The 72,089-nt window shown below is 32.0% G+C and overlaps 5 protein-coding genes across 5 annotated transcripts; 1 reads left to right on the forward strand and 4 right to left on the reverse strand.

The window, feature by feature from the left end:
* Positions 1-2,341: 2,341 nt before the first annotated feature.
* On the reverse strand, positions 2,342-25,317 carry LOC143048024 (uncharacterized). Its single transcript, XM_076221454.1, has 16 exons — positions 25,135-25,317; positions 23,918-24,028; positions 23,002-23,127; positions 22,292-22,342; positions 21,714-21,815; positions 17,340-17,450; positions 16,934-17,059; positions 16,164-16,214; positions 14,621-14,680; positions 13,737-13,847; positions 13,173-13,295; positions 12,346-12,531; positions 11,470-11,580; positions 11,071-11,190; positions 3,450-5,828; positions 2,342-2,798 (listed from the first exon to the last, which is right to left on the reverse strand). Exons 1-16 carry the CDS (start codon positions 25,238-25,240, stop codon positions 2,443-2,445), a joined length of 4,230 nt encoding a protein of 1,409 aa, XP_076077569.1. The 5' UTR covers positions 25,241-25,317; the 3' UTR covers positions 2,342-2,442.
* Positions 8,463-10,315, reverse strand: LOC143048025 (uncharacterized). The gene is made up of 2 exons (XM_076221455.1): positions 10,207-10,315; positions 8,463-9,897 (listed from the first exon to the last, which is right to left on the reverse strand). The coding sequence occupies exon 2, from the start codon at positions 9,861-9,863 to the stop codon at positions 8,478-8,480; it is 1,386 nt and encodes a 461-aa protein (XP_076077570.1). The 5' UTR covers positions 9,864-9,897; positions 10,207-10,315; the 3' UTR covers positions 8,463-8,477.
* Positions 25,318-31,082: 5,765 nt separating the features above from the next.
* On the forward strand, positions 31,083-38,284 carry LOC143049265 (popeye domain-containing protein 3-like). The gene is made up of 8 exons (XM_076222960.1): positions 31,083-31,190; positions 32,658-32,905; positions 33,154-33,343; positions 34,394-34,516; positions 35,107-35,212; positions 35,741-35,893; positions 36,465-36,636; positions 38,023-38,284. Exons 2-8 carry the CDS (start codon positions 32,671-32,673, stop codon positions 38,187-38,189), a joined length of 1,146 nt encoding a protein of 381 aa, XP_076079075.1. The 5' UTR covers positions 31,083-31,190; positions 32,658-32,670; the 3' UTR covers positions 38,190-38,284.
* Positions 38,285-40,533: 2,249 nt separating this feature from the next.
* On the reverse strand, positions 40,534-46,264 carry LOC143048023 (uncharacterized). The gene is made up of 3 exons (XM_076221453.1): positions 45,561-46,264; positions 43,553-43,765; positions 40,534-40,894 (listed from the first exon to the last, which is right to left on the reverse strand). Exons 1-3 carry the CDS (start codon positions 46,162-46,164, stop codon positions 40,686-40,688), a joined length of 1,026 nt encoding a protein of 341 aa, XP_076077568.1. The 5' UTR covers positions 46,165-46,264; the 3' UTR covers positions 40,534-40,685.
* Positions 46,265-49,809: 3,545 nt separating this feature from the next.
* On the reverse strand, positions 49,810-52,012 carry LOC143049266 (fucolectin-like). Its single transcript, XM_076222962.1, has 3 exons — positions 51,831-52,012; positions 50,953-51,168; positions 49,810-50,046 (listed from the first exon to the last, which is right to left on the reverse strand). The coding sequence occupies exons 1-3, from the start codon at positions 52,006-52,008 to the stop codon at positions 49,835-49,837; spliced, it is 606 nt and encodes a 201-aa protein (XP_076079077.1). The 5' UTR covers positions 52,009-52,012; the 3' UTR covers positions 49,810-49,834.
* Between the last annotated feature and the right edge of the window lie 20,077 nt (positions 52,013-72,089).

Raw genomic sequence — 72,089 nt, forward strand, 5'->3', positions numbered from 1 at the left:
TCTGGGCGTCGCTGGTTGGTCTCGTGTTTCGAAACGCATGCTGGCGTATTAAATTTTAAACCTGGTACCTTTTGTTAACTATTATTCGTGTGTTTCTCTGTCCTATATGTTCTCCCATTTATTTGTATTTTAGTCCTGTCATGTAATGTGATAATTGTAATGTCATATTTAACATTGCCATAAAAGCGGGAGGTTTTGACATGCCACAAAGCCAGGTTCAATCCACCATTTTCTAAATATGTCCTGTACCAAGTCAGGATAAAGTTCTGTTCTGTGTGTGTTACATTTTAATGTTGTGTTTCTGTTGTGTCGTAGTTATCCTCTTACATTTAATGCGTTTCCCTCAGTTTTAGCTTGTAACCCGGATTTGTTTTTTTCTCGATCGATTTATGAACAGCGGTATACTACTGTTGCCTTTATATACCACTAAATGCCGGAAGTGTTACGGAATAGAAAGCGGTTTCTGATCTATTAATAATGACAACCATTCTTTTGCTCATACAAGTAAAATTAGATAATATAACAACCAATGAAACGAAAAGGGGCTGTGGTTACGTCATGTATAACATATCAATCGTAATATGTGCCACAGATGTTTTACAAGGTGAACCAAAATTTGACGTCTGTAAAAATTTCGAATGGATAAATACAAATTCCTCAATAGTGATCCATGCGTGTGTTCAGTAGTTTGCTTAAGAGCTGTAATTCTGCTGAAGATAATCACGAAAGGAAACACATACCCTGGAAAATCGTACCAAAATGATGTAGGCTTTGGTTGAATGTTACATGTAAATGGAAAAGTTCACATAAAGTAATTGAGATGTACTTTATTTCAAGAATCGACTTTCGTTATCATATTTTTATTCTTTGGTCGAGACAAGAAACGGATGTAACTTGTTCGTTGATGTATTCTTTACAACTGAATAGATAGATCGTCACCAGATTTTAGCATACTAGTATTAAGTGAAAGGATACCAATAATGTAGAATAATGTGAAAAGCTAGATGGTTTTCATTTAAAGCTCCAGAGTGTGTGAATTATGGAATACGTAGACATGTAGACAAGAAGAGGATCACAATGTGTTTCCATAGAGTGCCGGTTATCTGCTTAAAAACTTGATTCAAGATGATTGAAAAGAATAAACACATTTGATTGTTATACTCGGTGGAAAAATTGATAACAATTTCGTTGGAATCAAATAACTGCACATAATATGTTACAGTAATAGAATGACAAACTCACGATAGTTGAATGGCAAACATTTAAGGGACTAATACCTGCTGCGTTTGCTCTTGATTACCATTTTTGTATACTTATCATCATTATACATTTGACTACATTCATAACCGGATCAAATTGATATGGAGAAAAGTAAATGAGAATAAACTTTAAATTCCATAACATTCGTCTTTTTAGAATAAAATAGCAATATAGGTATAAGTTTATTAGGAGACTGTCCTCTATATGACAAAGAAATAGTAACAATAACGGGTCTCTATAAGACCTTCAATCTAATGCAATATTATCAAATGAATATGTCTACATGATGAAACAGATGAAAAAATGACTTTCACTTATTGCGAACCCTATGTTAGTTTTCTATAGATTCACCTGCAAGTTACCTGTCGATTTAAACTTTTGTAAGTTCTATTGACCCATCTAACAAATACAACAGGTATTGTTCTCTGTATAGTTCATTCACCAGGACCTTTAAATTTCTTCTAGGAGAAATATATCACTCATTGATTAATTTACCTGACCAAAAAATTATCTGTTTTTTTATTGAAATACTTCTATAAACTCACATAAACTGTATGCAATATTGTATTTATTCAATATATCATTAATATATTTTCAATCTGTTCAATATAAAATCTGATTTAATAATAAAAAGTTTAATTTAGACACATTTTTTAGTATTTTCCAATGAATTTGCATGTTTTTTTTGTTGTTAATTAATAGACTATGTTTATGAAGACCTTAATTTTTATTTATCAAACACACAAAAATATTTATTGAATATTTGATCAAAAATCAACTTTTAATTTTTAAATCATTATTAATATTGAACACATCAAAAACGAGTTTTTGGTATTGAATAAATACAACACCACATGCAGTTTTGTGAGTCCTTTCTTAGTATTGGTATAAGTATTTTTTCATCATTGACAGTTCAATTTTTTGTTCAGGTATATTAATCAATGAGTGATATATTTCTCCCAGAAGAAATTTAAAGGTCCTTGTGAATAAACTATACAGAGAACAATACCTTTTGTATTTGTTAGATGGGACAATAGAACTGCCAAAAGTTTAAATCGACAGGTAACTTGCAGGTGAATCTATGGAAAACTATCATAGGGTTCGCTATAACAAGTTTGTTATCACAGATATCGCTACATCAATTGTTTACTACACGTATAAACTTGTCTGTCCATATATATTTCAACCAGTAACTGTTTGTGTTACATTAAGTCCGGGAACAATCGGTTTTGTTCTTAGAATGTTATCTGCTTTCCAGAATTTTCCACCTGGTACTACAGGCACTGGTAAAACTTTTGAGGCCATATAACCCGGATGTTCATATAACATTTCATGTCCTTCAACACAAATGTTAAGGATTTCATAATTTCCAGATGGATCTGTTAAATATCGTACACATTCACAACCCGAGAACGAGATTTCAGCATTAGGAATGGGTTCACCGAGTTCATTTATTACTCGTCCAAACACTTGTGCACCTGGACATGCGCACACTTTACAACACGTTGGAACAGGTTCCACAAAATTTGTACTACATACTGTAAAGAAGCAAGTAAATTAGATTAAGTATACAGGAACGTTTATATTCAAACATAGTGATTATCCGTTTGACCGTCAACAAGATCTGAACAAAAATATTTCAAATATAACCATACGTATTTGTTGTTTGAATATAAAAAATACATTAACAAAAGTCGTTTGATTAATAAGTTCTCACCAACATTGACAAGTGAGTGTTTTCTGTCCTCTTTTATCAGTACTTTTGTGTTCTCACTAATTTGATAGACATTTTTCTATTATTACCGTAGATGTTCATATACATCGAAAAAAGTCTAGTTTGTCAGATGAAAAATCTGTTTTGTTTCATTTTCTTTAGAATTTTGTGTCCTCACTTAAAAGACGTTTTTTTATTGTTACTGCAGACATTCATTGGCAGATTGTTGACTAACAGATTTGGTTTATTTTACTTCATTGTATTAGTATTCCTATATGTTATTTTTTTCTTTGAAACTGTCTCTTTTCACTTATGAATCCTATGATGTCAATGTCATAGCATTTTTTATTTTATCAGCACATATTGTGTTACATCTAGTTATTTTAGTATTGTTTGTTTTGTCAATATTGTGATTGATATCATGTCACACAAAGATAGAGCAATACTTTGAAATAACATAAAAAAAACTGTTTACCTTTTGGACCAGACGATGACAGACTTAATGTTGGAAGTGTTGGGGATGGTGTTGGTTGTTCTTTTGAGTAATCTGGGTTTATTGGTGATGGCGTGGGTTTCTTTGGTTTCGGTGTTGTTGGTTCAGGTGTAGACGGTCTAGTAGGTTCAGGAGTAGATGCATTCGTTGGTTCTGGTGTAGATGGCTTGGTTGGTTCGGGTGTAGACTGTCTTGTTGGTTCTGGTGTTGATGGTCTGGTAGGTTCAGGTGTAGATGAATTGGTTGGTTCAGGTGTAGATGATTTAGTTGGTTCTGGTGTTGATGGTTTTGTTGGTTCTGGTGTTGATGGTTTTGTTGGTTCTGGTGTAGATGATCTAGTAGGTTCAGGAGTAGATGCATTGGTTGGTTCAGGTGTAGATGGTTTTGTTGGTTCTGGTGTTGACGGTTTTGTTGGTTCTGGTGTAGATGGTCTAGTCGGTTCAGGAGTAGATGCATTGGTTGGTTCAGGTGTAGATGGTTTTGTTGGTTCTGGTGTTGATGGTTTTGTTGGTTCTGGTGTAGATGGTCTAGTCGGTTCAGGGGTAGATGCATTCATTGGTTCAAGTGTAGATGGTTTGGTTGGTTCTGGTGTTGATGGTCTAGTAGGTTCAGGGGTAGATGCCATCATTGGTACAGGTGTAGATGGTTTGGTTGGTTCTGGTGTTGATGGTTTTGTTGGTTCTGGTGTTGATGGTTTTGTTGGTTCTGGTGTAGATGGTCTAGTAGGTTCAGGGGTAGATGCATTTGTTGGTTCAGGGGTAGATGGTTTTGTTGGTTCTGGTGTTGATGGTTTTTTTGGTTCTGGTGTAGATGGTCTAGTAGGTTCAGGAGTAGATGCATTGGTTAGTTCAGGTGTAGATGGTTTTGTTGGTTCAGGTGTTGATGGTTTAGTTGGTTCTGGTGTTGATGGTTTAGTTGGCTCAGGTGTAGATGGTTTTGTTGGTTCAAGTGTAGATGGTTTAGTTGGTTCAGGTGTTGATGATTTTGTTGGTTCTGGTGTAGATTGTCTGGTAGGTTCGGGAGTAGATGCATTGGTTGGCTCAGTTGTAGATGGTTTAGTTGGTTCTGGTGTTGATGATATATTTGGTTCTTGCGTTGATGGTTTTGTTGGTTCTGGTGTTGATGGTTTGGTTGGTTCTGGTGTAGATGGTCTAGTAGGTTCAGGAGTAGATGCCTTGGTTGGTTCAGGTGAAGATGGTTTTGTTGGTTCTGGTGTTGATGGTTTAGTAGGTTCAGGAGTAGATACATTGATTGGTTCTGGTGTGGTTTGTTCAGATGTAAATGATTGTGTTTGTTCTGGTGTTGAAGGTTTTTTTGGTTCTAGCGTGGAGGATTGTGTTGGCAACAGTGTCGATAGTTTAGTGGGTTCTGGTGTGGATTGTTTAGAAGGTTCTGGAGTAGTTGATTTAATTGGTACTGGTGTGGTTAGTTTTGTTGGTTCTGGTGTGGATTGTTTGGTAGGTTCTGGAGTAGTTGATTTAGTTGGTACTGGTGTGGTTAGTTTAATTGGTACTGGTGTGGTTAGTTTTGTTGGTTCTGGTGTGGATTGTTTGGTAGGTTCTGGAGTAGTTGATTTAGTTGGTACTTGTGTGGTTAGTTTTGTTGGTTCTGGTGTGGATTGTTTGGTAGGTTCTGGAGTAGTTGATTTAGTTGTTACTGGTGTTGTTAGTTTTGTTGGTTCTGCTGTGGATTGTATTGTAGGTTCTGGAGTAGTTAATTTAGTTGGAACTGGTGTTGTTGGTTTAGTTGGTTCTGGTGTTGATGGTTTTGTAGGTTGTGAAGTTGACAACTTAGTAGGTTCTGGTGTAGTTAGTTTGGTTGGTTCTGGTGTCGATGGCTTAGTTGGTGCTGCCGTTGATGTTTTAGTTATTTCCTGTGTAGATGATTGGGTTTGTTCTGGTGTAGATGGTGTGGTTAACTTAGAAGGCTCTGGTGTAGATAGTTTTGTTGGTACTTGTGTAGATGGTTTGGTTGGTTCTGATGTTTTTTGTTTAGTTATAGGTATTTTTGTTTGTTCACTGGTTAGTTCTGGTGTTGGGGGATTTGTTGGTGGATTTGTTCTCAGTGTTGTTGTTTGAACAGATGACGAAGCTGATGTAGAAGGCTTAGTTGGGATTCTCATAGCGGTAGATAGAGTGATCGATTCAGTTGTTGAAACAGATTTTGTAACAGCTTGAGTGGAAATAGTCGTAGATTGGCTGGTTGGTACTTGTGTTATCATAGTGGTTGCTAACGTTGTTGAAATAACTGGCTGTGGGGTCTTCGGTTGCATTGTAGTTGGTAATTCCGAAACAGTTGAAGTTTGAATGGAGGTAGTCGGTTCTTCGGTTGTTACAACTGTTGTATAACTAGTTGTCTTTTCTAAAGAAAAAAAATATATATCTTTATATACATATTTGTGTTTAGTGTTAATAAACACCGCATATATCATGTCTAAGTTCGTCTTGTGTTATTTCTTAAGCCCTCTCTGTTCAAATTTAAATCACATGAGTGAAATAAACTCATATCTACATTTATTACCAAAACGATATTTAAACATTTTGCAGACAACTCATTTCCATTAATAATTTTCTTTTACCAGAAACTAATATAATAATAAAAAAAATCGATACTACAATAAATTATGAGCTGAAGCTTTATAGAAACATCAAGCCCTAACCCTGGAGCCTACATTGAATTATAAGTCATGTACAGTTCGTACTAACATAATTTGCTGGAAATAAGATCATCAAAGATACTATAACAAATGTGTTCGTCAGACGCGCGTTTTGTCAACAAAAGATGAAACAGTGACGATTGCTGAAAAGACCAAAGAGAGATTTCGCCATTGAAGATCACCGAGGACCCAAAGTTATAAAGGTTTTTGGCCAAATACATATGTGGTAATTTATTCATGGGTTAAAAAATACTTTGAATTTGAATAAAAATAACATTCTGTAAAAAATAAATTTGTGATTATGACCATATCCATGATTATTCATGTTTACACAAAAGCTTTGGTTGCTGAGAGGAAATATCGACCAGCAATAGATAAAAAATGTATACACCAGACGCACGTTTGGTGTATGACTATTTAAGATTAACTAACATCATTCTGTACCTTCATTCAGGACTGTCATTAAAGATATTTATTATTAAACTGAAACTCAATGAGCATTATTTTGAGACAGATTAGAAACTCAAAAAGCAAACAAATCGCCCACCTTGATGTTATGCTCACAACGGACACTTTGCTATTTGCCAAATTTATCCAAATATATATTTATATCAAATATTCATGTGTAATACATTGATTAATTAAATATTACCAAATATATCCCGTCAACATATTTCAGGTTGATACTATGTGTTCATTATTGAACCATGACTTCTTCGGGGCTAATATTAAATATGTCAACTTGTCGATGTGAATTGGATACTGACTATTAGTGAAATTTTGTTTGAGTCGATCTTTTTCTCATTAATAAACAGTCAACAAGATATAATTATCTCAGTACTTTCTGGTGGTTTTACTATTGACCAGTGGACAAAAGACATTTTAACATGATAATAACGTGCAATCAGTCAGTGTCTAACGTTTTACTTTATAAACAGATCGAAAGTGTCTTTTGATATTCAGTTTACATATGCAAGTGAAAACATAAATTAGTTTCATTTTTTTTGGTTTTTCTATATGTCTGTTTCTAGTGCTATAATTTTATTTCGTATCAACAAAGTTATTGTATAAATACGAATTAATGGATGGTCTATACTGTATAGCAATTCACAGTGGCAGATCCAAAGGGAGGGGGGGGGGGGTTCCGGGGGTTTGAACTACCCCTTTTTGGCCGATCAATGCATTTGAATGGGAGCATATAGCTGGAACCCCCCCTTTACTCTGGGTTGGGAACCCCCCTTTTTAAAATGGCTGGATCCGCGCCTGATTCATGTCGTTAAAAGAGATGCTTTCCTTAAACCTAATCAATATTATTTGAAGCAAATAAAATAAGCTTTAACTAAACAATGATTTTGACCAATTGATAGAATATGTTTGTTTAATGTAAGTATAATAGTGTAATTACAGTACATGTTTATCGTGTTTGACCTAGTGCTTTTGCCATTTGATAGGGAATATTCCGATTTTAATTTCCCTTGCAGTTCGGTATTTTATATATATATATATATATATATATATATATATCATGTTTGATCCACGAACAGATGTGTATTAAAAGAAAAGGGGTTGTAGGTTAGTTTTCATCTTCGGGTTTAAAACTCGAGGTGATCCAAAGAAAATAGCGAAAACATGCATTGGCGCGAATCCAGATAAATTTGATTAAATTGATAAACATATTATTACCTGACGTATAGTACATTATAAAATATAGCTGCTTGGAATTCTAAATGTCGATGAAATGAATTTATGTGCGTTAAACGATTGAAAATAAACTCATCATAGATACCAGGATTGGAATTTTGTATTTGCGTCAGACGCGCATTTCGTCTACAAAAAAAACTCATCAGTGACGCTCGAATAAAGAAAAGGTTAAAAAGGCCAGATAAAGTATGAAGTTTGAAGAGCATTGAGGACCAAAAATTCCTAAAAGTTTTGCTAAATCTGCTTAGGTAATATATTCCTGAGGTAGAAAACCCTTAGTATTTCTAAAAGTAAAACAATAGAGACAGTAAGTTTAAGCGTCTCTGGTGTTTCATGGAACATGCGTTTAGTAGTGTTATTATCAATTTGTGTAATAAAGGATTAAAAGCGTCTCTATTGTTTCCTGAAACACAAGCAAAGGAAAGCACCGAATATGAGTATCATATTTTTAGTAAATAAACTAAGCAAAGATACAAGGTTTAAAATTTGCACACCAGACGTGCTTTGTTTACAAAAGATTCGTTAGAGGAACTGAAAATTAAAAGTTTTTTGGCATATGAAAACAAATTATCTATTGAACTTATGACAATTTTTTAAATCACAAAACTTCTTTTCTTTAATAAAATCAAATGACAAAATGAAACACAACTGTTTTAATGACTAATGGCATTGTATATAACATGTTTATCAATATAAACGTAATCATTCATATCCATTAGGATACTGGACATATTTCTGTTGTACAAACGGTTGAGTATTATATCTAAAATAGTTTCTTCCACGGGATTATAAATAGACGTTACACTTTGATTTAAATTTCCTTTCAACATTTCTCCATATCCAACTGAAGATTGTATCCATGGCAATACTATATCATACGCTGACCTGTCTCGACTGAAAACTAAGAATTTTGACTGTATCTCATCAAAAGTATCCATGCAGGTTTCCTCTTCCAAATATTTAATAACGTTCCGTCGGACCTCTTGATTAGTAATTCGTACATTTTCATAGTTCTTAGCAGCTTGGATACCATATTTCTGTGCAGATTTTACAACATTACTCAAATACACGGGTTGGAAACGAATATAGGGATCCGCCCAAATAACGGTCTTAAATTCCTCAAGTGAAAGTCCTATCATCAGTGGCTTTAACGCATAATGAATAGTTAGATTTCCGAATTTTTCAAAAGGAAATGGCCTTATTTCACAGAAGGAACATCTGATTGCAAGATAATTAATGTGGTCTTTTGACAATCCAAAATCGTAAATCACTAATCTCTGTATGTCTTGCAAAGGATATATTTTACGTACTACGTTCTTCAAAAATGCTTTCCCCTCGCTAATGTTTTCATCAGACATGGCAGTGATAATAGCTGGTGATGCCGATTTATTCCGTTGTTTTCCATAATCCGGTTTGTGGGCAGATTTGCCAATTTTATGGATGATATACAGGAAACTTTTAACCTCGTTTTGGATCAGTTTTGGTATATGTGTATTGTCCTCTTCGCGCGATTCGTTTTTAGATAATTTAGAATTCAGTTCCAATTTATTTTTAGTTTTATTTTCGAACAGATTAAGAAAAGGAGAATGGGAAACCCTTACATTTAACACTTTTGTTATTTTGTCTGACATATTACTAGCGTATCCATGAATAACATTCAAGTTTTCTTCAAATGTTTTATTGGTCACGCTTTGACAGTTAAAATGTTGATTAACTTTCACTTCGTGGTTAGTATTGAAAAAATGGTTAAACTGGCACTTCCATTTATCTGGAATTTCAAGTTGTCCACATGACTTTTCCGTTCGTTCGTTCACCATGTAAATAAAAAATGTCATTGTTCCAGTGATTAGGATGAACTGTACAAGACCAAGTATCAAATGTTTTCCTGAACATTTTTTCTTGTCTGGCTTTTCGTCGTTTTCAATGGCATCCTTTTCGCAGATAGTTTCAATCTCGATATCTTTTTTTGAGCGCCTCCTTCTTCGAATGCACAAAATGCCCTTCCATATTGCAAGTATGGAAAGATACAAACACAGCATATCTCTTTGTCATTTATGTTCTGGATTCGTAGTTCTGCAAAAATATCGAATATTTATTATATAGATGTAAATAAGTGGCCATTCATTCTTCAGTGATGAATATTGTTTATTGGTATTAATATAACAATTATTTGTATTATCACAGTACTATGATTTTCTTCTAATTATTATATTTTAAATACTGTGATAACTATATTTTTTTCTTCTTCATTTTTATCATTATTATATTATTATAAGTACTATCATATTATTATTATTATTATTATTATTATTATTATTATTATTATTATTATTATTATTATTATAAAAAATAAATCAGAATAAAAAATCTAGAATATCTTACCATTTTTATTTCAAAGGATGCTCCTATTTCTATCCATGTCACCTGCGACTCCATACGTATTCGGTAGAAGTGATACGATTAAGGCCCTAAGGTAACGGATTCCTAGCACATGTACTTCCTCTTTATCAACCCCAAAATGACAAAATTGTTACAACGAAATATCACGTCTCGATTGAACATGATATATATATATATATATATATATATATATATATATATATATATATATATATATATATATATATTTAGGTATATAACTCGTTGTAATTTTTATGAATTAATATTTCTTTCGAACGTAACGAAAATAACATAAAGACATTGCACTCAATCAAAACATATATATATATATATATATATAAATAAAGACCCTGCAATGTTTTATTTGTATATAGGGATGTATTTGCTGCTAAATTAAAAAAAAACAGCATATTTATTTAAACAAAATGTATGACATATAAAAATTACGGGAAAAGACAGCAGATCCATGCACTTGATATGACCATTTAACAATAGAATTTTTTGTTGGAAAAGAATATTCTCTTTTGATTTTTCATAAAAATACCTGGTAGTTAGTTCATGTTTAGCTTTCTGAAAAATAGCGGGAATTAAAACAATTATCTAAATTTTCTTCCAGATAAATGATTACGAAATAAGCTTGTAATATATTTTGGAAAATGTTTCCTTTTAATTTATATCTACTGGAAAAGTAATGTAATAATCGATTCAAGTGATTTTCTTTTAAATTTGTCGATCCAGTCTACAAATATTGTTGAAAACACACTTGTAGACAACTTAAAATTAGATATAAACCTTTTGGGTGTACATTTTTAACATACTTTGAAAATATTAAAATGAAAATACTACCTGAACAAAGTCCACAGAATTTACGACAGGATGTTTCTGCTATGCATTTATATTCTTCAGCTGTACATAAATTGTTTGGTAGATTGCCGCACTTAACGAAATCTTTACACAGCAGCTCATCTGAAATTAATTTTAATTATTTCATAATTGTAACAGTAGCATGATAAGTCTGTTCAAATGTTCTGAATCTTCGATCTATTGTAAAAATACAAAAATTTGTTTAATTGAATATTGTATAGCCTAAAATTATATAAGTCTTCCAAAAAGAATAATTGTCATTTCAAAATACTAAAAGCATTTCCTCCATTTTTCTTTTTCGTTTAAATTGCATTTTTTGTTATATAATCAGTTAAAAACCATTATGATTTATCACTAAAGTTTTCAAATGTGTAAGCTTACTTGTGCAGTATCCACATCTACGGGCACAGTTGGTCATTGCCCATGTTGCAAAAACCCCATTACAGGCCTCGTCGTCATAGTTTGCACAATCATCTCTTGTATCTGTACATGCTGTTTTAATATAAAATATGAGAATATGATAAGTGTAATAAATCATTTGTTTCGATGGATTGATAAACAGATAGATTGGTGTTAAACGTCCATTGATAAACAAAGGCAACAGTAGTATACCGCTGTTCGAAAGTAATAAATCGATTGCGAGAAAAAAAAACGGGTTACAAACCAAAACCGAGGGAAACATATCAACTATAATAGGAATGCAACGAAACAACGGAACACTGATGTTCAACAAAAAACAAACAACAATGCAACATACATAGAAACTAACTATTAGATAACAACTGCCATATTCCTGACTTGGTACAGGACATTTTAAGAAAAAAATAGTGGTCTTGAACCTGGTTATACAGATTATGACGAGAACATGAATGTATGCCGTGTTTTATACTAGTCCTATACATTGAACTGTTCTAACATACTAGTTCTCAATGTTACAGTCCACGGGAAGACATGCCAATCTATACGAAAACATTATTATGATCCCGACCAAACTTTCCTTAAATGTCACATGTCAAGTGGAGGAACAGAAATACAAATTTTGATAAAGCCAAGTGTAGCAAATGGTTTCAAAACATGATTGATAAGCTCGAAATCTTAACAACATTGTTTTTTTTATTCTTTTTTTCATACGTTCAAGCAACTCATATAGCACCTGCCTCCAAAGTCATTATATGTTTCTAATACATTTTTTTACATTAGTAATTCAATTAACTGCATAAAACAAATTAAAAAAAGAACATTATAATGTATGCCTACCATCACCAGTAGGAAGCACTGCTGGCGTTGTGGTATTGAGTTTATTTGGCTCCTCTGTGTGAACTGTTGGTGGTGTAATATGTTTTGTTGTTAACGGTGACGTCATGGTAGCATTTCCGGTTCCCTGTGTAGTCATTCCATTTGTTGTTGCTACTGTCGACTCTGTTATATTAGCATGGTAAGGCACTATAATATAAAAAAGCAATTGCTCATAGACATTACCACTGGTAAATGTTCAATCTTTACTGTCGTAAGATTAAAGCTATAAGATGTTGTTGAATCCTTGCTTTTGTCAAATTTTCATAATGTCTGATTTTGAATCAATACGCATTCAATTAAGTAAGTTAAATTGTAAGAATAGATATATGTTACAATTTGTGTACCACACAGATAACCTGTAATATTGTGTAGTCTTATGTTACATGTATATAGGGTATACCCTATAAAAAGAACTGTCAAGGAGTGAATAGCAAATGGACAACATAGATTATTTCTGTGTGAAAAGTAAAATCACAAAAATACTGAACTCCGAGGAAAATTCAAAAAGGAAAGTCCCTTATCAAATATGGTAAAATCAAAAGCTCAAGGACATCAAACGAATGGATAACAATTGTCATATTCCTCACTTGCTACAGGCATTTTGAATTAATACACATTCAACGAGACATACCTTGCCTCACATTCATTAGAGCTATCCCTCATCAAATTAAGCTCTTTAAATATACCTCGACAATTATCAGAGTAAATCCTCGTATTTTCAGATATTATACATACCCCCACATTTACATGATTAACCAGAGTTATATCTCGCCTTGGATACAACATACCTTCGCATTTATTACAGTATTTTCTACAGTTCATCCTAGACCAGCCTGCATAAAATGAGTCGGTACAAACATTGGCTCCATATTCGTCACAATTAGGAAGCTTGTCTACACATGGTGGTGTATCTGAAACAGAGAGATATAAGGTTTTGTTCAAGGAACGAACATATTTTCAATGAATTAATGCTGCACTGAAGACAGGTACCATTTTACATAAATCTTATAGATTCTTATTGTGACATTCTTGATATAGCATGAAATCGAAATTACTGTCATGCTGGTCATTGGCGCCTTTCGCGAAAAAAAAGTGTATTAAACGATTAAACATAAAAAGGTAAAAAACCGATGGTCAAGGAAATTATGGGTGATGATTATAAATTTGTCAACAAATACTTTACATGGGTTGGTTCACTCGAAAATGAAATCTCGTTTAATACTGTTTTAGAATATTTAGAGTATGCGTACCATGTACTGATGTAAATATATAAAAATCATATAACATGAAGAAGAAACTTTTTTTTGGTGTTTTTTCGGATTTCAAGGTAAAAGTTGTTAATGTGTACATACTAGGACAATATCCGCATCTATATGGACAGTTAGCTTTTGCCCAAGGGGAATAAATTCCCAAGCATTTCTCGTCACCATAGTTCCAACAGTTATCCTTTAGGTCTCTACACCCTGAAATATGAGTATAATAATAATAATATTTATTCAGGTAAAGGCAATATATAACATAATACATAATACAACCTTAAAATATATCAATGGTTGTTACATAGGTACCGCTAATGCCTTAACCCGAGGAAGACCCATGAAAGCAAACAATTTTATTTCTAATGGGGCCCTTATAGTCTTGACAATAAAATGTACTTTGTTTATAATATAATCTATCCTAGAATATAAAGGTATCATATACTTACGAATGCTTTGTTTGACGCGTTTCTATTTTTTTTGATTGATTTTCTACACTCATTCTAATTTATGTACTGTGGATTATGATTCTACGTTGAAAAAAGATTTTACCTAATCACTTTACAATTTGATCGAATTTAAAAATTCAAAAATTAGCGGAGGGATCCGAATCCCGAGAAAAAATGAAAAAAATGTAAAGTGAATAGGTAAAATCTGGATCATGATCCCATAATTCTTCGTGGGATCATATCAAGATTTTATTTTCCCACCGTGACACATTTTTCATTAATTACTCCTCGGATTTTGAATCTCGCCACGGTTACGAGTCGGAATATCCGCTTTGAAAAGGCTCTTTTTGAATACAAAATGAACATTTAACTGTGAACAGAATTGGTGCAATGTCTTTTCTGACAGTTTCTTTTCGTTTCAGTGGTTTTATTAAAGCTGCTTTTAGTTACTACATTTTTGTTGGTTTATGCATAACATCTTTGAATTAGAATCTATGAAACTGACTTTTGTTACATACAGTATTACTATACCTGTTTCATTAGTCTGTACCACTGGTGGTTTAGTCTCATTTGGCTTTGTTGGCACCAATGCTGTAACGATTAAAGTTTCTGTTTTATGATTCTATTCCGGACAATACAAATTGCGTAAAAGCCCTTCCGGTGTCATTAATTAAGAGTCATTTTAAATGGAGTTTTGACTAAGATAGTGATTTGGTAATCTTTGATACGTGATTGATCAAATATAAAATGAATTAATAAAAAAATAAAGTAGAAAAATGTTTGCAGTCATTAGTGATAAATTTGCTTTAACGAAACACAGAATGTCGACTCAGAAAAAAATGAGGGAACTGTTGATAAATCTAGAAATCAACGGTTTTACTCATTAACAATTAGATAATTGAAGGCGTGTTTTTTCTTTATTTTGGCGTTTCATTTTTCATTTTTACATTTTTTTGGGGGGGGGGGGGGTTAAATCTTTTAATTTTGAAACTATTTTAAATATTTTATGTATGCATGCTCCTCAGTATACGACATACAGTGGTTTATACATGCTGTCTCACTCTTATGCAATAGCCACTGTCATGGAAAGATCGTATGAGTTAAGTGATCAGTATTAACTCTTCAGTTCAGTGAATATTAGTGGAAATTAGAATTGTATTTTTTTTAAATCCAAATGTCGGAGAAAATATTTCCAATGTCCCAAAACACATGTGGTTTCACGTAAGAACGAAACTGTTGACATGATAGAAGTACTTGAAATTGACATAAAATAGCGAAGACAAGACAAAAAATATACCAAATATAGACAATATGTGCAAAAGATAAAATATTTCCGTTAATAGAACGAGCTGTGTATGCTAAGGAAGTTTGAATCTATTATATGGTGTAAATACTCATATGATGCAATCCGTCAATAACCAAACGAGTATATCCTCATTTGGTCACATCCTATGAGTACCCATATGGTCATGACCATACGGGTAAGGTTCGAATACTCATGATCTGGGACAATTATCAGATCGAATTTAACCCCAAAGTCTTGTCTAGGCTCACTAACACAGCCTTCATTCGTTAGTTAAATTAAGATTATTAAAGGAATTTATATGCGTTATCATTTTACATGTTTTAATAGAAACAATTTGAAATCCTGCATTCGTACTTTCCTTGTAATTGATCATCGTAGCGGGTTTCAATTAAAGTTTTTAACAAAAAGTTATTTTATCTTTTTATCACAGCTCTTCGTAGTTATCTGCTTATGGAACAGTTGGGTAATGGAACAATTAGACAAAAGATGATTTTAATATCAAATAGGATGCTACGAGATGTGGTGTATGCTACGAGATGTGGTGTGAAAGTCAATGGGAAATAACACTGGCAACAACACTATAAAAAAAATACGTAGAAAGGATTTGATTGTCAGAAATCCGCTATGGTCTATGTTCGGTGTACTCATAATAAATGTTATTTCATCAAGATACTGCGTCGGGCTTTTTGTATTATTATCTATCATTTTCAATGGTATGTAATAACTCAAACTATGGAATATGCTACATTGATCCTGAATATTACAAACCTGTTGTTTGAACTGCTGTGGTGTTTGGAGTTACATAATTCAAGGCAGGAACTGAAAAAATATATGACAATGAAATTAAAAATATGGAGATGTTGTCATGATTAGTAAATCAGTTTAAAATTTTTTAACAAGAGAAAATTCCGATAAAATTAAATTATAGAAGAATAATTACATTAGATGTATGTTTTATTATAATACGTTGTTCTGATTGGCTACACTGCAATCTCGCGTTATTCCTTAAGCAAATTCATTACACCGAAAATGTATCATCCATGATGACACGAGGTCCCAAATTAAAGTGCACAGGTAAATTAAATAATAACTTGATGAAAATCGTGTTTTCATGATCCTAGCTAAAAATTGTAATTATAAGTATTGAATAATAAAAAATGGTATACTGTAGCGTACTCTTAGTCATAATAAAAAAAGACAATGTTTGAATAGATTTATCAGATGAGACGATAAACACATTCTTAAATCTTAAAAGAACAAACGAATTACAGTACAATGTATCTAATCAAGGACTGTCTCTTTCCTGTACAGGCATGTTGGGTAACTTATGATTTTACCTGTTTTTTTTTTAAATGAATTAGTTCTTAGACATGCCGTATTTGTATGTTTGTAACTAGGAGTAGACAAAAAATATATATCAAAAATGTTTGTTTTAAGACGATAAATGATCATATTCAATATAATTATTTTCTTATACACCCACATTATATTTTTGTTATCGTAAGTAGGATATTGTCCTACCTGGTACCTCAACCTACCTGTACATTTATCACAAGTCTTTCTACAATTAAGACGGACAAATCCAGCATACTGGTTATCGGTACAGGCATCACTTCCAAGCTGTTGACAGTAATCTATTTTGTCTTCACAAGGTGGATAATGTCCTGCCAAAAAAAAATTAAAAATTAAGTGAGGTACGACTACAGAAACGCATGCTCTCTCTTTTGACAATTACACAGTTTAAAGCGAATACTAGAAACTATAAAGTTTTTTTGTTGTATAAAACATTTAAAAGTCTAAATGTTATTTTAAGACGAGACAAGGCAGAAGAATAACTAAGTCTTATACTCCATTTGTCAGCCTTCTTTTAAACTTTTGCATTAAATTCATTTTATTAAAGTTGTATGTAAAATATCAAACAACTAGCAGTATTTTAATGCATACCTGGACAATAACCACATCTATAAGCACAGTTATCTTTGGCCCATGGTGCATATCTCCCTAAACATTGCTCATCACCATAGTTAAAACAGTTATCACGTTTATCACCACATTCTGAAACAAGAATGGAGTAAAAAAATGATTTACATTATTCAAGCAATTCAGTAACTAAATCAGGTGGCACACAGCACGACTAACGTGTTTTATGTGAGTGGGAAAAAAAGAACAGGAATTATATGTTAATATGCTACGTGTAATTGCCTTTTAATTTATACGAATCAAAGTTTATGGCTAAACTCAGTAAAGACCCGCCGAAATCGCAATTGATAAATTCAACAACCCTTACCGTTATCTTGATGATATTTTTTCGTTAAATAACCAAGAATTTTCTCAATATACTGTTGAAATTTACCCCAAGGAACTTACTTTAAATAGATCAAATTGATACGGTAATAACTGTCTTTCCTGGATTTAGATATTTCGGGTTTAAACGGGAAACTCCACACTAAAATTTACGACAAAAGGGACGATTTTTCGTTCCCTATTGTTAATTTTCCATTTTTAGATGGTGATGTTCCTTTGGCACCATCTTACGGTGTTTATATTTCACAGCTCATTCGCTATGTCCGTGTCTGTTGTGACGTTTTTGATTTTAACGAACGCAATCTATGTATTACTGGTAAATTATTAAACCAGGGATATCGTTACCATAAATTACTTAAAACCTTTAATAAATTTTTCCATAGATATAAAGATATAGTTTTGAAGTTTGGTTGTACCTGTAGAAAACTTATTTCAAACGGGATAGCACATCCTCATTTTTACGGAGATGTTGTTAACCGTGCCCGGAAATTTATAAATGATCCTTGTAAACTTATCGCTCCTTTAAATCAACTTATTCTAAAAGGTCACCAACTCAACACTGTAATACGATCATTAAGGTCTTTCCTCTCCGTGAGGAAAGACCTTATTGTTTTTCTAATTAAGGTCTTTCCCCTACATGGGAAAGACCTTATTGTTTTTCTAATGTTTTTTTAAGGTCTTTCCTCTCCGCGAGGAAAGACCTTATTGTTTTTCTCGTGTTTTTTTTTTTTTTTTTATTCATCCAGCATTTGTTTGACATGTCCTCCCCTCGTTTGTATTGGAGTTATCAAGACCAAATATGGACCATCGGTAGACCTCATCATGAAGTATTACCAGATGAGGCTGTGTAGGATTCCATCATCCCCTTTAGAAGTTATCTCCTTTTTATTGTTTTTTTTCGACATGGCCCCCCCCCTCGTTGTTTTTGAAGATATCATGACCTTTTTTGGACAATAGTTAGATCTCATCATGATGTGTTACCATATGAGGTTGCTAAGGATTTCATCATTCCCTATGAGAGTTATGTCCCCTTGAAGCAATTTCTTTCTTTTACATTTTTCTCAAAAAGTATTCAAGATAGAATCGATTTGAAAACGGCAACATGTACAAGACCAGATGGCAATGTTAATAAACATATACTATCATTTTGTTGTTAACCCTTATAAGGAGTTATTTCCCTTGAAAAAATATACGCAATTTTTGGAAAATTGTATCTCGAGAACCGGATGTCGTAAAGACTTTGGACCTACACCAATAATCTTAAGTTCATGTGACCTTTAATTTGAACCCAAGGTCAAAGGTCACATAGTGCAAAAAAAAAAAATTACGCTGCAATTTCAAGCTTGCATATTAAGAAAACGATAAAAGTTTGCTGCATACTTACAGCGTATAAAATGTTCCTCTCGACGAGCTCTACATTTTATACACTGAGCTCAAAAGTGTCCGACTGTCTGTTCAAAAAGTTACGACGGGATGATTCTTAAAAGTATAGTATTGTGTGTATATCTTTTTTAAGGTAACAGATATCAACCTACTGTGAACTGCAAAGATGATCAGTAATTCAAGACCTTCAATTTGAGGTCAATGTCAGGTCATGATGAAATTTCACCTTGACCTTCACAGTATACTATGACCTTGACCTTGTGATATTTGAAAGGTCAAGTGGTCTTGAGTTGAATGGTGATAGTCCCATGTCTCTACGACTTCCGGTTCTCAAGTTTGATATTGCATCATATGTTTGATGATTAATTGTGACCTTGGTGAACTTTGAAATTGTCCAAATTCTTTTTCTATAATGTTGTCCTTTAACTGTAGATCATTTACCATTAACAGATTTGAGATATCTATTGTTGTTTTAGAGATAATGCAGTTTGAAATTTAGCGAGCGGTGGCATGTATTTCTGAATCAACAACAGCTTACCACTTAAAATGTTTAAGAAATTGAAGAGGTTAACATAGTTATATGTTTGACAAAATACCAAAAAAAAATCCTTGGAAAAAAACACCAAAAAATCATTTTGAAATTTTCATGTTTTGCATTGACTTTGTAAGTTTCATAACTTCTATTTATATCGTTGATATTGCATCATTTTTGGCACTTTGTCAAATGGGGTCATCTGATATATCAAATTGAAGGTCACAATAAACTCTACTTAAAAATGAAAATTTTAAACCTCCTTTTCATCCCAGGTGGAAGGGGTGGGTCATTTAGTGCCAACATTTAAATTTCTAAGATGGTATGGTTGTCGCATATCAAATGAAAGAGCATAAAGCGTACATTTCAAATTTCAAATTGACGTCCCCCAAAAATTGGTTGAATGGGGTCATTGAGTGCAAAAAATAAATTTTCTTTCACGATAGAGTTGTTGTATATCAAATGAAAGGTCATGATGTGTACATTTGAAATATCAAATTCCCGACCTCCAAAAATTAGTTAGATGGGGTTATTAAGTGCAAAAATCAAACTTTCTAGAACATGGCGTTGTCGCATATCAAATGAAAGCTCATCTACCCTGTGTTACATATATCATACTTCCGATCTTAAAAATGTAGGCGGATGAGGTTATTAAGTGTAAAAAGCGAAAAGTTTCAGAAGGTAAGCTTGTTTTATATCAAACGAAAGGTCGTACAAAGTACATTACGAAAACATCACTTTTACAGGAAAGACCTTTCAATTGTTTTACAAACAATTGAGATACTAGTTGAATATTGTTTTTATTGGTATATATATTGATTTTGTTATTAATAAATTAAAAACAAACTAAATATTACTAGTATGTTATATACATATACACATTCATGGATCTACAATCTGTCGATACCTGTAACTTGGCATTGCACAAGGTCATGTTTTTCTCTGACTGTTTATGACGTCTTTACACTAAATCCATTGGATGTTGGATGTGTACGGTTGATAGTTTAGTCTTAGATGCATGATTTTTGTATTAGTTGTTAGTGGCTTTGAACTAGCTTTCAGATAACTGCGAGTACTCTCAGATCTGTTCGTAGTGTCTTTTTGTTGTCGGGATGTACAAGTACCCGGCCACGTCCACTTGTATTTTTGTCCATCTGATGAGTTAAGCCTTTTTCAACTGATTTTTATAGTTCGTTCTTACGTTGTACTGTTATACCACTGTCCCAGGTTAGGGGGAGGGTTGGGATCCCGCTAACATGTTTAACCCTGCCACATTATTTATGTATGTGCCTGTCCCAAGTCAGGAGCCTGTAATTCAGTGGTTGTCGTTTGTTTATGTGTTACATATATGTTTTTCGTTTTTTTTTATACAAATAAGGCCGTTAGTTTTCTCGTTTGAATTGTTTTACATTGTCATATCGGGGCCTTTTATAGCCGACTATGCGGTATGGGCTTTGCGCATTGTTGAAGGCCGTACGGTGACCTATAGTTGTTAATGTCTGTGTCATTTTGGTCTCTTATGGATAGTTGTCTCATTGGCAATCATACCACATCTTCTTTTTTTATATTGATTGTATCTTTTAAATAATAGGTAATTGTGGTTTGCTAAGATATACCATTTTATCGCTTTTTTGTGCATTTTTCCTTTGATATTTTTTTGTGATAATTTTTAATATCATGCCACTCGCTTGAGATGGAAAATTATCGCTAGAAACTAAGGAGGAACGTGGCGTTGCTAATGAAATTGACATGAAATTGACAACGTCGTCATAGGTAAAATAGCGAGAAACAGATTATCATTGTTTAAGACATTCAACATAAATTAAAAAAAAAGTGATTGTTGCATGCCGTCAGAAGGTTATTTGGAGACAGATCTCGTGCAATTTTAAGCAAATTCTACTCAATACTCAAAAGTTTAAATACTTCTATACTGTCCGTTTTTCTTTATAAAAATAGTTCTAGTCTGCAGTTTGTCTGTTTTGTCTTTCATTTTCCGTATTTCATAACTAACATATTTAGTATAAGAAAATGTGGTACGATTGCTTATGAAACAACCTCCCAACAGAGACCTGCGTAACTAAAGTAACCGAAATGCATACCAGGTGTTCCTACTGTAGTCTGTTCAACTAATGTTTCATTCATGGTTTCATTCGTTAGAATTACCGTGGGCTTGATCCCTGTTGGCTTTGTTGGAACCAGATCTACAAAACGTTATATATAAATGTATGCTGCATGTGTAACAAAGTTCTACATTTGATTTAGAATCAGTCAGTTCAAATTTTCTAATCTTCGTATACAAGATAACAATACAATACAAATACATCAATAGTAATAACTGAATATAAATAAATACTTCTACGTTTTGAAGAAAAAAAGTATTAACTTGTTTTCTAAGTGCATTGACAGTTGCATTCAATATCTAAGTTTAACATTTCTATATGGAATATAATATAAATTGACAAAAACAAGAACTAGCTGATTTCAACCGCAATAGTTTATGATATAATAAATTTTGTGCACTACTAGCTCTTCCGAAAGTTTTGGCAGTTCAACAGCTGTAACTTAAGTACTACAGTTTTTAACAGGTCGTGTTATCGAAAATTTTGCCTCTAGAACTTTTTAAAGTCATATGTCATTCGATAATCAATTTCTAAGTATGTTTTTTTTTTTAACAAACCTGTTGGTAAAACATCAGTATCGTTTCCAGGCACGTAGGTTAAAGCAGGAACTAAAAGATAATTGAAAAATGATATCAGTTTAAATGTTGACGACAATAATGGTATATCAAAATCACTGCACTATTATTAGTATACTTCTATTTGCTATAAAATGTGATTAGATCTATCCAAAGACGTAATATGGATTTCAAGATTTACTTAACAAACAGGCAAACTTTATTTCATTGTCCATTTCATACACTCAAGTGTAGATGCTGTAACTGTTCTAGCTGACAAAACAATTAATGTTGATATTTTTTGTTCTATCCTTAGTTTGTTACAGTTGATTATGTTATATTTTGTATATTTTTTTTTATACATAGACCATGGTGTTATTACATGTACTTTGTCATGAATTATCTTAAAATAGGGTCAAATTCTAAAAGAAAAAAAAATCAGATTAGATACCATGTTGTAAAATAGATATATCCTCCGGGTATACCAAGATACAAGTTTTACAAATTACCTTTCGTAATATTGTGTAAGTGAATATGATGTATTTAGGTTTTTGTTACTAGAACTTTTTACTGTGATTTCATTCTATTTGTTTCAACTAACGAGAAGTTTTCTAATAATAATGGCTGATATGTGTTGTAACAGTTGATGATATGATTTCTTTTTATGTAAAACTTTAGTCTTATATGTAGAACCGTCGGTATGTCAGACTTACTTTCGCATTTATTACAAGTTTCCCTGCAGTTAAGACGAACGTATCCAGCATACAGCTTCTGGTTACAAACTTCACTGCCAAGTTCTTTACAATAAGTTATCTGATCTTGGCAGGGTGGATAATTGCCTGTATTTTAAATATAAAACATTATAAAGTTGGTAGTGTCCATTAATTTATTGTACTTTGCACTTAAAATAAAACTTTAAATGTATAAAGAGCGATTGAAATGTATGATCCTCGCAATAAAACATTTTGGTGAGTGCTGAAAGAGTACGATTAATGTTGAGACAATGTTGATGCTTCATTACATGAGGATGCAGACAAGCTTCACCTAAGATAGATGTAATTTATCTCATATTAACTTGGTTATAAAAAGATATAAGATGTGGTATGAGTGCCAATGTTGTTAAAAGTAAACCATTAAAATTGACAGTATGGCCTTCAACAAGGATCCTTGGTTAACACCAAAAAGCAAGCTATAAAAGGCACCAAAAATGAATAGTGAAAATCACATTAAAACAAGAAAACAAACGTAGTCCGAAATAGTTTAATCCAAATTATTACGTAAAATCCACAGTTGGACATAACTTGAGCTCGATTGAAAAAGCACCGGTTACCTTTTAGTCATCATCATTATTCAATAAATTAAGAGATTCGTACAGCGGTGTGGTATACAGCTTGGATGCTTATACGGTGTAACATTAACAATACATTGCAACATTGTTTTTTTTTCACCAGGAAAAAAAACTATCATGCTATCTATATCATGAAAACACGGAAGTTGCAACCTCAGCAGTAACGCTCGATGATGGCATAGGCTAATTATCTTATATATTTAAAACAAAAAAGAACTAGCAGACTAATATTCTACGTATGTGTCGAACAAGACAATTTTTTCTTTTACATAAGTTTTTACCTGGACAATAGCCACATCTGTAAGCACAATTTTCTCTGGCCCATGGTGCATATCTTCCTACACAAGATCCGTCGCTGAAATCAAAACAGCTATCTAATTTGTCGCTGCAATCTAAAGACAAAAAAACAACATAAATTATCTCATAGCAACTGTTGAAAGGTTAAACACATGAAATAAACCAAACATAAATAGATTAAATGTAGACACTCCGGGAGGTCCAATTTCACCTATCAAAAGGGCTTTCAATATATATATATTAAAATATATGCAATATCCATATCCATTGATATTCTTTAAGTTTCGTATATATATAGTATTATTGCTTATTTTATACATAGATGGAGAAACGTTTGAGTATTTATATAAACAAAAACAAAAATAACATTCGTAACCAAAACCAAAAAATCAACTGAAAGTAAAACCATATATGGTTTCGGATATAGATGAATTGACTTTGATTTAAGATGTCAGTCGATGTAAATTTTACAAAAACATGTAAAATTTCCAAAATATGAAGAGCAGAGAATCGGCTTAGGGCGTTTAATAATATTTTGATTTTATTTAGTTATCCAAAACTCCCGATATTAAAATCCAGTTTAGGTTTCACAATTAAGGTGGTACCTAACACTACAGGGAGATAACTCTGTAAAATCAGCAGAACATTTTAATGACTTTGTGGTCTTACGGGAATATTAAGCTTCTCAATGATCAAAATAAGTGTGTGTCAAACTGCTATATCAGTGTAATTTTTCTGATTAAACGCTTGGTTCAAATTTTTAGAAATTTTTAATTTTTGTCAAAGGGTCAAAGTAAATACTTTGTCAAAATTTTAAGAAAATTAAAACGAGGCAAATTAATTTTAGTTTAAGGTGTTAGGTAACACCTTAAGGTAATACTTAATTTGAACGCTCAAACCTAAGCATTCGAAAGCCAGGGATGATAGAATTCATAGAAACGTTGGTATAGCTGTGTGACCAAAGTGGCATACATATTATAGACAAACGTATAAGGCTAACTATGCCAGAGGAACTTTAGTTTCTAAAAAGAAACTTTTCAAGTCATCGACAGTGAAGTCAAATTTTGAGATTTTATTCTGAGAATTTACAAGTTTTATATTTGACTTTGTGAGCCAAAAAATACAGTGAAACATGAACTACATATTTTAGCCGCATGGTTTCCATGAACTGTTAACGCTATATAATCATATCTATACAAACCTGGCATAGTACTAGCATACATTTTAGTAGTAGCATCCGAAACACCTATAGTAGCTCCATTAACTAACGTTACCGCTGCAAGCAATACTAAAATAATCGAAAACATTTTAAACCATGAACCAAGTGCTGCTTACAGAGACCTTATATTGGAGGAACTGCACTGTTCTGTATTGGGATCATGAACTGTATTAATGTGAAAGATAGTGCATCGATCTTTTATAACCAATAAACAAAGATTAAAGAAAATAGTGACCATAAGGGTCTGTATGTATGAATAAACGTTACTGATGTTTTAAATAAGTAATATTTCTATGTTAGAAGTAAATAGCTTTCATTCAATTATAAACTAATGGATTTGTGTTTTACATCAAACAATTGGGCAGTACTTAACCCAGTTAATCCCCATTTAAGGCCTCTAATTCAATCTACTGCGTTTGGTATGGAATTGTGGTGGAATTAGTACAAGTCATATTTTGATAAAATTTGTAACTGAAGTACCCTCACCGAGCAAGATCACCTATGACAAACACGACCTAAGTGTCAATCCGTCCATTATAACGTACGAATTTCACCGTTGTCTGAATTATTATTGAAGAAGAGGTGTGACATTGAATTGTTATCAATTATGCCCTAATTTTACCTTTATTGAACTCAAGACATATTGACATATATTGTAAAGTTTGTTTGTATAACAATAGGTCTGGTCGTGAACACCATACAGGTACATGAAGGAGTCCAATATTCTGACGTACTTGTGAAGGGGAATGCTGATATGTAAGATACAATAATAAAAAGCAAGTACAGAAACATATTCTGAACTGTACTCAAACGAACTGTCTGTGTTCTTGACAATTACGCCGAACTCCATTTGTTCCTGTACCCTTAATTTTATCTTAGGACCATTGCTAAGGTATTTATACATAAACTAAAAGGTTAACAATTGTCGCATTTTTTCATTAAAAAACAAATGTCATGGTTTAAATATATATTCTTAAAGTTTTGATTGAGAAATGTTGTAGTTTTTTTAGAAACTAAGAGGCAAAGTTAATCATAGATGATTTCGTCTATCATTTTTAGGATACTTTTGATCCTAAGCTTTTCGAATTTTAAACATGACTGGTTTTCAAACTTTTGATTAATATTATAGCGTTCTTGATGAAGGTGAGCACAGAAACCGCTTCGGACCTATGAAATTTAGAAATTCTCATTACCATTTACTGATTTCGTATGAAATTAATAGTTTTTCTATACCTTTTCATGTAATTGAATATGTTGAGAAACAAAGTTGTGGTCTTTGAGTAAAAGACCTGTGGTAGTTTCTATTCTAAATTCCTTTATTTTGTTTTCTAGAATTGAATGTTTTAGAGTTTGACATTTGATGTTGACCCATTGTTATATCTCATAGTAGGGTTCTTTGTTAAGTGTAGGGTCGCTTGTTCGAAACACAGATTGGAAAATATAAATCTGCTCTTCCGCTTAGAACGCGTCAAATAGAGTAGGAGAAACGATTGGTTAACTCAGAGTCAAATACAGGTATCTTGTCAACTAGAAAGTTTAAAGTCCGGTTCAGTGTGTCTGTTAAGTACAAAAGCAGGGTTTATATCTATATCTCGTCATCATATCCATATAATTACATCACATGTATGTTTCATTATGATACGTTATTTTGATTGGTTAACAGCAATCTCGTGTCTTTCAGAAATTGACCTTCATTTTAAAATGAAATGTAACATTCATGATAACACGAACTTCCACAATAAAGTGCACAGGTAAATAAAAGAAAACCTTGATAGAAATCGTGTTTTGAAATTCATGATCTTAACAAAAAAATGTTGTAGTTTCTTGTGTACAATTTGGAAATTAGTATGGCGTTCATTATCACTGAACTAGCATATATTTGTTTAGGGGCCAGCTGAAGGACGCCTCCGGGTGCGGGAATTTCTCTCTACATTGAAGACCTGTTGGTGACCTTCTGCTGTTGTTGTTTTTTTCTATGGTCGGGTTGTTGTCTCTTTGGCATATTCCCCATTTCCATTCTCAATTTTATTATTATAATATTAGTATTTCATGCTTCTTATAGTAATTTTATATGGTTGTAAAAGTGTTAACTGTGCGCACATCTTAGAATGAAATGTACTTCGGTCAATGCTTTTACACATAATACATTTACAAAAAGAAGCCTTCTATTCTTAAATAACGGCCACTTTACTTGAAACATCATATTTATTTACAGTGTTTCATTACTACAAGTTATGGAACATGCAAATTGAATGACCGATAAGCATCGATAAACATATCTGTCATCGCAACAAAATATCGTCTATTTATAAAACTGCTTGTTTCAGAAATAAGAACCTTATGATTTAAAAGGACTCTATACATCTTATCTTTAAACAATGATAGCTATTTAACCTTGTCGTTAATTAAAGAAAGGAAACCATATCCAACCCATCAAAGATAACGCGTTATGTACGTTATTGCCTACTTTTGCACTATTTTTTCATTTGTTTTTGGATCAAACCTCTAGGAATGCGGGGCATTACAAAAATATGATAAAGTGGTGCAACATATTTAGTCCGAATTAATTGCAGAAAATGTTAAATCAAACTTAACACTACAATTTAATTATTTTCCGTAAGTCTTTCTTTATTCCAAGCAATGGTCAATTTAGAAATGCGGTAGACAAGATCGACACCGAGAGACCTGCAAAATTAAAATTTTGATCAATAGTCACTGTCGCAGGAAATTTGGACACCAAATATATTACCAACTGGGTGAAGATATAGAGTCACCAAATATTCACATGCAACGGTGCTTGAATCCGACATTTTGCTGATATATATATATATATATATATATATATATATATATACCAAATTTGAAAATGCGGCTTTCAAGCCAAACTGAATACTATATTTGAAATACGAAAATAGGTATCCTTTAATTGAAACATAGAGATATAACAAAAGAATAAATAGATTTACAAGTACCTGTAGCGGAGACTCTCATCATAAAACGTGCTTATTAGTATATAATGTATATGGTGAGTATTGCCGCGCTTTGAGTTCATGCATAGCTCATGCCATTTGAATATACATGTATATCATTTAAATGTTAATTCAGTATCGAATTCAATTTCAATAGTACTGATTTAAATACAATGATTGATTTAAATGTTCGGTATTACTAACGGCCAAACATAACACACAAAGCTATCGTCTGTTTCAAATACGCAGCGCAAAACTATGTGCGTTCAATTGTCAAGTGGAATAAGCATATGAATATGTGAAATATGATTATGATGTGAAACATATAAAACTGAAAACACTAATTACATTTATTTCTAAATGAATCATATGGGAGCGAAATATTTTGAATACATAAAACCGGTGACACAAACACACCCTCTTGCGGAAAGTTTCGTCTCGACACTAACATGTCAAACCCATAATTCCTATTGAAATTTAAGGTAACTAGATGCGCATGCGGCAAACACCTCTTTACCATATAAAGCAATGACAGAAAATCAAGGCATTGCAATAGAATGTACATACAAATAAAATATCAAAAATTTAAGTACAGGAGAATGAAAAAATGGGATGATAACGTGATTTGTATAATCAAATTCTGTTATAAAATTATTCACATCATGTAGAAAAGAGTTTAGTTCTAGCTGCATCTCTTCGTATGCACTATCATATTTTATTGACCTGCCTTTTCAATAGACAATATATTTAAATTTCAAAGACAGAAACTCCTAGTTGTTATAATAGCATAGAAGACCTTTCAATTTACACTTTTTGATTTGGCCCCTGTATCTATAATAATACTCTGAAGTCTCAATGTGTTATGAAACCAACCATTCTTCGAAAAAAATATTCGTCATAATTCAATATATGATTTCTTTCTAAAGAAACAATATCCGGTATTCACAATTTTTAAACTGTCCGCTATATCTTTAAGTTCATCATATGCATATTTGCAAAAGGTTTCCATTTTCTCTCCAGGCACGACACGTTGTGTTTTATAACTAACGTTGCCTTTTGAAACGTTTCCTCTACAAGACGTCTATAAATGTTTGTGTGTTGTATAAAAAGAAGACGTGGTATGATTGCCAATGAGACAACTCTTCATAGTAGACCAAATAACACAGTAATTAACAATAATAGGTCACCGTACGGCCTACAATAAGCGAAGCACATAACGTAAAGTCAGCTGTCAAAGGCACCGAAATGAAAAAATGTTAAACATTTCAAACGAGAAAACCAACGGTCTAATTATGAACAAAAAAATTACTGGAAAACAATTATGTAACAAAGCTACAACCGACAACCACTGAACTACAGGCCCCTGACTTTGGACAGACACAGTGATACGTACATAACGTAATGGGGTTAAACATATTTAGCGGTACCCCAGCACTCACTTAACCTTGGACAGTGGTGCAACATAAGAACAAACTATAAAAATCATTTCTTTTTATCTCCTCAGATTGATACAAATGGAAATAGATCTAACAGAGTGGACGTGTCCGGGTACTTGTACATGAAGCTTCTGGCATTTATGAACTAACGCTCTTCTTCTGAATCTGAATCTGAATTCTAAGACAAAGCATTTGAAACAACCTGATCATCCGCTGTCCTATCACAGTCTAAAATCTCATCTTCTTAAACTGATTTAAACAGACAATAGTTCTTCAGTTCTCACTACACTGAGGGTTTACACTGGGAATAGAAGTAATAGGAAGTACCATATTTCTATGTACTGTCTTCCGAGCTCGATCATGTTTCTATCTTATTACTAGTATATAAACATGAATATCCGAGTCAGGTTTTAAAACCATTGCATAGATTTGTTTTCCAATTAAACGCTCACCCTAAACACAACATTTTTAACAGAAACTCTATCACCAGGCTCCAGTACTGACCGTCTGACTTTTATATTATAACACGTTTTGCAATGCCTTTCAGTCCTTTCGACTGATTTTTCTGTTTTTCATTGACAAACTGTGGTTATTTCTTCATATCACTTACATATGCAATGTGACCTTTGAAACAGACTTGTTTGGGTTGTCTATAAAAGCATCAATGAAAAACTGTGGGAAACAACCAATAACATGGGCTGTATCTAGTTGTTTCGTGTTTTGTTGCTTGATAAGGATGTTCTATCTAGTGGTACAACATACACTTTCCAATTGGATTTTTCAATCCTCATCAAGAGTACCCAACATGTGTATTAAGGTTTGGTTAAACCGCTCGCACTGACCGTTCCTTTGCAGGTGATACGGTGATATGTTTATGCCGCCAAGTCTGCACGGTTCCTGAATAACCCTACTCTCATAATAACGCCCCTGCTACTATGAACTTTTCCCATAATGATCTAGCTGTGACGGACTGGTTTTTCGTAGGTATAGATTGAGTGTAAAATGATCAGTAATGACAAATATATTTTCATATCCTCCCTTTGATTGCTCAAAAGTTAGAAAAATATACAAATGAACTCCAACAGATAGAAGGAACATATTATGACCAATTATGTGGAATCATGCACTTCGATTTTCTCAGTATGCAGTTTTGACAATTCAAATTTGCCTCTCTACGTCTTTATCAGTACCTGGCCAAAATATCGTGATTTCACACTGATAAAGTACCATCGCGTCTCTGGTTACATCTTTAGTACTGGAACATTGAAAATGTCTCTAGAATTAAAAAAAAAAGCTATAAAATAGAAGATTTTATATTTTGTATAGAAGCACCGTTACATTTTTAGCATAATGAAAGTTTGTCTATTTCAAACATGGAATACTGTGACCACTATTGGTATTATATGCTTTAGCGACATAAACTGACCAATCTATTATTCACGTAAAATTAAACTAGAAATATTCAGTATATTTGTTTTATTCCAATATGTTTAAGCTGTCGCATATTTCAATCAATCAAAAAGTGTGGTTGTCTTTCCTTACCTACCGACTTGCAGACATTTTCAGACACACCAGACGACGAGACCTTGGTAGATGTTCAGGTTGCTGATGGAGTAAATACTAATTAATAAAGGTATGTACTGCTTAATATTTTATTATAAAACGTTTTATTGTACTTCTGAAATGTTTTCTGCAGTGTATAAATTGTCAGATCATAATGAAAAATAATGAAGTAAATTTACATAGTGGAAAGCTATAGTGAGTTTTGCATCGATTTTACGCGATTCGATACTCATGATACTATTACAATGCTATACGTTTGTATACAAATCTTAGCACACGTTAAAATACAAATATTCCCTCACAAACAACACTACTAAAAAATAGTTAACCATAATTGCTAACAGAACATTATATGACCTGTTATGGGTGAATATTATTCTTGGCTCTGTGAAATTTTGAAATTTGTTTTTGAATATAAGTATAGAAGAGGGACGAGAGATACCAGAGACAGCCAAACTCACAAATCGAAAATAAACTAACAACGCTATGGCAAAAAATGAAAAAGACAAACAGTACACATGACACAACATAGAAAACTAAAGAATAAGCAACACGAACCCCACCAAAAACTAGGGGTGATCTCAGGTGCTCCGGAAGGGTAAGCAGATTCTGCTCCACATGCAGCACCCGTCGTGTTTTGCTCATGTTATAACAAATCTGGTAAATAGTCTAATTCGGTAGGTCACATTCATGAAAGGGAAGGGGATTGTAGTTACGACGTAAGGAACTTATCCGATATCATTTGTGAAACGGTTATTCCATAACGGTCAACCAACTCGTGATGGTGTCCGTAAAATTTATGAAGGGATGATTTCAACTTCACCATTCGGAACTCTTGGTTTTATAGATTTCTTGAGAGCAGCAATCGTCTATCAAGAAAATCATGATAGGAAATGCAAGCACGGGAATATCGTATCAATTGGGAGATATATACCCCGTATGCAAGTGCTGCTGGAATGTTGCTACTTAGAAATGGAATGTTCAAAATTGGAAAGCTGAAATCATCTCTTTTGTCTTTTTTTGTCTTTTTGTTTTTTTCATCTCTTTTGTCGTAAAGTTTTGTTTTCAAATGTATATAGGGCCGGTAAGTCTTCACAACAGTAAAACATTATACATATTTTGTTACGTTTTTATTCATAAAAAAAATCTAATAAGTACATATAAAAAATAGTCAAAGATCTTACTACAGTACCAAACAACGTCGTAGCTACCCGCTTCGAGTCGAAGAGGTCGAGTCCCGGTCAAGTGAAATGAATGATGTGCTAATAGGCATTTGTTGTTCCTCCCTTTGGCATGCAATGTTGGTCGGCCTGCATGCATTCGTAATAAACGTGTTAGGATAGGGTGACATTATACCTTGTGAACTAGCATGTTGAAAATCCTGTTAAGGGTGTCAAGCACCAAAATGTGTGCCTTTAACAGTTATTTTTGTTTTAAATCTGTTTAAAGTAATTGTATATTATTAAACTTGACAAGAACAAATCGTAAACATTAATTTAACGAAGTCATTTGTTTTTAATTTTCAAATCTATTTCAGAATAAAACCCAGGATGTTTAGCATGAGAATAGAAGAAAATAACACAAAAATGGCATGGGACAATATATCACAAATTGACAACAGAACCGTCATCTTTAGAAACTGGACAAACCCTGTGATTGGCTGCTTCACCTGGACGTCACCCAATCATTTTCTTTTTCAGTTGGCAAACTGTGTTCTATTAATAGCTCTGTTTGCTCCAGATGGAAAGAAAGGGATACTTTTCATGCATGGGTTCTTTGTTTTGGGTAATAGTCCTATTGTCATCTTCTATTAAAATATTTCTCGCTAACAGTTTCTTTATAAATTAAAAAAATATAGTACTATACTGATGGTATATTGTAAATTAATGTAATACAAAAACCTTGCACGAAATGTATTTTTTATACAAATTATTCAAAACCGATATTTAAATTATTAACATATTTAAAGACAAAACCAGAAGTGTTGTTTTTACGTTCACATTGCATATATACCATTTATAAATCTTTTACAGGATTTTTACTGTTATCGGTGTGGTCATGGGTTGTACTATGTGCGCCTGATTTCTTTTCCTGGAATTTTTCTTTCATGGTTCTGAATGCGATTCAGACATTATTCCTGATGTACCACATTAGACCAGTTAAGTTTTGTGATGATTTAGAACAAGTTTATGTGGCTCTCTTTCAACCGATGAAAATACCAAGGTATGTACCAAACAACCTTTTGATCAGTGAAAATTGAAGACGAGTTCCGATTTAATCTGCTTTGCGTATTGTATAGACGACATACTTTTAAGTATGTTTCTTAAAAGTAATATAATTTTGTAAAAAAGAACTTTCTGCAATTTATCAACAAAAAAATCAAAAATCAAAAATCAGTAGAATTCTTTTTCAACTGACCACAAGTGTAAGCCTTTTTCATACGATCGCATACAGTAGAGTATAAGAGAAATGTTATGAATATTATTTTCAAAAAGTATTCTTTATCGGTCTTCCTTATACCTGCATACGCCTGCACAGCTCCACGCATTTGTTGCCATATATCAATTGTTTATCCTGGCCTTTATAACGTAGACCTTGACTTATCACCACCTATGTCATAATGATTGACTTCCACTTCATACCATGTTAAACTATTGTTACGACTTATACAATCCGGTCACTCGTTATCATATTGCCCTTATTTATATATTGCAAGATATCAGCTTTCGTGTCATAACAGTTACAAAGGTGTGAAATAACTAGTCTTATGCCAAGGAAACATATTTTCATTTGGGACTATTATCATCCCCTAAGGAATTCACATTAAACATTTAATAACTCTATCATTTTATTTGTCATAGATTTAGTGAGGCCTCAATAGAAGCTTAGCCATGGGAGATAACCTTATAATTAGTGTTCCATGTATACACATTTTAGTAATGTAAAGAAGAAGATGCAAATTTTCGTGTCGAAGAACTAGGCTTATTTGTTAGTTCAAAGTAGGCCTCAAATTACAACTAATAGTTACTGCCAGTCTGAGTACTCTTATATAAATACTCTAGGGTGTTCTTAAGTGATCTGTGGTAATATCGAGCTTCCAACTTGCAATACAAATATGCCTTTGTTCTAAAGAGCTCGAGGAGTCAAACAATTTCAAGGTCCACCAGTTGATGATAATAACTGAACCTTTGTTAAGATTTTTCGCAAATAATATGAATGTAATATTTGCCACTAGACAGTTAATGACTAATGATCAATTAACTCATGTTTCAGACATTTGTTTAAGAAGCTGGTTTCCACAGATTATTGTACTTTGACATCACTCCATGAAGGCGAGGCATACGCTACACAACGGATCAGTAAGACGGACAGACTCGGTCTTTTGATGTCTGGAAAGTAAGTTGTCTCATTTATATGTACTTTTAAACACTTCAGTATACTCCGCGGAGCTATATTGTCAGAAGGATATAGCTATTCGTATGTACGCACTTCATTTTCGATTATTATGTGAAAGAGTTTGTCCATTACTTACCAAATATTGGTCGTTTACCTGTAGGTTGAATGCAGTTGCAACAGTTATATAATAAAGTTTTTCTGTTATTCAAACAAGGTCTGAGGTTGGTAATTTACCAGTAAATGCTATAGTTTATGTAACTTTGTGAACTAGTCTTTTACTGATAGTAGGGAAGCCACCTTCCTCAAGCCACCCAGCAATCTTGCTACCGCTACAAAACATTACTGATTACAAGTTCGGCACTAAACAGTATGCACCCAAAGTTTCTTGTTTTGTCATATCGATCTATTATAAGCACATCAATTTCCTTATTCACTATAAAATTGTAAAAACATATAACATCAAGGAAACAGATATGTCTTTGTGTTGAGGTAGCATTTTAAAAGTTACCTTCATGTTTTTTTTTCTAAGCATGTCACTTATTCATAATTTTTTTCTTCTTTTTTTTTTTTTTTTTTTTTTTTTATCACAGAATGAATGTTTACAGTCATAACAACCTCCTTCACCAAATACACGAAAATGAATTTATTGACTCACCTGAATTTGAATCTGGTGTTGGCGGCGACGAGAAATACCAGGTAATAATCATTTCATTTAAAAAATATAGTTTTAAAACAATATAATTAATTGAAAGTTAGTAAGATTTGGTGGAAAATATTATTTTGATAGTCATTCAGAACTGAATCACACTTAGCACCAAACGAGGAAACAAATAACAGCTGTGTATGTTACTCTGTTAATAATCGATAGTAGGTTTCAACAGTTCTGGGACGAGATTTGCGCTTTGACAAAAATAATACCATGCAAAAAAGTCGGACAGAACAGGTCTAAAGTCATTTCATTTTATATTATATGTTTCACACAGACACGTCCCGATTAATCGGTAACCTATTATAGTCCGCATGTACGTATATACATTCTTAAGACATCAATTGACCGTCTAGCACTTATCAGTCGATTTAAATTTAAATATATTAATATTGAAATATTCTTACACTTACGAATATCATAACATTTTATACAAATACGACTACAAAAACGCAACACCAACAATATATTTTAAAAACCTTACGTTGATATGAATGAATGTATATTTCGTTTTGTAGGTATCAATCTTTGCCGGATCTATGTGTAGATATATATTTTGGTCAAGACACAGTTTGGAATATTTGTTGATAAAAGAATCTTACCTTGCTAACGTATTCAACATTATCCTAGGTCGAGATATTACCAACAAACTATATGCTTTAAATGAAAAGGTAACAATACAGATTTTGCAAGTTTCAGGATGTTATACTGATGTTGTTAATGAAAAGAGATTTGGTATAATTGCCATTTAGACGAATCTCCACCGGAAACCAAAATGACACAGACGTAAGCAATTTGGATGGTTGTTTGCTTTTATTTAAATTCCTTGATTATTGAAATTATAATGAAAGGCAAGTATGGTTCACTCGAAATAGATAAAAATCATATATCAGCATGCGTTACCTGTTATTGTATTTGAATTTGAAAACAGATATGTTTTTTGAACTGAGACATACATATTGAAAACGTAAACTGGTCTTGTCAATTAGGGTTTTCACTTGGAATAATAGCCCATTCATTAGCAGTGCTACCAAACAGGAAGTGGTACACTGGTGTTGACTCGACGATCTTCTGTATTGAATTTGAACGGATATTTTTTTTTTCGAACGCTTTGCATCTTAGAAACAAAATACAAAATCAGTACTGAAATATACTTTAATGAAGCATTTTCAATTTGGATAAGCATATTAGCCATTGTTAAGAAAACAAAATCAAAAGTTTTTATAATCTATAATTCTGCAGGTAGCATTAAGAAAAGGATCACGAGTTGACATAAGACTACCGAGTGTTTCGTCCTCTCTAAAGGCGAAACAAGATTTACGTAAAACCGTAGCTGGTGTAGGAGATGAAAGTCCGTCTCATTCTCCACAAACCATCATCGATGACACAGGAGACGATGACGTGTATCTAGATGGTATGTGTTCATTATTGCAAAACGAGTTAGTTGTTATGATTTTAATGAGTATTTCAACACTAATTGATAGAATTGTAAACCATAAATTCTTAATGTTTCAAGACTACCATACGTTTAATTTTAAAATTCGAGAACACGATTTGCTGTGTAAATTTGGGCTGATTAATGTTCAGTGACATTTAAACAGTTTAAGCGATGATAAGATTTAAAGGGGCACTAACTGTCTAAAAATTCATGTTCATAGATTTGACTCATATTTGATTTATAAGCATGTAAAACATTTATTCAAATTTTAAAAAGTCTTAAACAGACAATTTAAAGGACACTGGCTCGATAATATGTAGCTTCGTTTTGTGTATGTTTTAGCCTCCACGCCATCTTAATAAACTATCGAGTTGACTGAAAACCTTCGATGGTCATATAAGCGATATAAACATAAATATAGATGTAAATAGAAAGCGAACTCGGTTTTCGTTTTTTTAAATGATTTGTGCACGAAAATGCATGAATATTACTTAACCTTCATAGCTGTTGCCCTCATATCACCAGGGCCCCTGTTTTTTTTTAAAATTTTGCTCTTAATATTTTTTAATAAACATTTGGCAAACAATACATTAAGTGATATGAGGGCAACAGCTATGAAAATTAAGTAATGTAATGATCCAAAACTTCAAAAATGAAGTTAATGTTATCATTTAAAAGTACCATCGATAAGAAATGTTTGATTGCGATGCGGTTTTATAAAATATATTCACAATATAACCTTAATCAAACTTTGACACAAAATGGAAATGAATTTAATATTTCAGTCATTACTAGAACAACTGATTGGACATTGGACCTTGTCATGTTACTAGAACAAAAACTGAATTGTTTAAGATAAGTTTTGACATATTTCTGCATTGTACATTTGACATATTTAATATGCAGTATCAAAGTGCAACGTTAACTTATCGAAAGAAAGATATACGAATCCTTTTATATTGATTACCCTTTATCTGTTTTTCTCTTTGATAAGATGCAACCTGTATTTGTACTCCTGTATTGACGCGAAAAATCATTGGTGCACTCAGATTTTGTAAAATGTATTGTTATTCTTTGTAAAACGGAGAGTTTTCTACACTTAGGTACTCATAAAACTAATTTTATGAAGAAAAAGAGAGACCCTGGCGTGTTGTGGGTTTGCTTTTTGTCATAATTTTATCTTTTCTTGCATATTTCTTTTAGGTTTCGCTCCGAAAAAAATAAGATTTGAATCAATTTTTCTTTATTGTGTAACATCGACCTGACAATACGGGGCATATTGTTTTTCTCACCGACTATTCTACATAATATTTAACCTCGCATAACATGTTATAAAATGCCATATATTTATTACATTTTTAGAGAGTGTTGAAGACCAGGAAAAAGAAGGGCTATTGAACGGTCATCTAAGACAACCATATTTTCGGGGTCCAAGTCTATCAACTTGTAGTGAATTTTCTCGTGGAGAGTCACCAAGATGTTCCATTAATTCTCATTCAAGCAATTCTGGCATTCATATCAAAATGTGACTACAAAACTGTTTTAGTACCGTCGGATGTTTTCATTTTAATCAATAGCTACTGTGAAATAATTTGATAACTTGAGTAAATGAATATATATAGTTCTTCATGTCAGAGGGGTATTTGTATGAGCACACATATGTCAGGGTAAAATTTGAAGATCTAACATTGTTGGGATACATTAAAGACGATGTTTACATAAATTATTGTGTAGGCTGTATGTAAACAAGGGTTATCGACGGAGAACGTCTGTCGTAAAAGAGAGACGAAAGATACCAGAGGGACAGTCAAACTCATAAATCGAAAATAAACTGACAACGCCTGGCTAAAAATGAAAGAAGACAAATAGACAAACATGACACAACATAGAAAACTAGAGAATGAGCAACACGAATCCCACCACAAACTGAGGTTGATATCAGGTGCCCCGGAAGGGTAAGGTAAAGTTGAGACATATGTATATAATATACTTACATGTTTCGATACTCGTACTTATCTTTTAATTCTAACATACTCTGATACACACACGTTTTTTCTTTTGTCGTTTTACATCTTGAGATCTACAGTGTCAGTAAGATAAATTGAACCCCTCCTAAAAACTATTTCATTAGTTTTTTTTCTACCAAAATATGTTTGACACAGTTCATAAGTGAATGTTGTAGAAGCATTCTAATCCAAATGTTAACAAAAAATGTATTAGAAATACCGAACTCCAATGTTCAATGAATCAGTGAGAATTCAATAACACCAGTCACAACTAAAGGACAATATTCACAAATCGAACAGCTTGAAAACAACTCATATTCCTGACTTTGTATATGCATTTTCCGAACATAATGGTTGGTTAAACCTGGTTTTATAGCTAGCTTTTATAACTTTAATGACAGTTTAAGTTTATAGTTCCGTCGTATTGATACATATTTAGTATAACAATCCAAACAGACATCGTTGGTTGATTGACAGTATTAATGGAACCCATCAACCAAAATTGTGTTAACATACATCATAGATTAACAACACATCTGTCATAAAAAAAAACAACACACAGAATTATCTCAAAGACGGCAACACATTTTGTTTTGAAGTTGATAGTACAGTTAATAAGATAAAATGAAATAAACACACTTTCCTGGTGAACTTGATAATGAGTTTAATATGTTTTCAAGAGTATGCACAATAAAAATAACATTTTGACCAATACGCATAAGAGATACAACAGCAAAAAATAAAAGCTAGATACACAAATACTGAGCTGCGTAGAGGGTCCTACGACAAAAAGGAACTTGCAATTGGTTTAATAGCTTCCATATGAGCAGCAATCCTATATTAAGAAAAGATGATAGATATACAAGCCCTGTGATATAGCATCAGCTATTAGATATATAGTCCGTATGCGCTGCTGGAATTTTGCTACTAAGAAATGGAAAGTTTACAATTAAGAGCTAAACTCATCTAATTTTTTGGCAAAGTTTTGTTTCAACCAACCCTCATTCTCCATTCCGAGATGTAAGTGAAGATATGAGTTATACTTAATTGCATCTGTTATATCTCAAGATCGATATGATGAACACTCGCCAAATATGAAATTATTTACGGAGAACACATAATCGCAAAAGTGAAAAGTGCAGCTAAAGGTACTACTAACTTCTTGTATGAATTCAGCCTCATATGAAATATGAAACAAAACTGAAAGAAAAGGAGCACAGTTGAGAATACAGATTGTTTGTTGAAAAACACGTCCTGCAAACGTAACAAATATGTTTTCAAACAAGAAATCAAGCCTCCTGATATTGTTTGTTTCAGAGAAGTTTTGTATAAATCAGAGACATTTTGTACAAGATACGATTCATCCGTCCCTTCGACACGATGTATGTTAACAACTTAAACACTGTTTGATAGTAGGGTCTTTGCAATTGTAATATATTTTCGTTTTCTCCTGCCAACTTCTGAAAAGAACAAATAATTTGATCTTTTTCGTTTTTTGCTTTATTTCACACCGTCTGATAACAATATATATCGTCCAATATAAAGCTTAGCACATCAGTTGACATTTAAACAAGTGGATGTAATATTGCATTATATTTTTCTTTGAAAAAAGCAGTACTTATTATCAATTGTATATATAATAAGTGTTGTTTTAGGCATTTTAGATCAATTTGTTATAGCGTTATCTTTATTTATGATGTTAAGTTATTCAGCTTTTCAATGGTTTGTTTCAAGGCGATTCACATCATTTAGTTTCTTTTATTGATTATCACATTTTAAGGCAATTTCCATTCTCTATTTTGTATATGTCATACATGTACACATATCAAGTTTGAAAATATTAAATACTCTAGTGTAATCTTTGACATATAAAAATACATTATTAACCATCATGAAAGAATTTAAGAAATACACATGCACTACTTTAATAGAGCTATAACGTATATATTGTGACAGTGATATAAGCAGTTTTAAATTGTCCTTACTGATACGGTTTCTCCTCGCACGTTTATACAATGTTCAAAGGAAAGCAAATACTTTGACTTCTGCTACTGCCATCACCGCGTTTTTTCCAGTTCTTGATAGTTTGACAAATCGGCCATCTACAGGTTTCTTGCATTTGAATATAAGTTGTTCCTTGGTACTAGCAGGTCCATTATAATGTGTGCACAGTGTCATAGTATTAGTCGTTGATCCAACTGTGATATCCATATCACGAATGTAGTCCCCTTTTTATAAAACAAACATGAACTGATTTACATATGTATCTGTAAAAGCATACAAATCTATGTCGGTTTAGATTAGGAAATAGAAAACATAATAGTAAAAATACACGATTGCTTCATGGAGTAACTTCAAGTAATATTCTGTATTAAATGAAAATATTATCAACAAAAAATGACAACTTTAATAAAGTCCAATATTCAGGCATATGAATCTATGCAGTTTCAGACCCAACTAATGTGGTAAATAATGTAAAAGAAAAGATTGTCTTTAAATTTTCCTTTGATCTATAGTGTTGAGTTCAAACATTTACAGGCTCTACTTGGAAGATAACCTATTTTAATTAGAATTTTTTTTTAAAGTTTTGTTTAATTAAACAGCCAGTTAACAATGTATGTAGTTATTCAAATAGAGACAACAGTAGTATACCGCTGTTAGAAATTTATAAATCGATTCAGAAAAAACCCCAAATCAGAGTTACAAACTAAAACTGAGGGAAACACATCAAATATAAGAGAAGCACGACTACACAACAGAATCATTAAAATGAAACACACACAGAAACTAACTTTAATATAACCATGGCCATGTTCCTGACGTGGTACATGACATTTTAAGGTAAAAAAAAGGATGGGTTGAACCTTGTTTTGTGACTAGCCAAACCTCACGCTTTTATGACATTGTTCAATATAACATTAAAGTCAACATTACATGACAGGACTACAATACAAATAAGTGGGAGAACATTCAGGACAGAGAAACACACAAATAATAGCTATCAAAAAGTTTATAATTTAATACGTCAGACTCGCGTTTCGTCTGCATAAGACTCATCAGTGACGCTTAGATAAAAAAAGTTCGAAAGCCAAAACAAGTACAAAGTAAATAAACTCATCATAGATACCAGGACTAAATTTTGTATATACGCCAGACGCCCGTTTCGTCTACAAAAGACTCATCAGTGACGCCCGAATCCAAAAAAGTAAAAAAAAAAAAAAAAAAAGCCAAATAAAGTACAAAGTTGAAGAGCATTGAGATCCAAAATTCGTAAAAGTGTTGCCAAATAGAGCTAAGGCAATCTATGCCTGAAGTAGAAAAGCCTTATTATTTCAAAAATTCAAAATTTTGTAAACAGTTAATTTATAGATATAACAATATCAATGATAATTCATGTCAGCACAAAAAGTGCTGACTACTGGACTTGTGATACCCTCGGGGAAATAAATCTCCACCAGCAGTGGCATCGACCCAGTGGTTGTAAAAGCAGCGAGGACCAAAAATTCCAAAAAGTTGCGCCAAATACGACTAAGGTTTTCTGCCTGTGATAAGAAAATCCTTAGTATTAAGAATAATTAATACTTTTGCAACCAGTAAATTTATACAAATGACTATATAATAGATATGCATGTTAACACCGAAGTGGTGACTAACTTCAGAATAAAAACGAAAGAAAACGAACTTAAATCAGCACTTTAAAAAACACAGCCTAACAACACATTATATGTTAGACAAAGAGATCGACGCTCAAAAGTGACGTTACATTTAAATTTCTAAAAATTTCAAAAACAAAGGACAGAGTTTATGATTAGGTTTGAAGTTTCTTCGGGTAAGCTATCGTGTAAGTCTAACGAAAATGAATTGGTTTGTTGTATCACATATGTTCACCAAGTATTTCATGTTAATACATGCAATTAAGTTACATTTCAAGTGTTGTCATCTGAATTCACATAGATGGTATAACTTTGATGTGTCATATTTCTGCTAAATAGATACTGACATTTGCAAATTTGAAAAAAAAGATAATATATATTTTCAAATTTATTGATTGTAACTTTTTAGTGGAACGCGTTGCTTTGTTACTAACACTTTTACCAGTATGTCATAAATGTCATGTTCTTACTTATTTTTTAACAAGTGAGACACAACTTCAAAATAAATGGTTAATCAGTAAATCGATGTTCAAAACGGTTTACTTTTACCAAGTGTGACTTGGATGGAGAGTTGTCTCCCTGACAGTCATACCACATTTTCTTTTAAATGAATGTCACAAACAAAAACTTATAGAATCAAAACAACAAAAGAAGTACCACTACAAAAGTAAAATAACAAAAAAAACTTACTCCGAGGAAAATTATAAATTGAAAGTCCCTAATTAAATGGCAAAATCAAAAGCTCAAACACATGAAACACATCAAAAGAATGAATAACAACTATCATATTGATATAAAAAAAGGAAAAGCGACCCGAGAGCGTTGACAGGGTAGTTGTATTCTATATATTATGCATACATCATAGCATATTTCAAGGGATGTTTACTTAGTTGTCCATGTCTAGCATTTTTTGAATATTTTTAACGAGCATAGTCTCGAAATTCCTAAATCCAGGTTTGCATGTTTTCGTCTAGTGGAAATGTTTTTTTTTTTTTTATCTTTTCTGAGTGTAACATGAAACTTGCGACTCTCTGCATTCTCATCAAAATGGACGTCAATTCATCACAAAAATAAACAAACTATATGCAGCTGTCGAGGTTTAATGTAATTTTTATACACAGCGCACAACAGTGGATAACCGTATTTCTGCAAAAGGTTTAAAAAACAATCATGATATCTTTCACATTTTTTACAATAGAATATAACAGTTGTCAACATTTTTTGTTAACTTACCACAACAGTCTGTACGAGCATAGACGTCTATCCTTTTCACTGTATACACTGTTCCAAGGTCAAGAGTCCAGAATGGATTAGTTTGTGTCGACGTATGTGAGAATGTTGAAAGATCTCCATCCACAGCATTACTTGCAGGAAACGTCTTGGTGTAAAATTCTGAACTTTGCTCTGTGTGCTTGCCTTGTAAAACAACTTCAAAGATGTATTGGCCTACAAAAATTAAAAATAAGCTAATAGATATAGGAAGATGTGGTGTGAGTGCCAATGAAACAACTCTCCATCCAAATAACAATTTATAAAAGTAAACCATTATAGGCCAATGTACGCCCTTCAACACGGAGCCTTGGCTCACACCGAACAAAAAGCTATAAAGGGCCCCAAAATTACTAGTGTTAAACCATTCAAACGGGAAAACCAACGGTCTAATCTATATAAAAAAAATTATAAGACTTTAACTATAATTACCAAATACCACACTTGGACAACACTTCTTAAAGCTTTTCATATGATGTAAGTATCAACATGATAGATCCCGATGTTTTTACATTGTTGTATATAAATCCAATTTTAAAGTGGACGGACGGATTTCGTAGATTTAAAAATCCCTCTCCAAAATAGTTTCTGAAATCAAATTGAATGTACAAGTGTGATATCCAAGATATATCACTTTTGAATGTAAACTAGCACTGTTTCTCTACAAACATTGTAATGCTGATTGAAATGGGACATCAAGAATAACCTTTGGTATGCTTATAGATAATGTTTGGATACAGAGGGAATGAAAAATTACAATAACGATTCAGATAGGACAATTGGATAAATAAAAGTCTGGTTTTGTTTTGATAATTTACAGTTTTCGCCAATTGCTTTTCATGTGAATGCTTTTTTAATTGTTATTTTTCTTGTATGTAATATTAACACTTATAATAAAAGGAGATATGGTATGGTTCTCAATGCGACAACTCTCCGCCAGAGTTCAAATGAAGTGGGTTTAAGCAGTTAAATGCAACCGCACGGCCATCAACAAAAAATAAATAATTAGCAATTGACATTACATAAAAAACTAAGCTAAGATAGCCGGGGTGTCTTTATCCATCACAGATGCTGAAATAGCTCCTAAAAATCAGTCCAGAAATTATATAAAATGTGCAAATTTCGAGAGAAGTTTGTTATTCATGTGAAAGACTTTTCATTTTCCTAGTGAAAATTATGTGTTTTACAAAAAACAAAGCAGATTATTTTTTGTTCGATTATTTTTCTCTCTCTCAACTAGTCGCATAAGGTGAGATATATAAGAAAAAGTAACTCTTAACAAAAATGTGTACTAGTTCAGTGAAAAAGGACGTTTTGAATTTATCTATTTCTTTCAGTAGCGAAAAAAGTAATCAGATGACCTTATTTCTATTTATCTTATCTGATAGCATAACTTTTGAGCTATCTTTTCGTATTTTATCTTAAAATTATATGGTGTTTTTTTTTCTCACACAAAAATGGATTTCCCATGCAGAATTTATACAAATTATGACGGTTTTGCACAATCTGTAGCGTGAAAAAATCCCTATACTTTTAATATATTTTGAAAAATAAGATGATATGAACTACATGTTGACAAATAATTAAAAAAATGAATATTGATTTTATTTAGAATCCAATCTGCCTTAATCATGCAACATGATCACGTTTCTGTTCCGAGTTGGACGCTTCTTCTTTGGTGCTGTTTGTCATATCTCAATAAGAATCTTCTTCTTTGGAGAATAAGCTGTAGTAATCCTTATATTGTTACCGATATTATATCTTTTAAATTCGTTTTTAAATTTTTACAAGCAGGCCATTTTAGGATTTACAAGTTGTATAACTATTTTTGTTTATTGTTATAAATCGTGTGTTACCGTTTATATATCTTTCTTTTTTGTGTATGTCTTCGTATTGCTGTCTCGTTTACGTAAATTCAACATTTCATTTTAATCGAACATTAATAGTATTTAAGTTAGTAATATCCGCTTACCTGATGATGTGTGGGTGATGTTATTTTTCCATTCTTCTGTGCTCAATTGAAAATCAACGAACTCCTTATTCCAACGATCGGAAAGTGTATTGACTTGTTGTTTGTAATGGCTGGTCATATTGAGAAACATTGAATCGAATTTTCCCTCGATATCACGCACCAAATCTATTAATTTTTGGTCAAAATATTCAGCAGAAATAGATAAGTTAGAAGAATACTCCTTCAATTCAGTTTGTAAGTGATCCTGTCTTGCTTTTAAACTATCCATCATATTAACAATTTGAATATCATACATGTGTTTTGATCTATTATGTTCGTCTGAATATTCCTTAAACATCATAGACTTGAGCACCCCTAAGTTTTTAATAATCATTTCCTCAATATTCTCATTGTACGTTGAATTGATGCTTATTTCTATGAACTCTTTCAATTCTCTATTAACTTCGGAGACGTCAAGTTCTGCTAGTAATGGCGCCTTCATATTGTTCAGTAACGGCATCCGTATATCACATGATCGCCCTTTGCAAGACTTTGCATCATACACATGAATTGTATATGTGAGGCAAAATAGTAAAATTGCAAAACGCTCTCTAACGATCATCATTTGAATATATCGGTGAAAAACGCTGGAAAAAAGTTAATCTTACACTATAGTTGAATGAATGTTGTACAGGTCTGAAACATACGGTTTTAAAGCATGATTGTTTATATGTAACTGCATATATTTAATACCAGACGCCCAGCAAATGAACCTGTTTACATAACATAGATCGTACAAACACACAAATGTCGATTGAGATCACCCAGAAAACAATATAAGTGGTCTGTAAGAGAAAAACGTACTTCGAAAAACATGCAGAAACTTGGATGTATCAGATACGTGACCTCACAATCCCTTTCTGCATAAAATGTTTAAATTGTGATAAAACGGAACAAAAAGACATGTTCCAGAAACTTCTTAAAATTTGTTTTGAATCATAAATCATTTTGCATTCTTTAAAAGTTGTTGCATTTAGTGGTCCTGCTGTTTCTTTGTTTTCCTTCTAGTTGATGTGTTTTCCGCAGTTTTAGTTTGTAACCCGGTTTTGTTTTCTGTCTAGCGATTTATAACTTTTGAACACCGATAAACTACAGTTGCCTCTTGTGATATTCGAAAAACCAATTGGTGATTAATCGGATTTGAGCATACATCATTTAGGTTGGTATTGAAATGATTATGGAACACATTAGTGTTCATCTATGTGATTCAGCGGTCCGACAACTTACGTCTTCTTTTCACTTTCATAAAGATAACTGTAAAATTTTACTTTTAAGAATTATTGGATCAAAAGCTTAGTTTTAAGCATTTATACAAAGATGGTCAAGAACCAGCTTGGAATAGGAATAAATAGTAAGTCTCCACAAAACAAAATTAGATGAGAACCATTCCCAAGTCATCATATTTTTTTCATGTGTCTGATAGTTCTAACATTGTTTGTATGTAAAGTAACTATTTTTTTAACAGTGAAACAGAGCAAAAACAACAACATTTTATCACGACAAATACCTAAAGCGGCAACATGTGTGTGATATCCTACCGTACAATGAAAAAAAAATGCAACAAAAAAGAGAATTTTAATGCGATAAAAAAATATATTATTAACATTAATCTCTGTCATAAGATTTTTGAAACGACTGTAATATTTTTATAGCATTTTTTTTTATATATCTGTCACTACCACTTTATTTTTTTCTTACTGTTGATACAGACGTACTGGAAACAATGTCAATCATTATTTACTTCTTTGTAGATATACGTGATACCTTAGCATTTTCCATAGCTTTTGTAAAAGAAAAGTAATATTTATATAGTTACGTACAAATTATATGCTCTAGTAAACCCAACAGCAAACAATGCATGTTACACAAAACATAGCCATAAGATTTTGCTGAATCAATACGACAAGCTCAATATTGTTCCTGGTTTACACCACTGGGTCGATGCCACTGCTGGTGGACGTTTCGTCCCCGAGGGTATCACCAGCCCAGTAGTCAACACTTCGGTGCTGACATGAATATAAACAATGTGGTCATTTTCATAAATTTTCTGTTTACAAAACTTTGAATTTTTCGAAAAACTAAGGATTTTCTTATCCCAGGCATAGATTAACTTAGCCGTATTTGGCACAACTTTTTGGAATTTTGGATCCTCAATGCTCTTCAACTTTGTACTTGTTTGGCTTTATAAATATTTTGATATGAGCGTCACTGATGAGTCTTATGTAGACGAAACGCGCGTCTGGCGTACTAAATTATAATCCTGGTACCTTTGATAACTATTTACACCACTGGGTCGATGCCACTGCTGGTGGACGTTTCGTCCCCGAGGGTATCACCAGCCCAGTAGTCAACACTTCGGTGCTGACATGAATATCAACAATGTGGTCATTTTCATAAATTTTCTGTTTACAAAACTTTGAATTTTTCGAAAAACTAAGGATTTTCTTATCCCAGGCATAGATTACCTTAGCCGTATTTGGCACAACTTTTTGGAATTTTGGATCCTCAATGCTCTTCAACTTTGTACTTGTTTGGCTTTATAAATATTTTGATATGAGCGTCACTGATGAGTCTTATGTAGATGAAACGCGCGTCTGGCGTACTAAATTATAATCCTGGTACCTTTGATAACTATTTACACCACTGGGTCGATGCCACTGCTGGTGGACGTTTCGTCCCCGAGGGTATCACCAGCCCAGTAGTCAACACTTCGGTGCTGACATGGATATCAACAATGTGGTCATTTTCATAAATTTTCTGTTTACAAAACTTTGAATTTTTCGAAAAACTAAGGATTTTCTTATCCCAGGCATAGATTAACTTAGCCGTATTTGGCACAACTTTTTGGAATTTTGGATCCTCAATGCTCTTCAACTTTGTACTTGTTTGGCTTTATAAATATTTTGATATGAGCGTCACTGATGAGTCTTATGTAGACGAAACGCGCGTCTGACGTACTAAATTATAATCCTGGTACCTTTGATAACTATTTACACCACTGGGTCGATGCCACTGCTTGTGGACGTTTCGTCCCCGAGGGTATCACCAGCCCAGTAGTCAACACTTCGGTGCTGACATGAATATCAACAATGTGGTCATTTTCATAAATTTTCTGTTTACAAAACTTTGAATTTTTCGAAAAACTAAGGATTTTCTTATCCCAGGCATAGATTACTTTAGCCGTATTTGGCACAACTTTTTGGAATTTTGGATCCTCAATGCTCTTCAACTTTGTACTTGTTTGGCTTTATAAATATTTTGATATGAGCGTCACTGATGAGTCTTATGTAGACGAAACGCGCGTCTGGCGTACTAAATTATAATCCTGGTACCTTTGATAACTATTTACACCACTGGGTCGATGCCACTGCTGGTGGACGTTTCGTCCCCGAGGGTATCACCAGCCCAGTAGTCAACACTTCGGTGCTGACATGAATATCAACAATGTGGTCATTTTCATAAATTTTCTGTTTACAAAACTTTGAATTTTTCGAAAAACTAAGGATTTTCTTATCCCAGGCATAGATTACTTTAGCCGTATTTGGCACAACTTTTTGGAATTTTGGATCCTCAATGCTCTTCAACTTTGTACTTGTTTGGCTTTATAAATATTTTGATATGAGCGTCACTGATGAGTCTTATGTAGACGAAACGTGCGTCTGGCGTACTAAATTATAATCCTGGTACCTTTGATAACTATTTACACCACTGGGTCGATGCCACTGCTGGTGGACGTTTCGTCCCCGAGGGTATCACCAGCCCAGTAGTCAACACTTCGGTGCTGACATGAATATCAACAATGTGGTCATTTTCATAAATTTTCTGTTTACAAAACTTTGAATTTTTCGAAAAACTTTGGATGTTCTTATCCCAGGCATAGATTACCTTAGCCGTATTTGGCACAACTTTTTGGAATTTTGGATCCTCAATGCTCTTCAACTTTGTACTTGTTTGGCTTTATAAATATTTTGATATGAGCGTCACTGATGAGTCTTATGTAGACGAAACGCGCTTCTGGCGTACTAAATTATAATCCTGGTACCTTTGATAACTAATTAGACAAACCTTTAATATGAATTCAACAGAGATATAAACAAAGATCTATAATCAGCATTACAGTTTCTGACATTGACCAAAACCGAAGAAGAAAAAACTTTTCTGAACCTGTTTCCGACTAAAAGCAAGTTTGTTATAATAAATCAAATAAATGTTAGTATTTTTATTTTAATCCTTTATTAGTTGTGATAATACGCAAATACTTTTAATTCTGGCAACTGCATAACACCGTTACCAATTATGGACAGTTTCACGAACCGCCCAACCATCGTAGCTTCGCATTCTAAGACGAAATGTTCCCCTGTTTTTGCAGGACCTTTATAGTGGGTGCATAAAGACATGTTGTTAAGGGAAGGTCCGACAGTAACGTCCATGTCGTGAAGATACGAACCTAAAAATACATTCATATTAATACAAGTTATGAAATTGGAAGATTGAACTAGATGATAGTTAATAATATTTTTTCAAATAGTTTCCCTTTAAATTATATCTTCTCGTACTAAAAAAAGATGGTGTTTGTAAAAAAGAAGGACGAAAGATACCAGAGGGACAATGAAACTCATAGTTTGTCACTTACAGCAGCCTAACACACAATAACACAATAAAAATTGTCAGTTGACCTCTCAAGGATTTTTTTCGTAAATTTTTGTTATCTTTTACAAAAATCTTCTATTACTGAGACACACTTGGCCACAATCATCATTCGGTAACTGCATTTAAAAATGTGGCCTTTGACCCAGCCGACCAACCAAGATGGCCGAAATAGCTAAAAATATTACATTAACGGTTAAATGCAGTTTTTTTTGGTCATATCTCCTCAAACCAAAGCATTTAGAGCAAATCTGACGGGGTAAAATTGTTTATTAGGTCAAGATCTATTTGCCCTGACAAATCAGGCAACCTGTTGTTGGGGTTCTACCCCTGAATTGTTAATTTTAATGAACTTTTGCAGTTTTTATTGGTTATTATCTTTTATATTATTATAGATGGATGACCAAAATGGTCCATTGATCCCTTGATAGTCAATTTTTAACATATTCCCTAAATTTTGTAAATTTTTATAAATTTTTACAAAATATTTTCCATCTGAAACTACTGGACCAAGTTCATTATAGATTGAGATAATTGTATAAAGCAGTAAGAATGTTCAGTTAAGTAAGATCTAAAAACACATCACCATCACTAAGACACAATGTTTCGTGAATTAATGTGTGTCCTTTGTTTAATATGCACACCGACCAAGGTGAGCAACATATGCTAATTAGAGCCTCTAGTGTTTTTTACCAGAAGAACTTACCACAACACTCCATACGGCTATACACTTCAATCCGTACAACTCTGAACAGTCTTCCTAGATCTACCCACCAAGACGGATTTCTCTCGCTATTTGTGTGAGAAAAAGTACCAGTATTTCCATCAAGGGCCGAACTAGCAGGATACTGTTTATCCTGATATAATGAACTTTGCTTTGCTACTTTTCCCTTTGCTGCTTCATATAAAGGCCCAATGATTTCTGTAAAATGAATTGATAAGACAGATGATAAACAAAAATATGAATTGAATAAATATAAATGTTTAGTCGTTTTTTATGAATAATTTCGATGTTTCATTTAATAAGACACCAAGCAATATATGATTTGACAATTTCATGTTCCTGACTGCCAATATATTGGTCATATAATGTCCGATAATACAAACGTTAATGTCACTTTTAATTTTACGAATAATAAATTAAAAAAAGGTTGCGATGTGTTTGATGTCAATGAATATACGAGGCAACATTAGTAATCATATGTTCAAACTTTTATATCCATATACAAGACAAGAGAAAAATTCTAAAGAAATGGCACGAACCCCAAAGGAAGCGAAACAGGGCATGGAAATCCAACATCAGATGTCATAAATAATTTCATATAAACAATTATCAAATTAACGAAACTATACACACATTTCAAATGCAATATATTAAAGAAAGTGGGGATATTTTAGAGTTTATATTTCTTATCATAATTTCCTTGATGGATTACTGCAGCTCATAAGGACGCTATTAGAATTTGAAGTTATTTTGTCCAGCCAAACTAACTCCATCTTCTGATTATATAATTTTTATCTATACATTAACAAATAATTTTACCATGATAGTGATATAAATGATATATATATATATACACATACCCTTACTGCATTTATTTTCTATACTTTTTTGAAGTGTAGTCATCATTTTCTCAATTTTTTTATCCATCTTTCTTTCCAAATTGTTTAGATCATTTGTACCGGTCTTATAAAGATCCTCATCTGACTCTATAATTTGATAAGCAGAAGACAAGCAAAAAAGAAGACAAAAAATATACATATTTGCTCTAATACGTTTAATAAAATGTTCTACGCAACGTCATATTGAAAACAGGGAACATATTTTACTCTCAATAGATTTGCTGTTGTAATTCTATATCTTGCGTTGTACTTCATACATGCAAATAAAGTATTAGCCTTATTTTGTTTCATCTACATTTGTATAACGTAGCATTTCTCCGTTTTTGGACAAAAAAGTAATCAATTTGCAAATCAATCCGTTTTCCGCCTCTCATTTTATAAGTGTTTGCAAGTTGCGAAAAGAAATGTGGACACTATCATGTACTATATATAGTAATTATTCCGTCTACTCACCGCTATAACCAAGCACTGTAGTACAACAATATATTACGCTGACGCGAAATGACATTTTTCGATAATCGAAAGCTGTACTAAAGGAAAATGACTGTCAAACACATGAGAGATTACGCTAACTATGTAACCAGGTTTATTGTTGGATTTTCCACATAAGGGTTTGTCTGTGCTAAGTCAGGAATATGATAGTTGGTTTTTCATTCTTCTGATGTGTTGAAATGATAAAGGACCTTCATGACCTATGTAATGTAAAGTAAAAATGTATAAATCGAAATGCATATGTTTCCCCTATTTAAAATAATTTGTTCATCTATGTGAAGGTTTATCACGTTTGGGTTTAAATTGAACGATGAATATTGAAATGGAGATTACTTTTATCTCAATAATTGTTTTACAATATATGAAAATACATATATCAACAGAGATAATATTCAATTATATTCCTGTACTAATGCATTAAAATTGAAACTGGCAGATATGAAGGTATAGATGTAAATGAAAGATTCTGTTTTAATTGTAGAAAAAATGATTTGAATATAATTGAAGATGAAAAACATATTTTGTTAGAATGCCCAGAATATGCAGATTTGCGAACGATATTTTTTAACATTGTATGTAATATAGAAAGTAGTTTTAGTAAGTCAAGGAATGAAGAAAAGTTTTTATTTATGTTTTATGGTGATAGAGTTTGTTATTTTACAGCCAAAATCTGCCATGAAGTACTTTTTAAGAGAAAGTGTATTTTATACTCGTAATAAGTGTTTATAATGTTGTTTGTTTTCTTTTGTATAATTGTTTTTAATAGTATGGTGTTTTATGCTAAGATAACTAATTTTATTTGCGAATTGAAAATTAAGCGGAATAAAATAATTTAAGACAGCAGAGAAGATAATTCTGTTTTAATTGGTTATTACTAACCGACTTAATAAAAGAGTGAGCTATTAATACTGTAAATGTATTGTGTCTCTAGTCTGGTCAAAGGGTCAGAGTGTCCTACTTATTTAAACGATAAATTGTTGAAATTAGATAACATGTTTTCACGTGCAGAGAAATTACACTTATGACCAATGCATGATTTGATATCATCTTTCTTATTGGTCAATGATCTTGCGGGTCAGTACGAGTTCACGTGTAAGTGTATTGTGGTCACTTCCTTTTATCATCAGCATTTGATGTGTTAACTTGTGATTCTTATCAAACAATTTTTTCAAAATTCCCACCCACATACCGCCCTTAATGTTATCTTTTGAAGTAGATATGTATATATGTTTATTTATGGGGCAGATTTTTCTCCCCACCTTTGCTATTCTTTGTCATTTATTCAATTGACATGATATTAGTTGATGTAATTTCGTATTAATTATGTATTATTATTTCATATTAAATATGAACTTTTATGTCAAATGTTTTATTTGCAAAATGTATTTTTTGCATTTTATGATTAATAAATGACCTTTTTTCGTCAGTTTAGTTTTATATCATATAGCAAATCAAGCTCAGACTCTGGCATGTGTATACATAGTATGTTTATGGTATCTAGCTGTCTGTCTTAAATATTGATATATGTAATAGATGTAATATAAATGTATTTTAATCTGTGTTTTTACAGTCTCTCATAACTCTTTTTAGAGTGGCTCTTTTATAAGTTGTTAATATTATATTGTGTTGTATATCAAATGTTTTAAAGAGGTGAGACTCTAATAAATTATTTGTTTGTTGTTTGTTTGTTTGTTTGCATAATGTGTAAATTGCATGTCCAATATAATCAATCCTGTTGTAATGCGATGAAGTAAAAAAGATAAATAGTCAGATGTTTTCATTATCGTTACAATTATTCAGCTTGTATTAAATAACAAGTTTGTTCAAAAATCTAAATTGTTCGTTGCTGGACAAAATTTTATATCACGTGAATTTTTAATCTAATGGACATCAATCCCAAATATTTAATTCAATCTGTATTATTAAAATGAAAATATCCAATTATAGATTTTTCCAATCCGAAGCGCTTGAACACTCATATAAAAAATTGAAAACCGACGGTGTTTTAGTACCTCAATAACGTACATGACCAACAGGCCTAAATGAATAACCAAATCTTGTAAGACAGGCTTCTTATGCGACTTAATTACATCAATTCTTTTCTAAATAGATTTATTTCTGTTAATACAGAAAGAATTTTGAAAATTATTCAAACTTTACTTAAGCCCTTCAAAATATAAATTCTAGCCAGAGGTGTAATACAACCATTGTTAGTCTTTATTAAATTTGCACTTTTCAAAATATTGTGCAGAATTTATCTTTGTTTCAAATAAAGAAATATTTGGCATGAGTGAAGTTTATTCCTGTCCAATACTTTAGAAAACATTTCACATAACATTTCATTGCATATAAGAAAATAACCATCACTGGAAGTTAACCGATAAAATGTTCCCCCTTATTTAACCTGTGTACAAGCTTTAGCAACCATGTAACCTCAAGTTGCCAAATTATTCTATAGAAACCCCAAATGAAAGAATAATGTGTTTTGAAATACCCAAGATATAAATGTTTATGACCCCGACATATTTTACTGACATAACATGTCGGAAAAATTACCTACAACTGTCAAATTCAAGGGAATATTTTTTTCGACCTATTTTCGTGTTACGTACCAAGATTTAGTGGTATTACACCTAAACTAAATCGCTGGTATATTAAATGTATTCTTATGGTGCGCTGTTGTTTAAAAACTTTGATCGTGTTAGGTTTAATCATGTCTTATTTCGATACCTTTTAGTCTTTTGCCATTTGATGTAGGCTTTCCGTTTTGAATTCCCTTGGGGTTCGGTATTCTTGTTCAATGAATGTTTTGTAACACAGTTTTTTTTTTCATTTTTTTTATTTTGTTAAACCATAGTTGATTTGTGTCGTATTCAGTCACTTTGAAAGTTACAAGAGCTCAAATTTGTATTGCCTTTGCTGTAGGGTGTCCAACCTGCTTTTTCTAAAGATAATACAAATAAGAAGTAATGTTTAACAGTTTCTTTACTATAAATGCCAATGTGTATTATATGATCATGTTGTAAAAGATGACTCAATTTCTTCATATGAACTTTGGTATATGGTTGTCTTATTGGCTATCATTTCATATCTCCTTTTCCATACTAACATATATTGTGTTTAAAGAAAATAAGATTATACTTTTTGAAATTTATAGAAAGAGCACATTTTTACTGGCTTTTATGTACATACATTGAAAATATCAGTTCTAAGTTTTATTAAATGTTTAATTTTTAACCGAAATGTATATCATTTCAATAAAATATGATTCCCCTTAACTATGAGTCGCATAGTTTTTTCTTCTGAGTACCGTCTTTGAGTAAACAAATAATTGCTTATATACAAAGTGTTATTACATTTACCTATTCCTCCTCTTTTAGCTTTTCGATACTGTTGTTTAACGTTTCATCTTACAAATTTTGGCTTGTCTCTAACTCCAACATAAATAACTCATGTCACGGCTTCTGGATTTACAAATCTTCGCGAATCTATAAATAAAAAGAACAAAGAATGACGTCCATCCACCAGGTGAAAGCAGATTAACAATATCAGTGTACCGATAAACGATTTTATGACAGTCTATTACCAGAGATCATCACTAGATCGGATTGTATATGCTGCACCAGTACCGATGTATCTGAGTTACCATTATACTATAATTAATTTAACACATTAATCCATGAAATCTACCTTTCCCCTTCCAACAGTGCTTCTCGTGTTGCTTTTGGACATCTTGTATGCTTCCAACATAGTTTCTCGTGTTGATTTGGGCATCTGTTGTCAGGGTTCAATTCAGCACACTATTATTCTTACATACTTTTGATTATTTAAACCTGTATGCTAATATTGCCCATGTGAAATTTTAAAATTGTTTGTATAACAATTGAACGACAAAAATATGTGACGTATAAAATTTTCTGACGTCAGACACGCGAATCAATGAATGTGTTTGTAGATAGATTTTTTGTGTTCTGTTAAATTGTTCTTTTTAAAATTGTTACAGATGATGACTGCGGTACCCATATTTTGACTATTCTATTTATTATGTCTGTTTAGTTCACGCATCATTGCAAATATAACGGAATTGGATGAGACTGTCAACAAAGTGAGAGGTTTAGCGCTATAAAACAAGGTTTAATCCACAATTTTCTACATTTGAAAATGCCTGTACCAAGTCAAGAATATGACAGTTCTTGTCCATTCGTTATTGATGTGTTTTGTCATTTGATTTTGCCATGTGATTATGGACTTTCCGATTAGATTTTCCTCTGAGTTCAGTGTTTTTGTGATTATACTTTTTGTTTCATAATTTATATTAAATAGTTTTTTAATTTTAATTATCTTTTCTTTTCTAAAGATTTAAATTGCTATTTTAATATACCGTAATATAAAGACCCTTTGTCCAAAGGTTGATTACCGACAGAAACCGTGATAATTTAAACTTAGTACGCGTATATTATTCTTAACATGTATTAGCTTTTATAATTTTGCCGTTTGTGTTTGACATTTGAAAAACTTATGTTGATAATATTTTATGAAAATGCCTGTTATTTTTATTGCATCCAGTAACTCTATAAATCAAGAATGTTGATTTCACGAATGTTTGTTTCATTACTATTATTGCAGACATAACTTGATACTAACCCTCGCTGAAGCATGTATCATTAAAAGCTATCATCTTTCTCCATAACATATTTACTCCGCCTATATGCTGTAATGAGATTAAAAATTCATACATCTTCCTACTGTCCAGGGTATTGATCTATCTCTGTCTGCATTATTACATCCAAAGTTAATAATAAAACCTCTTTTTGATGGATAAATAAAGGCAACAGTAGTATACCGCTGTTCAAAAATCGTAAATCTATGGACAAAAAACAAAATCGGGGAAACAAACTAAAACTGAGGGAAACGCATTAAATATAAGAGGAGAACAACGACACAACATTCAAATGTAACACACATAGCAACGGACTAAGACAAAATCCGATGAGAATAACCAACATAACATCAAAACCAAATATATGAATTTGGGATAGAAAAGTACCGTGACACGTCTTATAGTAATGTGAATGATAACATTAATAACGAAGACGAGATGTAAGCAATACTTAGTTAAATACCACAAAACACTAACCCCAAGCGAACAAACAAGGATATTTTCCTCTAAAGATGATCGAAAGTTTCTTTTATAGTAAAGATATATTCGGTAACAAAAGAAATTATATAGAACGCTCCAAAATCCGTTAGGACTTTAATATATTATTTCTAAAATAAATGGTTTGGATCGGTATAATCGCAAGTTAAATAAACTCGTGAATAGAAAGTTTTCCGGGATAAGTTTATTACAAGATACAAATAAAACATAGGAGTAATAGAGAATGATCTGTTCTTCACATCTTAAGAAAAAGACGAAATAAAACTTATAGTAGTACTACCAAACTTCCAAAATTGCTGACAAAAAAAAACCACTAAAACTTCCAGATGGTATATATATATAAGGATTTCATACCAGTGAATGTTTCCAACTAAACGTTAAGTAAATACGTTTGAAATTCATATATTTCACATACATTCTTATATATTTTTTCTATATATATAATACCTATTATACAAGCGATGAATGTTAATTCATTGTTGAATTGCAACACATAATTATTTATATCGAAAAGTTTCTTGAACAGAAAAAAACCCAAATCAAACTAAGGTAATACTATCCGAATGTATTCCCGCTGTACGAATTATTTATACAGGAAGATTATAAATGGCGGTGAGGAAATTGAAACACAAGATAATGCATGCTTAAATCGCTATCAAACCAGGAAAATGCCCGTTACAAGTCAGAAATATGTGAGTTATTTTTCAAATTTTCGTTTCTTTCATAGCGCTTGATTTTGTCAGTTTCTTTATGGACTTTCCCTTTATAAATGAGATACAGATTGCAACTTAATTAATGCAAATAAACTCATCACAGTTACCAGGAATAAAATTTAATATTTACGCCAGACGCACGTTTCGTCTACAAAAGACTCATCAGTGACACTCGAATCAAAAATATTATAAAAGGCCAAATAAAGTACGAAGTTGAAAAGCATTGAGGACCAAAAATTCCTAAAAGTTTTGCAAAATAAACGTAGTTTTAAAACTATATGGACTGGAACAATTAACAACAGATAATTACGACATTTCAAATGAAAATTTGATTTTGACATTTGATTTTGACATTTGAACGAAAAAAACAAACTTTTAATATATTTTTTACATGTATTTAACTTATGTACTGCATCTTTTCCAGGCAAAGTTAACTGTAGACTGTTTTCGCTACTATGTTAAGTTTATGTTACTTGAATTTTTATTGGCTAACATCTTAAGCCAATGGTAGGCGAATTGTTCTGTTGACATACTTGACGTCTGTTTAACGTAAAAGATGTCAAGGAGGGAGTTTGAATCTCGATTTTGGAAAAAAAAAGCAAAAAATTTAAAAAGGAAGTTGGAAGCTAATTGCATGTGTGATCAGAAATAAAACAAAAGTATCAACAAAACTACCGAAATCCAAAGTAAATACAAAACCGACCATTAAACCTAAGGTCATCAAACGTTTGACCATATCAACCAATATAACTGATGGAAAACAAACAAAATATTCATGAATAAGCACAGCCTTTTTTCTGGAGGTTTAATCTTGATTTTGTATCTAGATAATATCCCACTTGTATGACCATTGTTAATATTTCCGTTATATTTACAAAATTGTGCGAGCAACCCATGAAGACATTATTTGTGAACGGGATAATTATTTTGGGATTCACAACTCAAAACTGTGTTAACATACATAAAAGACATACACAACTGATAAACAAATGATAGCTCGATCTATTCAAATTTTTAAATCAAATTTGGCGAACAACACAGTTATTATCATTTCAGGGCCACCTCTGTTTCACATTATCTGCGCTTTTGATTTGATTTCCAAATTTTCAACCCTTTTTCCTTATATACCTTGTCATGTTTTAAGCAAAGATATAAAAAAAAAATAACACAATTGTTCCACGATTTATTATTCTATTTTCAGTTTGGAAAGTATATAAATACCGCATAATAGTCGGTAAACAATATTCACAAACTTAGCAATTACAATGTCAATGTCTTGTTACAGACAGCGGCTGTCGTACGTGGCATTAACGTTAATTATGAATTTGTAGCGCACATCTTTGTAAACAAACAGTATTATACGGTCGCCCACTTTGATTGATTCTATATAATTTCATCAATTAATTACTGTTGGCATTTCCCAGCTATAGCTCTTTTGTATTGAGGTCTTTGCAATCAGTAGTTGTCATTGTGAATGTTTATGTAAACCATGGCACGTGCGCCCTTATTTTCTAGCCATAATTCTAAATTTAAAGCGAGAAGCATGGAGTAAAAATATAAAATGTGGCAAAATAAAAAGAAATTTCATGGGGAGAAATGATAAATTTCCAATTTGTTGAAAATGTATTTGAGTTATTTTATTACCATATGTTATAATTTTCTTAACAGAAAATAGCGGTATAATAATATAAAATTTTGATTTCACTACAGTAAATTTCTCATCTTTCTAGCGACATTTTAACCATGTGAAAATATCTCAGAAGATCGTCTTTGTGACATTTCCAAAGTTTAACAATCTTCTTAGTCGCAAAGGATGGAGATATAGTAGGCGGAACTTACCTGTCCTCCATTCGTCAATTATCAATTCATACAGTTCCAACTATTTCAATTTAATGTTGACCTTTTCATGCTATGTTTATATTTCAACTCTTGTCGGAGTATATCAATCATTTTATATATCTACTAGTCATAAGAGGCTGATTTCAGATTCTCAATAAGTGTTGGTTATTTATAAAACTACCTGGAATAAGTTTAAATTTCTTCATTCTTGTACTGTGTGATTTTATTGTTCTTTATATATCTACATGCAGTAAGATTGGTTCTGCTAAGCTTGTTTGTATTTGTAATTGATAATATAAATTGGTCCAGATATGAATACTTTTATTTAATAACGAAAATAAAACTTTAAAGATACGAAGTGCAAATAACTCGACTTAACAAAATAATGAAACTGTAAATTCTCAAATATGTACATCAATACCAAAACTTGCGAAGAGAGATTCCTTCTCTCCTTGCTTTAAATTATCATTGCATTTAAAGCCAAACATAAAGCTGTCAATTCATAATGTTGTATTTTCATGCTGTGGACAAATTGTTATTCGTGGGGTATCAAGTAATATTTGAAACGGTGATCCACTAATCTAAGAGTGCATTTCTTTCTAACACAAATGATGCAAACGGATAAGGGCGCACTTGTTTTGATCATTTGTTTCTAACTTACGTTTGCAAAGTTTACTTTAACTTTGACAAACTATGCACTCGCTAAAAATGCGTCTACAGTTTTTCGTTCATCGTTTGCCAAATTTTATAGAAATATTCACATGGAAGATTTGAAACTGAGCATTTATTTTCTTTTTTTCCCTTCCGTTCTAATGGGATATTCTTGCAATTGTCTTATGTCTCTAAGTATATCCAATTAGAACAGAGACAACAAAAACATTAGAAAATACATTCTCAGTTTCATACATTGAACGACAAAATTATTTTATTACTACCAGTGTGACGTCAAACGCGCTATTCTACATCAAATATAACGTTGATCTAACCATGAGTCTGTCAGGATAAGGATTCGGTCCCAGTACTTAAAATATTTTAATCCTTTATAGGTGCATTTTACATACAAAATAAAAATCGTATAATAAAAAAGCAAACCGAGGTTGTTAAACTTGATGTATGCTTTTTGTGCTTCATTGTTCATTTCTATGTTTTTATAGTGATAACACAATGTTGACTGCTGTACCCCTATTTTTGACATTTTCACCTTTACTCTCTGTTTATTTTGTTCACGTCAATATAATAAAATTTAATGTGATTGTCATGAGAGGTTTAGCTAGCTATTAAACCAGGTTCAGTCCATCATTTTCTGCATACGAAAATGTCTGTACCAAGTTAGGACTATGACTGTTGTTATCCATTCGTTTGATGTGCTTGAGTTTTTTTTTTTGTCGTTTGATTAGGGACTTTCCTTTTTAATTTTCCTCAAAGTTCAGTATTTTTGTGATTTTACTTATTTCTGTATGTGACTGTCACAAATCAGCAACCTGTAATTCAGCACATGATTGTCGTTTGTTTTATTATATCATATTTGTTTTTCGTGTATCAGTTTAAAGAGTTTTCTATTTTGATCAAACCACATCTTATTTCTATATTGACAAATTCCTCATCTATTGTAGCGATATATAATTTCAGAACCACTGTCATACAAATAGTCTACCTTTCTGTTGGAATTTAATACCGTTATTGGTATTTTACCGTTAGATGTAATTTATTGAAGAAATTTCGTAACCCAAAATTGCCAGATGCTAAATAAACATTATTGGTTTTTCAAATACATGCTTTGACTTCTAAAGAAATTAACAATCTGATCTAAAAGGATCAACAGAAGAAAAAATATCATACACTAATAACCAATTCTGTTTTATTAGTTCTCTTATCAGATAAAAGGTAATTGAGTATTTAAGAGCCACTTCCTTTATATAGGATATTGTAATCTTTTCATTTGATCTTGAAAAAAATATGTCAATGTCGTATGTGATATTTTTGGATTCAATTATTTCTAAATCCCGAAATGATCAAATGCACAGTTTGCTTTTCAATCATCCAAATCGATAATTGACTGGCATTTATCATAGACGAGAAGCAAACGATACAAAATGGAACATCGAAAATAAACTGACAAGGTTCGGGCTAAAACAGATAAAAACAACAACAAACACACACTAGGAGGCAAACACAACATATAAAACTAAAGACTGAGCAACACAAACCCCATATTACTAAAAACTTTTCACTTTTATCGTTCATCCTTTAAAATCCTTGTTTTTGCATAAAATTAAAAATACATTTTTTAAAGCGTGCCATTAGCCAATAATCAGATCAACTGTTGGTAGTTGTATTCGTGCGTTCGATCCCTCATTCAATAACCCTTTTACGTCAGTACGCTGTGCAGGTTAAAAAAGTTATACAGATAGATAGTTGTTGATGGGATATATCTAAATAAACAAGTTCTAAGGTCATTTAAACTAATACAAATACATTGTCTAGATATCTTCAACGGTTGACACTAGGAGTTAGCATTTACACTATGTGCGTAGCGCGCTTAATTAATAACTGATTTCACATTTTATATAAGGTAATTGCAGTAGAACTTGTGTAAAAAATATACATTGTCGTCTTCTGTATATAAAATAACGTATGTCGCCTTTTCAGATTTGACGGTTCCATGCTATAGTAAACATATTGGCTATTTTGACATTCTTGTTTAATATAAGAACATGTGGTATGAATGCCAATGAGACAACTCTCTATTGAAGTAGAATTTGTAAAAAGTAAACCCGTACAGGTTAAAATATTAAAAATTTGACATTTATTATAAAAAAAGTTTTACGTTTAATGTTCACTTTACAAAATAATAACTTATATCAAAGAAAGTGTTTACAAACCGAATGTCTTCAACCGTGGCTGTTATTTTCATATAGTTGATACTAAATACAAATAATTGTATAAAAAACAAGGATTATGGATTAAAGATATTTTCCTTCTATTAGAATGCATCATTTCAGTAGTATCAGTTGCAGGAAACAAGTATTTGCATACAAACTCAACTCAGAGTACATTTGATCCTTTTCTTCGTTTGTCAAACACAGACAAATTATTACAAGTTGCTGTAACTGACACTTCTCTATTAATTTGTAGAGAAACATTGGTATTTTATCATTGTCTTTCCGTGTCTAACTGTCCTACACGATATAATGGTGAGTATTGACAGAATTATTGAACATCATTCGACTATTATGTAAACAAGATCAAATATACAGCTTGAAATACTCTACTATCAGGGATAATGAAACCGATATCTATGTTTGTATCGTAATGAAATATATGTTGAAATCTCAAATTGATGTATGTTTTGTGATGTTTATTGCTGTTATAAATCTTTTAAAAGACATTTTCAATTAAGGAATATATCTCCCTCATCTATAACTCTGATTCCTTGTTTAGGTTAACGACCGACTTTGAATTTTTTGATTTTTGAATGTTTTATCAATCCTATTTTTATCTTATTTTTGAGATATAGTTTTTCGAACGTGATATCATTTTTGTGCTGTTTCAGAAATTCAAATGTGACGTAATTTTTGTGCCTTTTCACCACTTCGTATGTGACGTAATTTTTATGACTTTTTGCGTTGAGGCCTGGACTAAGTCGGTTGTGTCTATTTTCTGTGTTGGTCTTCAATGTATTATGTATTCGGGTTTTGTTTTCTGTAATTAGTTAAGACGTCAGTTTTATCATGTATATCTTTTATATTCATTTGATATAATAGCATAAATTGTTCTAAATAATAAGGATGTTCTTATCACAAGCAGAAAACCCTACCCGTATTTGGCACAACCTTTTCAACTTTTGATCCTCAGTGCTGTACAACTTTGCACCTTTTTTGACTTTCGAACTTTTATATCTGGACGTCACTGGTAAGTCTTGTGTGGACGAGGCGCGTTTTTGACGTATTGAATTTAAACCTGATGCCTTTTGTTATCTATTATTCATGTGTTTCTTTGCCTAATACGTTCTCCTATTTATTTGTATTGTAGTCCTGTAATATTATGTTGTCATTTTAATGTTATATTCAACAATGCCATTAAAGTGCGAGGTTTGGCATGCCACAAAACCAGGTTCAACCCACCGTTTTTTTCTTTAAAAATGTCCTGTACCAAGTCAGGACAGTGGCCATTGTTATATCATAGTTCGTTTCTGTGTGTGTAACATTTTTACGTTGTGTTTCCGTTGTGGCGTTTGTTTTCTCCTATATTTGAGTGTAGTCTGGTTTTCACTTGTAAATACTGACCGTTAACATCATGACAGGTACTAATAGCGAATAAACTGCTACCCTTTTCGTAAAACTCGGATTGAATCTCTGGTTTTCTGTGGGTTTCGTTTTGCTAGATATTTAGTTTGGAGTGTTGTTTGTCTTTTTGTTGTATTTTTCTGAGATTTTATTGCCTCTTTAATCTTTGGATGAGTTGTTTGCAGACTGAAACCACGTCTGACGTACACAATTGTAATCCTGGTATATGTAATGAGTTTATTTAATATCTTCTTACGTTTTTAACCATTTTTTATACTACAAACCAGTTTCTGATATGAAAAAAGGATGAATAAAAGACGAAAAATAAGCCATAAATAAATATATCATTTCTTCTAGAAGGAAGATTATCTCACCAAAGAGCGATGACACCATACTATTTTATGATTTTTAAACTCTTGTAAATGAAGAGATAAATGATTCAATATTTTCAGGCAATTGATTATACAATTCGCCTGAGAATAACTTAGTGGCAAACGTACATCTTTCAGTCTACTTAGAATTCCTGTGAAATAGTATCTGATTACAGAAGAAGTCGATGGGAATGTTTTGACTGATCAGTTCAGACTAAATCAATGAAAATAACAAAATATATAGACGAGAAGCATTTTCAAATTCAGGGATTTCATTGAACACATTATGTTGTCCGTCTAACAGCTAAGAATCAGAAGTGTAAGTAATTGACGTTAAATATAATGACTAATTATTCTAATGACATGCCTTCGTCATTTTGCAAAAGAGATTGCTGCTGTTAAAAGGATGCTGAGATTATTGATATGTCATTTAAATGTTGCATGTAAGGTAAGTTTTTTTTGTAGTTTAAATGTAAAGCTAATTGATATAGAAACAATACATTTACTATTTTAAGACGTAACCATTATTTCGGTGTGATTATAGTGTCTATATTTTGACTGATAACGTATAGTATATAATCATGACGTTGCATTTGCAATACGTGTCAATCAAGTTTTCTATTTTCTAGAATAGATGTAATCAGCTATATAAAGAAACATAAAAGCTGAATGCGCAACCAAATAAGATAAAATAAGATGTGTTGTAGCTATATGGATTCTATGTAATATAACACACTTATACATAATTGTCTTGTTGACTGTTTTCTGTAACACTGAAAGAAGTTTAAAATCACAACTCCAGCACACGATGACTTGAACTGTATTAACCGTTTGAGATTGTATGGATATTATACTTGTTGAAAATGTGTTGAATATAGGCCTGTAATGTAATTTTTGCAATTTGGTAGTATGCCGAATTAATATTATTGAAAATTGTCGTCACAAACATTGATACATACATTTCGGAGCTAAGATCTGTTCATTGTAATATATTTTAAAGGAGTATGCCAAAATTGCTGATACAATTTCTCCAAAAAATTTACTGTTGTCGTCTGAATTATTACACAGACATTTGTCATTCAATTAAGATATTTAGCTTACTTTATACTCAGGTTTAATTCAAATGTTTCTGCATCTATTTATTCCTTAACTAAATCAGCAATATGACAGTTGTTTTCCATTCGTTTAATTTGTTTTAACATTTGATTTTGCATTTTGGGACTTTCCGTTTTAAATTTTCCTTGTAATTCGGGATTTATTTTTATTATAATCTTACTTTTCCCAAATGACTGTCGACATATCTGCTTTAGTTTTCCCATTTATTTTGTCAAGTTGTCACCATTACCAAATTTGACCCCTTATTCGTATTGACCATCGAGTAATGGAGCGTGAAAAGTCCATGAGTGACCTTTCAGTTGACCTGATATCCTCGTTTAGTCTATGATGTGTTATTTATTTGAATAACATGCAAGCTGTATTCTGTCTATCAGTTAACATACCATAAACGTGGATTTAAAAAGTCTATTCATGTATTTAGATTCGTTTCAAATGAAAGAAGTCAGCACAACAACTTTTTCTTTGTTTTGCAATATAGATTGTTTACTGTAATGCGATTCTTTGCATATTTCATGTAGCACTAGATGTCTGCGTTAAACTGAGTGAAAATCACATGTTACATTGTAAATCTTATTATTTATCATTTAAGGTCTATTGCAATGCGAATTCTTATATCAACAGCTAAGAATAATGAGACAGCTAGAGAAAGAACGAAAAAAAATAATAAATAAAACGACAGCGCTTATATGATATTCACGATGATTTTCTTTTGAATAATAAGTGATAGCAGGAAATCGTAATGGTACCTTGTTTAGATGATATATTGCTATTGAGCGGCTCTTTTTGGCTATTTCATTTAAGGGCATACGATACAGTTTTGAACCTGTATTTACAAGTTGATGAAAATTTGCATATAGGCTAATTTTTACCTGATTAAATCAAATATGTAATAAAAACTATACCTTCATGTGTTACTTTTTGAGTAAAATGAGGTCGAAATTTTGTATATTTGCTCAAAATTCAGATTTGTGTCCGTATTTTTTTTTTCGAAAGACATAACTTTTTTGTTTTAAAAGGTAAACACAAATGGTTTTTTGTTCAATAATCGGTAATTTCTGTATTTTATAAGTATCATTAAAAATTATGCAATTTTTATTCAGAAATAACTCATATTTATCAAATGTTCATGATAAGAGGAACAAACGTCATTTTTTGCTGCATGTTTATCAAAATTAAAAAAGTTCCTCTATTTACAGTTTTATAAAATTTGGGTCACATAATCTCCTTGCAAAATGAAACAAATTGCCGTTTTAAAAAATAGGGGTCCATGCACTCGTTTTCAAATTAAATCAGTTTGAATGATAAAAATCAGTCGAAAAATGCATCTTTTCCCGATATGTCATAGTTTGACGTCGCGAAAATAACCTTTTACGTTAGCAACGTCAAGTCATTACCTCCCCTGTAACTGTATCGTATGCCCTTAAACGAAAATTAAGTAATGCAAAATGAAAAGCGACAATACGGAAACGAGATGATGCTTAAGTTGATGTATTTAATGAATGTTTTAGTTACTAAGAATTAAGTGAGAAAAGCGAAATTTCGCAAAATTACACTCACAAACAAAAAGCCATATAACTGTCCTCAAACGATCCTCATCAGTAGATAAATTATTTTCCCGTGGAGGAAGTTTATAGAAGAGGTATAAGGTTAAACATTCTAACAAAATTCTTTAAATGATAAATTACGTTTAAAAAGTATATATGACCTTTTTCTTTAGTCAATTTTATAGAGACTCGAAATTTGAAAGGCTGTTGTTGTCATTTGATAAAAGTTTAAACTAAACAGCTGTTTTCAGTTCCTTAATTTGCTTCATAACGATATATAATCTTAATGTTATTATGCGTATTCGTAAAAAAATAGTTGTGACTATACGTTGTAAGAACAACTGATTCAATGCTTCGATTTAGTAAAGTCTCGTTTTTAGAGTTTTATATCATGAAATAAAACTATGTCACTTTTTTCTAAAGATGCAGTTGGAAAAGCTCTGATCATGCTTATACGGGAAAAAATTGCGTCTCAAATGTCTTTAAGAATGCTCAGTCAAATGTTTTGAATGCCTACCCGAACGACAAAAACTCAGAACAAAAAGTATAACCAAAAACAATTAATTAAGATAAGTTGGAGGAACATTCAATGATAAGATTCAGAATTCGTCGTGCGAGTATATCGCGTCAAATTGTCGTGAATAAACATTTTTATTTCCGAGATCGCATAAAAACAATTCTTAGACAACTTTGCACTGTTTATGTGAAAAATGCATAAAAGTTTAGCCATATGACCATATTCTAACTTAATAAGCAAATAGATTTAATGACGTGATCTCATGTCAAAGGAAATGATAGTGTGCCGGAAGTTTTTTACAATTTTGAAAAACATTTTTTTCGAGACGGACAAGTGAAGTTAATAGTTCTCAATGAATAGATATCCAACTTTTTATAAATCGAAGAATTATCAATCTATCTATCGAAATATAGACATAGGTATGGACGTTGTTCATTGTTGAAGGCCGTACGGTGACCTGTAGTTGTTAATGTCTGTGTCATTTTGGTCTCTTGTGGACAGTTGTCTCATTGGCAATCATACCACATCTTCTTTTTTTTTTATATATATTATCATAAATCAAATTATTTTGAAGGTATATTACCTAGGTAGTAATTTTTTTAATATTATATTATTTATAGCATCGAATAATGTTTCCAAAATGACGTTTTGTTAGTTTCTTACCATTACTTATATGTATAAAAACTGTACTGTGTAGGTTAAAAACGATGGGTAACATGTTTAAACTATAGGACATATTTTCTAAATATATCCATTCTTTAAAGGTTATTTGACATATTAAGAGCTATTTTAAAATAACCAAAGTATTTTCCGTCGATTGCATGCACAACAGCGGGACTGCATCTGTTGAGCAAACATTGGTAAACATAAAAATATAGTGGTTGACAAATATCCAATATGTCATTATATTAGTAATTTCGCACCGTTTAATTTAGTATTTTATCAATATTTATCCTTCTGGCAATATTTACCGTTATGTCAGATAATACTGCATGAGAGTTTTCTGACATTCCCCTCAGCGCCTTCAGAAAACAGCTTTTCTTGTGTTTTCCCCCCAGATTAATTGCATCGACCATATTTGTTTTTTAATCGATTAAATACGATAACATGGGGGATCTGACTCCAATGTAAAAAGAAAGATCAACAGTTTACGAAGAATAGTTATAACGGACCAAAAATGAAATTAGAAATGTTAAGTGTGGGTTTGAAATTGATTCAATTGATTCAGATGTTTCCATTGTACTGTTTACGAACGTTTGATATCATTTAAAGAAATTAATCTCTGTTTTCCTTAATATGAACTGTTCTATCTCCAACAAATGTAGGAGGATTAACCAGTACAGATCACCACTTCTTATATAACGATTCTTATTATAAGCATTTACATTAAAAGAAAACATATATGAAAAAAAACTTAATGAAACAATTTCGTAAACTTAATTTTTACTGTTTGTTAAAATAGAGGGACGAAAGATACCAAAGGGACAGTCAAACTCATAAATCTAAAATAAACTGACAACGCCATGGCCAAAAATGAAAAAGACAAACAGACAAAAAATAGAACACATGACACAACATAGAAAACTAAAGACTAAGCAACACGAACCCCACCAAAAACTAGGGGTGATCTCTTGTGTATAACATAATTTGGTATCTCAAATATTCTACTTGGCTGCGTTGATATCAACTATATATGTTTTGATAGATTTGAGTTTTGTAAAAAAGATGTGAAAAAATTTAAAGGGACATTATTACTGATTTAGCTATGAAAAAAAAAAAAAAAACAGAATAGAACCAAAGGACAAACACCAATATACAGATTATAACATACAATTATCAGGAATGAGCAACATGAAGCCTTTTAAAACATGGATAACAGTTTGTTATAAAAATCACGAGCTATTTTTGCAAGATTACTTTTTTACTGCTCATATTGTTTTTTTTTTAAATGTTGTTAACAAAATGATATATAGTGTTAGAATCTGTTTGATCCCACATGACCACTGGTGGGCGTTTCGTCCCCGAGGGTATCACCAGTCCAGTAGTCAACACTTCACACACATGAATATCCATAATGTGGTATTTTTTTTTTATAAATTTCCTGTTTACAAAACTTTGAATTTTTCAATAAATTAAGGATTTTCTTATCCCAGGCATAGATTACCTTAGCCGTATTTGACACAACTTTTTGGAATTTTGGATTCTCAATGCTCTTCAACTTTGTACTTGTTTGGCTTTATAAATATTTTAATATGAGCGTCACTGATGAAACTCTTGTAGACTAAACGCGCGTCTGGTGTATTAAATTATTTACTATTTACACCAATGGGTTGATGCCACTTCTGGTGGACGTTTCGTCCCCGAGGGTATCACCAGCCCAGTCGTCAACACTTCGTTGTTGACATGAATATCAATACTGGGTCATTTTTATAAATTTCATGTTTACAAAACTTTGAATTTTTCGAAAAACTAAGGATTTTCTTATCCAAGGCATATATTACCTTAGCCGTATTTGGCAAAACGTTTTTGAATTTTGAATACACAATGCTCTTCAACTTTGTACTTGTTTGGCTTTATAAATATTTTGATATCAGCGTCACTGATGAGTCTTATGAAGACAAAACGCGCGTCTGGCGTACTAAATTATAATCATGGTACCTTTGACATGGTAACTATGACTCTCTGGAAAGTTATTGTGAAGAGCAAACATTTCCCAATTAACATGCATTATATAGCCTTACATTTCAAGTATTCTCAATCAAAAAATGGTCAAGGTATTTAAAGTACGAAATGGTGTTTAATATTTCCTCAGGAACACAAGAACACAGTTTTAATTGGAAAAAGAATACACTATCTTTATGTTTGTTGCCTAGGAAACCACAAATTGTGAAAATGCATTTTAATGTTTTCCAACCGATATCGTCAACCATTTTTGTTCGGATTCGAACTCTTTCCCGTATTGGTCATCTTTTGTTAGACATAAGTATCAATCGCAATCACAAGGTACTTCGATCTGATACTTTTACGAACAGAAACATCATAATTAGATAGATAATTCGTTTATTGAAAACAATAATTTGTTCAGACAAGGTAATGATTTTATAGCTGATTTTAATCTGCAACCGGTGTTATCCAATAGAGTTAATAAGAGTATGTTGCTGCATTCGTTGAACTGACATTTCACTGAATGTATTTATTGTAGCTAAATTTAATCATACTGTAAATTGTATTCGTTGGTGTAAATTCTGTTTTTCACTCATGCATTTAATTAGGAGCCATGCTTTTTAAATAATTTCCTAATTGAAATTTCTAGTACGTCAAAAGGTTAAATTATGACGATATTTCACAAAACATAGTGGCAATTTACAAATATACTATTTTGATTGAGGAAAAACGCAACATATAAACGTTTTAGTGTGTCTCAAAACTTCCAACTGAACATAGAGAATAGACGAATTATCGACTTCCAGTAAAACATCTCTCACACATATTCAAAGAAAAAAAATTTCTCCATGATATAAGCAAGAACTCTGCAGAATTTGAGCTTAATTTTAACTTTCTAGCTCATGATATATTGTAAATAACATCTATGACACGAACTTCATCGCTAATTTAGAGAAAATTATAACAAATCTGTGACTGTGACTGTTGGTGCGTCTGTTGTGCATTTTCTTGATTTAACAAAAACTAATTAGTTGGGCTATATAACTGAAGGTAATTTTTAAGGAAGACTATATAGTAGTATGAATATCACCAACATAAGGATGTTATCTTCACAGAAAAAATAAAATAATAAGATAAAGGTTTTGGCAGTAATTCATACTCGGAATGCATCGTTTGACAAAGTTTTTGGGATAAGCATATTATTATAATCAAATGTGTGCATTTAGCTAATATTTCTGTCTTTCTTACTTTATTTAATCTTTTTAATACTCCTATAATTTATGTTTATAAGAGATATCATCGTTTTGAACAAATAAAATATACATATTTAACATTGCCATATAAGTGGAAGGTTTGGCTAGCTATAAAAACCGGTTCAACTCACACTTGTGTCTTAAAATGTCCTTTACCAAGTCATTAATTTGACAGGTGCCATTAAATAGTCAGGATTTATGTATATTGGCGTTTGTTTGTGTAGCAGTTTAGTGTTTCTGTTGTTCTGTTTGTTTGTTCTTGTATTT

The sequence above is a fragment of the Mytilus galloprovincialis genome, chromosome 10 (genome assembly GCF_965363235.1).
Source record: "Mytilus galloprovincialis chromosome 10, xbMytGall1.hap1.1, whole genome shotgun sequence".
NCBI lineage: Eukaryota > Metazoa > Mollusca > Bivalvia > Mytilida > Mytilidae > Mytilus > Mytilus galloprovincialis.

Bases quoted from the DNA above. Each gene is read 5' to 3' on its own strand.
- LOC143048025 (XM_076221455.1), bottom strand. From the start codon at position 9,863: ATGCTGTGTTTGTATCTTTCCATACTTGCAATATGGAAGGGCATTTTG.
- LOC143048024 (XM_076221454.1), bottom strand. From the start codon at position 25,240: ATGTTTTCGATTATTTTAGTATTGCTTGCAGCGGTAACGTTAGTTAAT. The intron at 23,128-23,917 runs GTAAAAACTTAT...TTTAAAATACAG, and splicing joins CAGATGTGGCTATTGTCCAG to GCAATTATCCACCCTGCCAA. The intron at 2,799-3,449 runs GTAAACAGTTTT...GCTTCTTTACAG, and splicing joins GTCATCGTCTGGTCCAAAAG to TATGTAGTACAAATTTTGTG.
- LOC143049265 (XM_076222960.1), top strand. From the start codon at position 32,671: ATGTTTAGCATGAGAATAGAAGAAAATAACACAAAAATGGCATGGGAC. The intron at 34,517-35,106 runs GTAAGTTGTCTC...TTTTTATCACAG, and splicing joins GGTCTTTTGATGTCTGGAAA to AATGAATGTTTACAGTCATA. The intron at 35,894-36,464 runs GTAACAATACAG...ATAATTCTGCAG, and splicing joins TATATGCTTTAAATGAAAAG to GTAGCATTAAGAAAAGGATC.
- LOC143048023 (XM_076221453.1), bottom strand. From the start codon at position 46,164: ATGATGATCGTTAGAGAGCGTTTTGCAATTTTACTATTTTGCCTCACA. The intron at 43,766-45,560 runs GTAAGCGGATAT...TAATTTTTGTAG, and splicing joins CATCACCCACACATCATCAG to GCCAATACATCTTTGAAGTT. The intron at 40,895-43,552 runs GTAAGTTAACAA...TTTTATAAAAAG, and splicing joins TGCTCGTACAGACTGTTGTG to GGGACTACATTCGTGATATG.
- LOC143049266 (XM_076222962.1), bottom strand. From the start codon at position 52,008: ATGTATATTTTTTGTCTTCTTTTTTGCTTGTCTTCTGCTTATCAAATT. The intron at 51,169-51,830 runs GTATGTGTATAT...TTCATTTTACAG, and splicing joins AGAAAATAAATGCAGTAAGG to AAATCATTGGGCCTTTATAT. The intron at 50,047-50,952 runs GTAAGTTCTTCT...ATGTATTTTTAG, and splicing joins TAGCCGTATGGAGTGTTGTG to GTTCGTATCTTCACGACATG.